The 61,235-nt window shown below is 40.5% G+C and overlaps 2 protein-coding genes across 2 annotated transcripts; one reads left to right on the top strand and one right to left on the bottom strand.

Annotated features, from left to right (window-relative positions):
- Positions 1 to 6,857: 6,857 nt before the first annotated feature.
- On the top strand, positions 6,858 to 43,201 carry LOC110173931 (apolipoprotein B-100-like). Its single transcript, XM_020939955.2, is given in 27 exon segments — positions 6,858 to 7,208; positions 9,939 to 9,971; positions 10,057 to 10,169; positions 11,126 to 11,271; positions 12,624 to 12,765; positions 14,720 to 14,869; positions 15,271 to 15,395; positions 16,922 to 17,007; positions 18,636 to 19,086; positions 20,144 to 20,261; positions 21,246 to 21,392; positions 23,943 to 24,154; positions 25,503 to 25,698; positions 26,280 to 26,453; positions 27,147 to 27,353; positions 28,164 to 28,325; positions 29,800 to 29,853; positions 29,856 to 30,007; positions 30,582 to 30,725; positions 31,255 to 31,388; positions 32,058 to 32,259; positions 33,292 to 33,464; positions 34,096 to 34,271; positions 34,818 to 34,927; positions 35,811 to 36,184; positions 36,690 to 41,317; positions 41,899 to 43,201. Coding segments are annotated over 27 exon segments (9,774 nt in total). The 5' UTR covers positions 6,858 to 7,144; the 3' UTR covers positions 43,000 to 43,201.
- Positions 43,202 to 55,413: 12,212 nt separating this feature from the next.
- LOC110173904 (rho-related GTP-binding protein RhoB-like) lies at positions 55,414 to 60,129 on the bottom strand. The gene is made up of 2 exons (XM_020939919.2): positions 59,689 to 60,129; positions 55,414 to 59,006 (listed from the first exon to the last, which is right to left on the bottom strand). The coding sequence occupies exons 1-2, from the start codon at positions 59,992 to 59,994 to the stop codon at positions 58,746 to 58,748; spliced, it is 567 nt and encodes a 188-aa protein (XP_020795578.1). The 5' UTR covers positions 59,995 to 60,129; the 3' UTR covers positions 55,414 to 58,745.
- Positions 60,130 to 61,235: the final 1,106 nt, after the last annotated feature.

A 61,235-nucleotide genomic window follows, 5' to 3' on the forward strand; every position in this document is an offset into this window, starting at 1 on the left:
TAAAAAATCTGACATTAAGCAATGTTATAACCAGTATCAAGACTCAGGTATCAATACTAAAAAAGACACATTGACAGATGCAGAAATGACCCTTTCCTGAATGTCTTTAAATCTTTCTCTTTATCAGAACAAGTAGAAGAGCACGTAGACTAGTATACGCCCATGGACCACTGAGGGATTACACCGATATAAGGCTTCATGGGAAGAGAAAAAAAAGTACTATGATTCAGTGTTAAAAATCACATTCTATTGGCTGAATAGTTCATTTTTTTAAATATTTTTTTTAAATTACATTTCAGTGTAATGACAGCATGTATCTTCAGCTCTGTTACATAACCTGAATGAGCGTTTTCCTCATGAACCTTATCAAAGCCGAACCAGGGAAAAGGTCACTCCAATCACTCCCTGTATTTATCACATCCACGCGCTCACACTGTGTCCTGCACCAGAGGAAACCTTATAAACCTGCACAAACACAAATCTCTGTTTTACCACATCCAGGTCAAAGGTCAGGAGTGGGCCTGAACCAGCACTGGAACAGTCAACATAATAAAAGAGAACATCAAAATGACCAGGACACCATGACCTGCCAGTGAAGACATCATAGTGATTCGTGTGAGAAGTGAAGGCATGTGCCGTGTTTAATCCTGCTGACGCTTTAACACTGGAGACGGTTATTAACATGAGGACAGGACTCACCCCGGCAAGGGTGGAAAGTAACAAATTACATTTACTCACGTTACTGTAATTTAGTAGTTGTGAGTAATTTGTCATTTTTTAAGTAGTTTTTGAAATGCGTAATTTTACTTCTACTCAAGTACATTTTGCCCCAAGTATTTTACTTCATTACGTTGGAAACCGCCCTCGTTACTGAGTAAAATCAGACTGATAGAGAAAAAAAAAGAGGTTTGTTGTTCACAGTGAAGCACAGATTAGAGCTACAAAGTCTGAAAATCCAACTGAACACGAGCTTTACAGTCTGATGCCGCAGTGTCCTGCAGGCAGAATTTCTTATATCAGCAGTCAGTGTGCAGTGTGTGCAACATTTTCACTTTGCATAATTTGATTTTGGTTTCATTTTCTTTCTTTTATTGCAGTGTTGTGAGTTGGACCGTATAATTCAGAATTTGTTCATTTGTTAATTTGTTAAATTTGTTAGATTAAGTTTTATAAAGTTCTATAAAAAAAGGAAGAGCTGGGTGTTAGTTTTAGTGAGCTCAGTTGTCTTTAAAAAGTACAAAGTTTGTCTGTATCACCTAAAAGTTGATTAAAACAACTCGTGCTGGATTAAAATTTATGACTCATCCTTTTTTACATCAAAGAACTGAAAGTAACTAAGTATCTTTTACTCAAATTACATTTTAAATGCAGTACTTTTTTACTTTTACTCAAGTAGATTTTTAGATGGTTACTTTTACTTGAGTAGGAATTAAGCAAAGTAAAGATACTTTTACTTAATACAGTTTTTCAGTACTTTTTCCAGCTCTGAGCGGCAGAGACATGAACCCTCAAAGTACTTTTACTGTTGGACTCGTTTTACTAAAACACACTTGAGATCATTACATTTAAGACTATCTTTCCAAATGTAAAAGACAAAAAAAAAAAGTCTGTTTCACATTTTACTTCCTTGTTGGAAATAATAACATCACACAACTGAACTACAAAACTCCTTTAATTTAAAGATTATTATTTGACAAATAAAATTATTTAAAGAAAACACCTTCATTTTGTTTCATTTTTAAAGTGTCAGAAAAAAGATGGTTGTTGTGTGTAAATTGTGCTGAACGTCTGATTAAAATGTCCCCAGTGTGATAAGTGATCAATATTTGTTTTAGATTTCTTGATTGGTGCAAAAGCATGCTGTCTGTTTCCAGCAGGTATAATCTCTCAGAATGAAAGAGAAATGAGAGACCCCAAACCTGTCACATGCACTTTAAGACACTGTGACAGTGTTGTGCATTGTAGTCTTGTGCTGTTCAGTCTGGCAATACATCGGTTGTAGGGAGTATTATACCTGTCATGATGTGGCATAGAAATACCAATTGTGATAATACTTTTATGTTGATATTTGAACATGCAGCAGACATAGAGTAAGTTCTGTTAAACAAAGACTTCATGTACTAGTTAAAGTGTCACTGTGGTTGCTCAGGGGCACAACATCACTCACTAAGATCCACACCAGACCATTAGCAGTGTTCAACCATGTAAAAGCAGCTTCATCAAACCTAATGAGAGTGTGAACGTGTCAGAAACAGACAGCACTTTATTTTTTTACTTTTTTGCTTTTGAAATGGCCACAGTAAAGTTAGTTCTTCCATTTATACTGTGACCTGAATAATCATGATTATTGATTAACCAAATAATCTGGACTTCCCTAGTACGTGCCAAACAGGAATTAACAGCACATCATTAACATCTGTCACGGGACTACAGATGAAAAACAGCCTCCATATCGAATTCTGTCATATTTACACAAATGTTCATTCAAATGCACTGTTTGTAAAATACATCAATAAATTCTGATGTCCAAACTCAGTCTAAAATTAAGATTAGAGTCTTAGAGTTTGGAATCTTAATAAAATATGTTTATTTTTTCCCCTTTCTGTCACTGCTACGAACACCAGAGGAGTATTACAATTCTGTGGAGTAGAGCCCAACCGATATATCGTTTGGCTGATATTATCAGACGATATATTTGTTGACAGGGGCCGATATTTCACGTGGGCATGTTATACCTCATTATAAAACTTAGACTCTCTACATTATATTGTCCAATTTACAGACAGATAAATGTCCTAATATGTGGCTCCGCATCAGAATTTATCTGCAGAGTCATTTGTCTGTGTGTGTCCGTACTGTCCCTGAACACACTCACGTCATCCGCAGACATAGATCCACGAGCAACACTAGGATTATTTTCTTTTTACTGACAATCGGTTTGAATCAGAATTAAAAGGACATTTATTAGTGCAGACTTGTGATGTGAGAGGAGCCTGTGTGAGCGCTGAGTGTTGGAAATATGTCGACTTTGAAGCTAGTTTTGGTTTGTTCTAATTAGCGTTTAGTGGTTAGCGATTAGCTGCTGTAGCTCCCACACATAAACAGGCTGTTTTCTATTGGTCTATTGTAAAGTGACTATATTGGCCGTATATTTGCTACTGGACCTGCATTGATATGTAAATGAGCTGTGAACAGACGTATGAATTATGATAATAATTATTTAATTATATGACGCATATAATTAATTACCGCGGCACGCACGTATTTATGGCTAAAGGCTAATAGTGGTAGTTTCTTTAGTAGCTAGTAGTTATGAGTCGGTCGCGAACGAAACGGCTCTTAGATCCGGCTCTTTGAAGCAAACGACGGGAGCCTGCTCCTTATTGGGAGCCACGTTTTCTCTTTCTCTCACTTTTTTTCTCTTCATGTCATGTGCAGACCAGTGGTAGTTTGAAAGCGGCAGCGGCTCAAAACGAAACTTTCAGATATATGTGTGTGCATAGGAGAGAAAAATGTGCATGTTTGTGTGTAGGGGAGACAGATAGAGACCAAGTCCCGACACTCAGTCCTGGTTCAGTTCTGGTTTAGTCCTGTTTTACACATGGTTTAGATCTGTTTTAGTCCTGGTTTAGTTCTTTTCAGTCCTGGTTTAGTCTTGGTTCAGTTCTGGTTTAGTCCTGCTTGCAACAAAACAATCTGAAGAGCCGCTTGGGACCCAAAAGAGCCAGCTGCTTTTAGTGAGCCGAGCCAAAAGAGCCGCTTCTCTAAAAAGAACTGAAATACCCATCACCAGTAGCTAGAATGTGATGCAAAAATGCCATTAGGCCGATCTACTGTCTGTAAATATGACATAAAGAGTCAGAATAACAGTAAATGTTGCCTAAATAAACACAATTTAAAATCCACTAGAGCCAAACCTAAGTTTTTTTTTAAACAATTCAAGATTTACAGTGAATTTTTCATCACTAAATATATCTGTGATTATCGGCCACAACAAAATCCATATCGGTCGGGCCCTACTGTAGAGTATTATATATAACACATAAGATATTTAGATCACCATGTTAACTTTTATTGTTCTAAAATTCTAAATTTGCCAAAAACAATGAATGACCATGTTTTATATGTTTGGCTTTGGTTTGTTTCTCTTAAGCTCTGAGTCGCTCCCAATTCCCAAAAGTTTTTTTTACATCACTATCATTAAACAAGAAAATATTTTGGTAATAATAATACAGTGAACAATTGAAATATGTATATGTTTATCATGTTAGAATGAGCCATCAGTCTTTATTCATGTGTTGAAGAAGAGAAATTCCATGTTCATATCTGGTTTGCTGTAGTTGTGTCTTTATTGGTTGGAAGTTGCATGTTGGAAGCAGCAGATGGTGAACTTCTGACACTCATGGTGTCTGTGGAGCAAGCTGACCATGAGCAAAGGTATAGCAAGCATTTTATACACAAAGAGGTGGGGAAAGTCTGCAGATTAACATTTGGTGCAATTTCACAGCAATAACAAAGAACCTTCATAAACCCCCTTTTGGTAAAACAGTGGTCATTGTTTCAAAAGATGAGCATTTCAAGTACAGCTGAGATAAGGAAGGACAGCCGCTGGGGGCCACAGGTGAACACCCCAGGGCCTCTGATGGTGTCATGGGTAAAGTCTTTAAGTGTAAAACACATCACATGTATTCGTTAACCAGGATGAGAACTAAAACCAGAGAATAATTACTTTTCTTCCACACATGCTAAAAGCCACACACTAAATATTAAATATTAGCTTTATCAAGGTAGATGAAAAAAAAAAAACTTGCAGTAAAAACTTAAATTTTAATTGATGCAAGATAATTTGGCCCAATTCATCTGGAAGCTTGAGGGCCAAGAAAAATGTGTCTGAGGGCCGCATTTGGCCCACAGTCCATAGTTTGGACATGCCTGGTCTAAAGAAAGAGGGTCTTTTATTATCACAGTGGTATTCAGTCTATTTCTAGTATCAAAGTCACAGTTGAGTCAAAGTCGTAGCGTGACAGCACTGACTCTATAATGTCATAATTCCAGATGGATGATTGGGGCCAATATCCCTCTGTGGGAGATACATTGATTTTGTTCCACAAATGTTGAGCTTTTTCATTATTTGTTTGAGATCAGCTCTACAAAGAATAATGACACCACTCAAAACAGTTGATGTTTATTTACAGTGACAGAGAGGACTCTGAACTTTTTTGTCAACAAATCTGCAGTCTGACAGTTCCACAACATTTGAGTGTTTTGATCTGTCTTCAGTTCAGTTTAAATGATAGAGATTGAACAGTGTTGAATCATCAGGTGAACACAATCACATGAGAACTGTGGTGTTCATTTAACAGACTTTATCTCAGAAAATCAATGCCATGTTTCTGTGAGGGCCAAAAGAGAGGTGACACTTTTGATTCTGAGAATTTCATCTGGTCAAAAGTCCACTGTGACGCCCTGTTTGTGGCCCTGTCTGGTGCATCATGCTGCAATACTGTGTCATAAGGAAGATACTAGAATACCAGATAAAAGAGCAGACCGGACATTTTACATTCATCATATCTATCTCTCTCTCTCTCTCTCTCTCTCTATATATATATATATATATATATATATATATATATATAGAGAGAGAGAGAGAGAGAGAGAGAGAGAGAGAGAGAGAGAGAGAGAGAGAGAGAGAGAGAGAGAGAGAGAGAGATTTTCAGAAAATAAGAGAACATTATCCTTTAAAGCATGAGTTGCTAATCGTCCATTCAAATTGTGATTGTGATTCGATGGTGATTCATCTTGCAGTCTTAGTTCTCATGGGATTGGACCACCAGCACTGACCACTACCTGTCCTGATTCACCTGCCCATGTGTCTATCCAGGGTCAGGAATAATTTTGGAGTGATGAAAAAGAAGAGTTAAAAGAGTTAAAAGATAATATTGATTATTGCTGAAATGTTACTGTAGTTTTTGGTATTGTTTACATTTCAACTAGTGATCTCCAATATAGTAACCATAATATAATATTAGGCAAAGCTTTCCAAAGTTTCCTCCGCAGGGTGGCTGGGTGCTCCCTTAGAGATAGGGTGAGGAGCTCAGAGTAGAGCCGCTGATCCTCCATGTGTAGCGGAACAGCTGAGCGGCAGGCATTTGTTCCTGATGTCTCCTGGGCGTCTCCCTCAGGAGGTTTTCATTTCCCACCGGGAGGAGGCCCCAGGGAAGACCCAGGACACCCTTCAGGGACTATGTCTCTGGGCTGGCCTGGGAACACCTCAGGGTCCCCCCGGAGGAGATGGAGGACGTGTCCAGGATGAAGGGAGTCCCTACTTAGATTGCTGCCCCGGCGACCAGGCCCCGGATAAGCGAAAGAAAATGGATGGAAGGGGTTATAATATTATTACCTCCTCTAAAACACACCTGGAGTTGTGTTTTGTTTCATTCACATGTTTGAGTAACTCTTTAATATCAGTCTGTCTACATCTCCAAAACTCAAAATGCTCTGTTCCACCTTCTGATGTTTTCAAGTTGACAGATCCTTTTACCTTAAATTCAGTAGAGATTGGCAATTCCCAGACTGAAATGATCAACATGATTCTAGTGAAGGTGTATAGAGTTTAAAAACAGAGTGGAGCACTTCCTATTTTACCACATGACATCACAGGGTGGAACAGAGTGTTTTCTGTCTGAGAGAAGAGCTCGACCTAAATGTGCAGGTCCAGGTCTGTTTATGATGATGTAACGACATTAGTACATAGATCAGAAAACAGTGTAGTCTAATCTGGCCACTCTACCCAACTCCAGTGATTTTAATAGAAATGATTAATTATTTCTAAACATTGTATTAGAAATAATTAAGCCGCTAAAATAAATAAAATGCATTTAGAGCATGTGTCTCCTCCTCCTGTGTCCCTGTGTGCTGTGCTGGGCTTTGTGAAACACTCACCTTTGTCCTGCCACACGCTCTTCTGTGCAGACTTTGGAACCGGCCCGACACACTCACGTCCCTGTGCCTAATCTCAAGTCATCTCCGAAGAAGCACCACGCCCGGACCTATAAAAGAGCCAAGACAGAGGTGCCAGACCCGAGGAACACTCCGACCGTCCGTACGTCTTTTCCCGGAGCTTACAGAGCTAAAGGCCGCCAACATGAAGCGTGTGGCGGGGACCAAGCTCTGCCTGCTGCTGCTGCTGGGCTCCTACGCGCTGGCCCGTGAGTAACTACTGACCTACACATAAAACACACATCTGAAGAGTAATAATAACAATAAAATCATGGGTAACACTTGATATTAGGGTACACTTATTAACATCTAACAACCTGCTAATTAACATAGTTGTAGACGGTTAATTTATCATTAATTAGTATTTATTCAGCCCTTAATAATGTCTAATTCCCCATAAGTTTATTCTGTTATTAGTTAGACATTTACAAACACTTTCCTATTAATACACTCCTTATTACTGCTTATTAATATGATACTAAGCCATGATTCTAATGAGCTTTTGGTAATAAGCGTGTTGTTAAGGACTAGATGCAAAAGAAATGTATTTTTTACTTATTTGCACTTAATACATGTAGCTTACTCTTGTGTAGTAAAACACTCTCTATTAAGTGTTAATAGAGTCCAACTAACAATGAATTAAAAGAGCTAAATTTATTAAGTGCAAATAAGTAAAAACTCAATTTCTTGTGCAACTAGTCCTTAACAACACACTTATTACCAAAAGCTCATTAGAATCAAATTCATGGACACAAATGTCTTAGTATCATATTAATAAGGAGTAATAAGGAGTGTATTAATAGGAAAGTGTTTGTTAATGTCAAAATAATAAACTTGTCAGGAATTAGACATAAGGGCTGATTAAATACTAATTAATGATAAATTAACAGTCTACAACACAGGTGTCAAACATAAGGCCCGGGGACCAGATCCGGCCCTCTGAGAGTTTTATTCTGGCCCTCGGCTGATTTTCTACTAAAATATTTTAATTATATTTTCTATTAAAATCTTGGTAATTTTCTGCGGTGTTTATCATATCAGCGTCTCCAGCGTCTCTGTACGTGGCCCCTCCCACCAGAGCACCACAAATTAAGACTTGTCTCTTTCCAAACGCTCTTAAAGGACGATCGTTTTGACTGTTGACCATGACACCCTCATCAGAAAAATGTCCAACATGAGAAAAGTGGAGCCGCGTGCAGGATAAAAAATTGACTTATTCCTATTTGCAAACAAGTTCATGTTAAAACATTGTGTTGAAATTGTATTTTTCTTAAAGTTTTAGGTTGTTCATAATATTATAATATTTTGTAAAAGACAGAGTTCATCAATTAAAAAAGATTTCTGTAATAGATTTGTGTTTTTCTGCACAAATATTTAAACTTATTGTTATTTTTGGGGTTTATATGATATGAGTTTTGGAATCAAAGGAGGTTGGATACAGCCCCCGGACCAAAATGAGTTTGACACCACTGGTCTACAACTATGTTAATTAGCAGGTAGTTAGATGTAAGATGTTAATAAGTGTATTCTAAAATAAAGTGTCACTAAATCATCTGTCACATGACCCTAAATCATGTTAGAATGTTCTTACCTCCTGGAGCTGTGTTTTGTTTCATTTTAGTTTTAATCTTTCTGTTATTAGTTTACCTCTCCAAAGCTCAAAATGCTCCGTTCCACCTCGTTATGTCATGAGGTGGTAGTTATCAAGTTTGTTAAGTAACAGCGACCCTTAACCTTTTGTTCAGGACGGGCTGGAAATTAAAGGGTTGAGATCATCCAGATGATTCTAGTGAAGGTGTGCGGAGTATAAAAACACACTGGAGCACTTCCTGTATCACCACATGACATCACAAGGTGGAAAAGAGTGTTTTCTAGTTTGAAAGAAGCTCTCAGTGTAAATGGGCAGGTTTGTGTGTTAAACATGTGAATGAAACAAAACACAAGTCCAGGTGTGTTTGCGATGAGGAAACATTAGAACAGAGATCAGAATTTTGTGTCATGTGGGCTCTTTAAATCATCTTTAATGCTCAGGCAGGTGGAAAGGAACTCATTTTCACATTCCTGTACTAGAGTAGATTTGTGGGGTAGCCTCATTACTTTTTCTAGTAGATTTTTAAACCTATACTTGTATTAATAGAGTATAATTTTAGCCATGTCACTGTAATTAATTCATTTAAAATACTAAACATACTGCTGCCTTTGCTCCATTTTACACTTATGGCTCTGTTATAAAGAAGTTACAGCTCTGCATCGCCCGCTCTGATTGGCCAGAGCTCAGAGAATATGCAGATTGTGGTTTAAGTTTTATATTAAAGAGTGATCTAAAATGCTTTTTAAATTGCATTAAAAAGTAACTAGGACTCTGAGTAGTAGGCTATTTTATTTTTACTCAAGTACAATTTTGGCAGCAGAACTTGTACTTGTAACTGAGTATATTTTTAGCCATGTAACTGCACGTTTACTTGAGCAGAGAGGAGTCGAGTTGCTCACTTCAAAATAATATTCCAAAGTAAGTAATGTTATTTTGAAGTGGGCAACTCAATTCCCCGAAGTAAGTAATAAGTAGTACATAGTAGTGGTCCAAGGAATTACTCAAGTAAGAGTAAAAATATTTGGATCTGATTTGTAATTTGAAGTTAAAGGATTAAAACATAAAATAATGAACAAAATCTGGTATTTTCAAAGTATAGACATAAAAATGAATCTATCAAAACTAAATCATACCTGAAGGAGCTGCATGAAACACAAACATTCAAATCATTCCATTTCATATTTAATAAAAAATATTGCCCAAGTAGAAGTAAAAGTATGCTCCTGGAAAAGTACTCTGAAAAGTACAATTTCTTAAAAAAGTTACTCAAGTAAATGTAATTGAGTAAATGTAACTGAGTACTGTACCTCTGAGCTTGTCATTGTTCAAATGTCTCTTTCTCTTGTAGAAGACGCGGCGAGTCCAGACGAATCCTGCCGCTGTGAGTGACTTTATCTTGTGCACTGTTTGTATCACTCACTTTAGACAATAATCCTAATCAGAATCCTCTTTCCGAACATTCCCAGTGGCCAGGAGATTTAAGAACTTCCGGCGCTACGTGTACGACTACGAGGCTTCAGCGGTCAACCTGGTGAATGGAGTCAGCGAAGAGAAGAGCGGACCCAAAGTCACCTGCAAGGTACGTGCACGGAGGAGAGGAACTAATTACTCATACTCGTTACCGTGATAGATTTTGGGGGTAGTTGTACTTTCTTTTAGAACATGTTTAAACCTGTATTTGTACTTCACAAATACACTACTTCATTCTAACCATGTCATTGTTATTGTTTAAATGACAGAAGTTGCTGAGTAGTGTTCAAGTCCCATTCACAGACTCAGTGGGCATTGTGCACAGATTGAGCCCCTTCCACTTTATACTGAAAAAAACATTGCCACTTTTGTCTTAAAATATGCATATTAACCATTAACCGTGTTCCTGGTGTTTAGCCAAATAGGCAACAGTATGTTGTCCTTAAATCAACATGTGAAGAATAATAACAGACAAATCAGGCATCTTCTTTCCCCTTTACCTTTAACAGCCTGGCTCGGGTTTGGCTCTTGAGTTGCTCTGATGCTCGCTGTGGATGATGTCACACTCCCTCGGTTCTTTTCTTTATACAGTCTACAGTTCCAGTCCATGTCTCTGTTCCTCTCTAAACCCACACGCCTACAATCAAGCTCTGTATCTCCTGCTCTGATTAGACAGAGCTCAGAGAACATGCAGATTGCCATTTAAAACAACACAAGTTTTGTAAATAATACTGATCTTAAATGCTTCTAAAATTGCATTAAAAGGTATGCATGGAAAAACTATTACTACTATTAGTATTAGTTTTTCATGCATACTTTTTACTTTCACTTTAGTACAATTTTGAAGCAGTACAGTAATGGAGAACATAATTTATTACCTCGTAACTCAACTTTAAAACACAGAGTTTCAGTTTAATCACAGTCACGTCTCTGGTCAGAAAAATCTCAATTATATATTCAACCCAAATGTTCTGAATCTTTTGTTTACCCGTGCCAAACCCTGATCCTTATATCTGACATTTACATCTGACCTTTATATCTGATCTAATAATTTGTGTGGTGCAGGTGGAGGTGGACGTGCCCAGGACCTGTGCTTTCATCATGAGGACCACAGACTGTTCCATGATGGAGATTTCTGGTCTGGACTCAAGTGGAAACACGATCTATGTGCCTGCATCTGGAGCTGAGACCTTCAGCGAGGAGATGGCCAAGTAAGTGACTCATGTTTGGTTAGCATTTGATTTAGTTTGCAGAGCATCAAAAAACAAGAAGAGCTCAGTGGGGGAATCTCCAACACTGCAGCTGTGTAGACTGTGCAGATCTACAGTGCTCAGTATAATGATGGTCAATGGTGAATGCAAAGAGGAAACAAACAAACAAAATAACCAATGGTTTTGTATTCCTTTGACATTTAAAGAAGACCTATAGTACACAAAACGGACATTTGTGTGCCTTAACCGTGTTAGAATGTTGTTCCCTCCTCAAAAACACACCTGGAGTTGTGTTTTGTTTCATTCACACATGTTTGAGTAACAAAGCATTATTAGTCTGTCCACTTCTCTAAAGCTTAAAATGCTCTGTTCCAACTTGTGATGTTATGAAGCTGTAGTTTTCAAGTTAATAGCTACTTTTTTAGAACCTTTAATTCAGTAGAGATTGGAAATTACAGGGCTGTAGTGATTGTATGTGAAGGTGTAAGGAGTTTAAAAACACAGTGGAGCACTGCATTATCCCATGACATCACAGGGTGGAACAGAGTGTTTTCTCTTTGAGAGAAGAACTCAGTCTAAATGTGCAGGGGTTTTGTGTTAAACATGTGTGAATGAAACAAAACACAAGTCCAAATAGTGTAAAATGGACTCTTTAAAGGAGACCTGTTATATTAGAGGACTCTTGAATGTTCCACAAAGTGGCATTAAACTTAACTTTTTTAAATTCATGAAATGACTGGTGTTTTCAAAGAAAATAAAAATATACAACAACTTGGTCTGATGGCATCACCTGCTTTTCTCCACACATACATAACATACATTTAATGCCATACTGTGGAGCATTCCAATCAAATTTCCATGGAGACAAGCAGGCGCCAGTATCTCTGATTTTAGGCACTAGATAGAGATCAGAAAAAAATATTTATGGTGCCTGTGTCCTAATGTTATTCAGGTCACACAGTCATAAAACACAATTAAACCTTGTGTCATTCAGATCATAAAATAGTCCAATCTCCAAGTGTCCAGGTGTATATATGTTTATGTACTGTGTGTGTATATGTGTGTGTGTGTATATATATATATATATATATATATATACACACACACACACACACACACACACACACACCACATATATATATATATATATATATATATATATATATATATATATGTGTGTGTGTGTGTGTGTGTGTATTATGTGTGTATTATGTGTGTGTATATGTGTGTGTGTGTATATATATATATATATATATATATATGTGTGTGTGTGTGTGTATTATGTGTGTGTGTGTGTATATATATATATGTGTGAGTATGTATTATGTGTGTGTATCTGTGTGCGTTCCCAGGAATCCACTGATGTTCCAGGTGTCTGACGCGAGCGTGTCCCTGTACCCAGAGGACGACTCCACCCTCATCGTGAACATCAAGAGGGGCATCGTGTCTGCCCTGATGCTGCCCCCCAGAGAGGAGAGCGCCACCCTGGACATGGTGAGGGCACAACACAGAACAGCATTAAAGATTAAAGGCCTCAGGTCATAAAGCTGACCTGTAGTACTTGTGTCTGCTCTGTCATTATAATCTATGAACCCTGTGCATCTTTGGATATTTCAAATCACAGTATTGACCTAAAACCATTTAATAAAAGAAACACGTCTGCTAGCTTCTACTTTAAATCCTAATTATAAGTTTACACAACTTTCAGAGAGAGTGCAGTCTTGTCAGAATGGTGAAGCTAACAACAACTAGCATTCTAACTCACACATGCATTTCCTGATTATTGGACAATAAAATGCTTTATAATTAGATTAAATTAGATGTAGACAGTACACAGCAGACTTATGTTGACCTCAAAAGCTGCTTATACACTGTATCTGCGAGACACATTTCACCCCCCAAAAATGTGGGTACCGGCCCTTTAAGAGCAGGATTAGCCCACATTCAGGTTTGGGTCCAGTTACAGTCTAATGTAGAATTTAGCCCTGATTAAGACTACCTTTAGTCCCAGTTTAGACCAGGTTCAGTCCTGGTTTAGGCCTGAGCCAGCCTTGGCTTCTTTACACATGTACTTTTGTATGAGTCTAGACATATAAAAAACAAATTGCCTCTTGTGTGTTTTGTCCCAGAGTGACTGCCTTCCTTGTTGTTTATGGCCTTATTTTTCTTCTAACCTGCCAATCAATCCCATGAGGTCAGGACAGATTAGAGTGTTTGTGCAGAGCTCCAACATGGCAGAGCAAAGTCCCTATGATAACTTTATCTGAGTACTGCATCAGGACAAGTCATACAACAATAATACTGCTACTGCAACTACTTTATGGAGTAGTATGAAAGCAGCTGGGCCAAAGATGACAGTACGCAAATCAGCAGGGTACAGTTCAGGTGTGAAATAAAGGTTAAAGTGCTTATGTTACACAAAATGGACTCATATGAGTGTTAAGCAGTGTTACCATGTTGTTACCACCTCAAAACAACGTGCCCAGAGTCTGTTTGTTTCACTGACACATGTTTGAATAATCCTTTATTATTAGTTTATCTGCATCTGCAGAACTCCAAATGCTCTGCTCCACCTCATGAAGTTGTAGTTAGTAAACCAAAATGATAAAAACAGATAACGATTAGTTTTGTTTGTTTTGATTTGTGTTTAAATGAGTAATGGAAAAAACAGATAACGTTTCCCGTTTCATCCAATTTTGATCATGGATCTATAATAAAAACTGCAGATGCCAGACTTTTGCACCACATACAGACTGAACCAGGACTAAACCAGGACTAAACCATTACTAAACCAGGACTAAACCAGGTCTGATCTTGGAGAGGGAAAACGCCGAACCAGTGGAGCAGGGTGTTCACAAAGCACGATTGGGCGACGATTGTGCATGAGGAGCTCTGCTCCAGTGCTTTTGTCTGCTGTCACCCAACAGTCTACGAGGGCGCACCTTCGAGCCTGCCCCAACACTCAGTCCTGGTTTAGTTCTGGTTTAGTCCTGGTTCAGTCCTGTTTTAAGTCCTAGTTCAGTCCTGGTTTAGTCCTGGTTCAGTCTGTATGTGGTGCAAAAGTCTGGCATCTCCAGTTTTTATTACAGATTCATGGTCAAAACTGGATGAAACAGGAAACAGCTGTTATCCATTTTTTCCATTACTCATTTAAACACAAAATTGAAAATTGTGTCATTATGCTTTTTTCAATTTGGTTTCGGAGACAAATAATGAAGAAAATTGTTGTTTTTTTGTTTTCTTACTTTTGATTTTATTTTGAAAAATCAAATGAATGAAACGAATAATGCACGGATTGAGAGAAGAACTCAGCCTAAATACACATTATGTGTGTTAAACGTGTGAATGAAACAAAAAACAACTCCAGGCCTGTTTTTTGATGAGGAAACTACATTGTAGAACATACCGGTACATGTGAGTGAATCTAGGTGCTGGTTTTGTGTCGTAGCCCACAGTGCACGGACAGTGCTCCTCAGACGTGGTGGAGAAATCCAGAGACGAGAGCACATCTGAGGTGACCATGCGCAGAGACCTGAGCTCCTGTGAGGGGCTCATCCACAACCAGCACACCAGCCCCCTGGCCCTCATCTCCGGCATGGTAAGACTTGCACCAGGGCTGACACTGTGGAGGCCTGATTTTGACCTGATTTAGACCTGGTTTAGACTTGGATTAGACATGGTTTAGATGTGCTTTAGACCTGGTTTATGTCTTCATTAGTCTTGATGTAAACCTGATTTAGTTCTGCTTTAGACCTGCTTTAGACTTGGTTTAGACTTTGTTCAGATGTGGAATAGTTCTGGATTATGTCTAGTTTAGTCCTAGTTTAGATCTGGTTTAGTCTTGGTTTAGACCTGCTTCAGACTTAGTTCATACCTGGTTCAGTTCTGATTTAGACTTTTAGAGTTTAGTTGGATTTAGAATTGGTTTAAAAATAGTTTAGTCCTGGTTTACACTCATACAAGATGTGACTAGTATTAAATTGAGTGTTGTCTCCTCAGAACTTCCCTCTGTCCAAGCTGATCAGCGCTGAGCAGGTCTGTGACTACACGTTTGACACCCAGAAGAGACACATGAGCACGGCCTCCTGCACTGAGACACACCTCTTCCTCCCCCTCTCCCACGAGTAAGACTCCGCTCGCCTCGGGTTTTTTAAGCTTATCATTTTACTTCCTGGTTGGACATGAGCAGCAGATCTGACATACTGGGGTAATTCCTTAACTGTTACCTAGCAACATCATGTAAACAAAAAAACAAAATGAAATTGCACAATATTTATGATTAAACTGACAGGGACGGGCCTGGGCAGTACTTGGGCAGGACACAGGGGGGCGCCAGAGCAAAACCTTTTGTGATCGTACGCAAGACACTTCACCCACATTAGTATGAAAGTGGTGTGTGTGTGTGTGTGTGTGTGTGTGTGTGTGTGTGCACGTGTGTGTGTGTGCGAGTAGAGCTGCTCGATGATGGAAAAAATCATTATGACGATTATTTTGGTCAATACTGAAATCACGATTACTCAAACGATTTTTTTTTTGTCACATGATGCATTTATTCAGCATTTCTCTCTCTCAAAAACACTTTGTTAATGGTAAATTAAGCAAAACTTTCAAATGGAAAATAAATATAGGCTACAAATATGAATCTTAGAGCAGTTTTGCAATGTATAAAAAAATAAAAGAAATAAAATATATTTTGAACATGAAATAAGGCAAAACATAAATGTATCCAAAATAAAGTATATATCCAGCTGTTGTACAATCTATATATATATATATATTTTTTTAAATTATAAATATACTTATTTGTATAAAACATATCCCAAAATAAACTATGTTAAGTTTTACTGTTTGTACTAGATTGATCAACTTGAATTTGGAGATTGTTTGACAAACAAATCAAAATCACAATAAAATTTCAGTTAATTGCACAGACTTATGTGAGTGATGGTGGTGGTCAGAGGGGCTGATGGTGCAGACCGGCAGCCTCGCTTCTGTCAGTCTGCCCCAGGGCAGCTGTGGCTACAACAGTAGTTTACCACCACAGAGTGTGGAGTGAGTGAATAATGAACTGTAAAGCATCCTTGACTGTCCAGAACAGCGCTGTTTAAAAATGGATGCTGTATTATTATTATTATTATTATTATTATTATTATTATTATTATTATTATTAGACCAGTATGTCACAATACTAAAATTTTTAACTTGATTTTGATGCTAAGGAATTAGACACGATATTCAATACTGATTCTGATACCACAATAAAAAATAAAAATAAAATTTAAAAAACACTTTATTTAGACAACATCATATGTGTGTAATCCCAGGTACGTTCCATAGTGATCCATGAGCTTTTACAATGTGCATTTATGAATTTCCTTCGGGATAATAAAGTATCTCTCTCTCCTTCTGTCTGTCTATGTGCTCTTCTACTTGTTCTAAAGGTTCATTTGTGTCCTGTGACTGGGACTTTAGTATCAAAACCTGCTCAAATGTGAATCTAGTTTCCATACTAGTTTTAGTATCGATTAGTATCTGATTTTAGATACTACTGACAGCTCAAACCTAAAACAGCCTTAGCACTAGAATTGAATTTTAATTATTGAATTTTAATGAATGTTTTTTTTGTTTTGTTTTGTTTGTTTTTTGACAGAAACAAATATGGCATCTCAACTCAGGTGCACACCTCCATGAGCCTGAGGGACGTGTCCAAGATCAATGACAGAGTCTTTTCTTATGGTGTGTATTTTATCATGACATACAAAACATAAGACTAGTGTTATTGTAGTTTGAAGAACATTTGTATCATCATTGTTGACATGCAAATATATTTATTTTTTATAGCTTTCTATCATCTTATAATGTTTCTTGATCAAAAACATACCTGAAGAGGTTTTAGATGTCATCCATTAATGTTTGAGTAATGTAGTTCTCTCCTGTAATTCTCTCCCGTGTTCTATTCAAACCTTTCTTAGCTGTAAGATTCTGTACGATGCTCCACCCACAAGCATTCTTCATCCATGCTCCCACATGACAATTCTCCGTAAATATACAAGAGCAAAATACAAAGCAATATACTACAACCAAAAATAGCTCTGAAGGCTACACAAGTGTTTTTATTGCTCATAAATCCTTGAAAATCATTCATTCTGCTGTGAGGTCTCTCCACAGATCTGACTTATAACTTGGCTGGAATAAGTTTAATGCCACCGCAGTGCACCTTTGAAACATATATGCATTCTCTGTCCCTCCTTGTATTTTCAGTAACAAGTGAAAGTGCAGTTAACCTTAACACCATTAGGTGGCACTAAAACACAAGGACAGTTCAATCAGAGGTTTTACCCCCTGAGATTTAGCTCACTCTCAAAGTACCTGCAAACAGGTACATGAAAAATACATGTCCCTTTACTACCACGTATTACCCATGTCACAAAGTTTTCTGTTTGAGAGAAGAACTCAGCCTAAATCTGCAGGGTTTGTGTGAATGAAACAAAGGAAACAATATTTGAACATAGATCAGAAAATAGAGTACAGTATTTTCCAGACTATAAGTGGCTCCGGAGTATAAGTCACACCAGCCAAAAATGCTTAATGAATAAGAAAAAAACATATATAAGTCACACTTTTGGGGGGAAATTTATTTTATGAAATCAGAGACCAGGAACCAACATTTCCAGTGTAAAGTCAAGTTGAAGTAAAAACAATAGAAGAGAGAACAACAGACTGTTAATGTCACATATGAAAAGTTCTTCAGATAAACTATAACATAAACAACAGAAAAAGTTTACCAAACTCTCCATCTCACTCCAAATCACTAAATCCATTCAATTCTTCATCCTCGGTGTCACTTCTGAGCAACTCAGCCTCGACCTCCGGAGGTAAACAGAGCGCCGCTTCCTCTTCTGTGTCGCTGTCATCAGACATCAGTTCCAGTTAGAATTATTCCGACCTTTCTGAATCCCGACAGGATGGTTTCCGGTGTCTTTATAAGTTTATTTGAATTTTCAGTGGTACAGAAGTAATGGTGTGACTGACAGGACAGAGGCTCTTTCTGCAGGAGACATGTGCAGTAGAGTGAAGTGACAGTGGTACAGGAGGAACAGGAGCAGCAGATACTGACACACAAGACTAGAGCCTCTCACCGCTTCAGTGTGAACATTTTATATATAAGTTGTACCAGTGTATAAGTCGCAGGAAACACCCAAAAAACGTATACGACTTATAGTCCAATACGGTAATATGGGCACCTTTAAGGATTTTCTATAAAGATTTTTTCACATTCTTTTTTAGCCTGAAACCATTTCAAGTGAAATCTTACCATTCTGAATTGACTCAGTGACTCAAATCTGACTTAATTCTCTCCACAGATGAGTCGAAGCTGCGCAGCTTGCAGATGGAGCCAGTGGAAGACAAGTCCCCAGTGCAAACCACAGACACTTCCCTGGACCTCTTCAGAGTGCTGGTGGCCCTCAAAGACCTGAACAGAGACGAAACACGTGCCCCCCTCTTCCGCCGCCTGGTGCTGGAGCTCCGTGGTCTGAAGGCTGAGAGTGCCAGGGCTGCTGCCCTCGAGATGTTTGACTTGTCCAAAAGAATGACCTTCCAGGCTCTGGTTCAGTGTGGAACCCCCGACTGCCTGAGCGCAGTGCTGAAGGTGCTGAGGACCTACCCCCACGAGGCCTACGAGGTGGACGCCGTGGTCATGGGCCTGGGGATGCTGCCCCGCCCCTCACGCCAACTACTCGCCGACCTGCTGGAGATGGCCAAGTACAAACAGAGCAAAGCGATCATGTACACCCTGGGGAACGCAGCGATGAAGTGAGTACCAGCCAGCACAACGTTCTATAAGCCAATTATATTTAATACAGATAGAGGACTGTAAACAGAAGTGGACTAAGGAAGTGTCCTTCACACTGTTTGGCTCCATCAAATAAAGCTCATCGAGGCTAGCAGAGTTCCATATTTGGAATAAAACAGAGTATGATAGCAGAAGGAACTTACCCAGCTGCAGATGGTCCAAAACTCTGCCCCAACACTCCTGACCTGCACCAATAGGAGAGCACACATGACTCCCATCTTAAAATCCTTACATTGGCTCCCTGTTCTTTTTCATGTCCACTTTAAGATCCTGGTGCTGACCTTTAGGGCCCTACATGGCTGGACTCCTGCTTAAATCACAGATCTGATAAAGTCGTGCACCTCTGCTCAGAGCCTGAGGTCCACCAGCCAAAACCTGCTAATGGTTCCTCAGGCATGTTTTAAAACGCAGGACAACAGATCCTTTCAACCCGTCTCTCCTAAACTCTGGAATGAACTGTCTCCTCATCTGGTCTCTCTAGACAGTGTAGATGCTTTTATAAAGTGACTAAAAACATTTCTCTTTGAACAAGCGTTCCCGCCCCTCAGGTTTAGAGCTGCTATGACTGATTTTATTTTATTATGAATGTATCTTCTTACTTACAACCAAAGAGCAAATCAGGAGTGACGCTGATGAAGGTAAAGCCCCCTCCCTGTTGATAACACCAGCAGGATTGACCTTGGGGAGAGAAGGCACTACCAAAATAAAAGCCTCAAAAGTCCGACAGCAGCACTTTGTTTTCAGAACACGGCGGCTGGTTGGTTAGCTATGTTCATTTATATAATATATACCGTGAATGAGGAAAACTAAAATTAATATTGTTAAAATTCAGATTTTTGTTGTAAAACAGCAAGGTCTTGGGTCTAGTCACTAACAGAAATGATAAGGTCCAGTATTTGTTGATTTAGCTTTAAAGAAAAATGTAACCTAAGTCCAGGCTCAGACATTGTTATTTTGATATTTTGTCACAGTTGTTTGAAAAGAAACTGACTTTATATTTTCTTTTTCTTTTTGCAGACTGGCCCGTGCTGAAGGGTCCAGCGTGCCTGAGGTCACTGCAGTCAGTGAGTTTTTCATGTCCATCCTGGGAGCAGACTGTTCTGGAGACAAGGAGCTCACCTTCCTCACACTCAGGGTAACACCACAACACTGTACCATCTCTAGAGTTTAAACTGAGCACAGGTCAGAATTCTCAGGTGGAATTTGCTGATTAAAGTGCCAATCACAGGCTGGACTATGATTTTCATCAAAACCTGTTAAATGCACTTAATAACTGTCAGATTGAAGAGTTTATGGTTCTGGGTCATATCATATATATCATTCATATATATTACTGGGCCTATCCACATGAAACAAAAACTGGCACAAATGACAATTATTTGATTTGAAATTATTTTTTCACAATAGCTAATAATCCCAGATAACTCCAAAGACATGATTGTTGTTGTGAGTTGAAGGGACTTTAAACCATGAAATTATTGTGGCAACTTTGTGGAGCCAATCCCAAACAAATAATGACATCCTGAGAATGGGACTTGTTATTGTTTTAGTACTGATACCTGCTCAAATGACTATCTAGTTTTGTGGTCATACCAACTTGTCAAAGTCTGATCCATCTGATCTCAGAAGCTCAGCAGGGCCTGGTTAGTACTTGGATAGGAGACCACAGGGAATTCCAGGAGCCACAGGGGGCCACCAGGGGCAAAAACTGTAATTTTGTCCTTATTCAATACATTTCACCAACATTGCCTCGTGGTGTGTTTGTGAGTGATGGTGGTGGTCGAAGGGGCCGATGGTGCAGATTGGCAGCCTCGCTTCCGTCAGTCTGCCCCAGGGCAGCTGTGGCTATAATGGTAGTTTACACCACAGAGTGTGGAGAGAATGAACAATGAACTGTAAAGCACTTTAGGCGTTATATAAATGCAAAGATTATAATTATTATATTATTATTATTAGATTTTAGTATTTTTAGTATGAATTCTTAGTAAATTATTTTCGATACTTTTGACCAATCTAATCGATTATTGACAGTCCTAACAGTAACTTCTATTATACTTTCTATTCAACTGTAATACTTGTCTTGCACTTTGTAAAGTGTCTTTGCTCATGTGTTTTTCAGGTTGTTGGAAACATGGGAGCTGTTCTGGAGGAAGTTGACTCGTCCATTAAAGGGACTCTGCTCAAGTGCATGAGACAGCCAGCCACCACTCTGTCTGTGCAGCTGGCCGCCATCCAGGCCTTCAGACGCATGACCATCACAGACGAGGTACAGTCAGGGAACTATTTAAAGGGCCTATATATTAGGCAAGGCAAGGCAAGTTTATTTGTATAGCACAATTCGTACACAAAGTAATTCAAAGTGCTTTACAGAATAAGAAATACATTAAAATCATAATAAAAACAAATCAAAACATAAATAATCATGAAGATTAAAATTTTAAAAAAGAGAGACATAAATTGGAGAGAAGAGTGCGGAATGAAAACCTTTCAGTTATATGCACAGTTAAACAGAAATGTTTTGAGTCTGGATTTAAACAGCGTCACAGAAGAGTCTGTCTCACATGTTCAGGAAGACTGTTCCAGGTTTTAGCTGCATGAACCTGAAACGCTGACTCCCCTTGTTTAGTCCTGACTCTGGGCACCAGCAGGAGGCCGGTCCCTGAGCTCCTCAGAGTGCGAGATGGTTCATATGACACTAACATGTCACAGATGTACTTTGGTGCTCGGCCATGGAGAGACTTGTACACAAGCAGAGCTGCTTTAAAGTCTATTCTCTGAGGCACAGGAAGCCAGTGCAGAGACCTGAGCACAGGACTTATGTGCTCGTACTTCCTAGTTCGAGTAAGGACCCGAGCTGCAGCGTTCTGGATGTTCTGCAGCTGTCTCACAGCTCGTTTGGAGAGACCAGTGAGCAGACCATTACAGTAGTCTAACCTACTGGAGACAAACGCATGGATAAGTTTCTCCAAGTCTGCTTTAGACAGTAAACCTTTGATTTTTGCTATGTTTTTTTAGATGGTAAAAGGCTGCAGATGTTATTGATTTGATGTGGCTGTTAAAGTTCAAGTCTGAGTCCATTATTACCCCTAGATTTCTTGCCTGATTTGAAGGTTTTAGAGAGAGAGACTGGAGGTGACTGCTGACACTGTCCCTTTGTTTCTGTGGACCAAACACTATGACTTCAGTCTTGTCAGAGTTTAGCTGGAGAAAGTTGTTTTGCATCCACACACTGATCTGTTGGATGCAATGACCAAGTGACTCCACTGGTCCATAGTCTCCTGCTGCCAGAGAGACGTAGATCTGAGTGTCATCTGCATAATTGTGGTAGAACACGTTATTGCTGCTTATTAACTGGCCTAATGGCAGCATGTAGAGATTGAACAACAGGGGGCCCAGGATTGACCCCTGAGGCACCCCACAGGTCAGGGCCATGTGATCTGAGACACAGTTTCCAATTTCAACAAAATACTTCCTGTCTTCTAGATAGGACTTGAACCAGTTTAGTACAGTACCAGAGATGCCCACCCAGTCCTCTAGTCTCTGTAAGAGGATCCCATGATCGACAGTGTCAAAAGCAGCACTCAGATCTAACAGGATCAAGACTGAGACTTTGCCTGCATCAGTGTTCAGGCGGATGTCATTTGTCACCTTGATAAGAGCAGTCTCAGTGCTGTGGTGGGCTCTAAAACCTGACTGGAAAACATCAAAGGAGTTGTTCATTTGGAGAAAGTTCGTAAGCTGTTGGTAAACAGCTTTTTCAAGGACTTTGCCAAAAAAACGGCAGATTTGAGATGGGTCGGAAATTGTTCAGTACTGTGGCATCAAGACTGATCTTCTTTAGGAGAGGCTTAATGACCGCAGTTTTCAACGCGTTTAGGAATGTTCCAGATTGAAGTGACATGTTAACTATGTGAGTGAGTGGTGAAAGTAAACTGTTGAGGACGGACTTTAGAAATCTAGTGGGTAACATGTCCAGGCAGCAAGTAGATGAACTCAGACTGGTAACGATCTCTAAAACAGTTTTGTCAGTTACAGGTGCAAAGTGATTCAGCTCTAAGTGTCTCTGTGGCTGCATGCTTGTTATTTGTGTTGTGAAATAGATGGCATTTTTGATGCCCTGAACTTTGTCATTAAAGAAAACTGCAAACTCATTACATTTAGATGTGGAAATCAGTTCTAGTGGCAGTGGAGCTGGAGGGTTTGTTAATCTGTTCACTGTTGCAAACAGGACACGAGAGTTGTTACTGCAATTACCAATAATGTCCGAAAAATACTTCTCTCTTGTTTTACTCAAAGTGTACTTGTACATATGCATATGCAATATATACATATTACACAAAATGGACTCTTGTGAGCTTTAAGCTATGTTTTTACTGCCTCAAAAACATGCCTGGAATCATGTTTTGCTTCATTCACACACACATGTTTTTGTAATCCTTTATTATTCAGATCTCTAAAGCGCAAAATGCTCTGTTCCACCTCGTATGGAAGTGGTATGAAGCAGCACTCTCCATATTATCACATGACACAAGGTGGAGTTCTGTTTTTGTTTAGTTTTTGTTTAAGAGAAGGACTCATCCTCAATATGCAGAGTTTTTGTGTTAAACATGTGTGAATGAAACAAAACACAACCTCAGATATGTTTCTGATGAGGAAATGTTATGACATAAATCTCACAGGAGTCAGTTTTGCATAATATAGGACCTGTTTAAAAGTAAAGGGAATTTATGAATTTTCCATAATTTATGCAGCAAATGTCATCTATACTGAACCTATGGAAAAACAGAAGACCCAGACCATGCCTTGTTGTCCCCAGGTGCGCTCTAACCTGCAGCGGGTGAGCCAGTATCCCAAGGGTGCTGTGCAGAAGCGTCTGGCTGCCTACCTGATGCTGATGAGGAGCTACGAGGACAGTGATGTGGAGATGGTGAAGAGGCTGCTAGAGAAAGAACAGAACCCCCAGGTCAAGGCCTTCATCGTCTCTCACCTGTACAACATCCTGACGTCAGAAGAGCAGAGTCTGCAGGAGTAAGCACTATAGTGTTGGAAACATACTAACACTTCCAAATCCATTTTTATACTAAGCAATAGAGTTGTCAAAACTTAGTATTGAAAATCTATTATTATTTGCTAAAAATGTGTCTATTTAGTCTGTTATTATTGTGCTATCTAAATTGGTATTGAGTAGTCAGTTCCTTAGTATCGAAATTGAGTGTGAAATTTAGTATCTTCTAAGGAATAGACTCTACTCAATACCAATTCCAATACCACCATGATATAAAAAAAAAAACACTAAATAAACAGTGAAATTAGATTTTTAACTACCATTTAGGTAGTACTTTCTGTTCCATTCCCATGTGGTTCCTCAGTGGTCCATGTGTGTTTACTAGTCTATGTGCTCTTCTACTTGTTCTGATACAGAGAAACATCATTCTAAAGACATTCAGGTTCAGTTCTGTCCTGTGACTTTTTTAGTAAGTTTGTATGTATGTAGGTATTTAGTATACTAGTTTTAGTATCTGATTTTCAATACTTTTGACAATTCTTTTCAAACATAAATTGCGAATCTACCGTTTTTTTCAGACTATAAGCCTCTCCTGAGTATAAGTCACTCCAGCTAAAAATGTGTAATGAAGAAGAAAAAAACATGTATAAGTCACACTGTACTGGACTATAAGTCTCACTTTCTGGGGGAAATTTATTTGATCAAATCAGAGACCAGGAACCAACATTTCATCATAAAATTCAAGTTCTAGTAAAAACATAGAAGAGAGAACAACAGTCTGTTAACGTCACATATGAACAGTTCTTCAGATAAACTCTAACATAAACAACAGAAGTTTTACCAAACTCTCCATCTCACTCCAAATCACTAAATCCATTCAATTCTTCATCCTCGGTGTCACTTCTGAACAACTCTCCCTCGACCTCCGGAGGTAAACGGAGCGCCGCTTCCTCTTCTGTGTCGCTGTCGTCAGACTCAGCATCAGTTCCAGTTAGAATTATTGGGGCCTTTCTGAATCCTGACAGGATGGTTTCAGTGTCACTGAAGTTCAGGCTTTGTTCATCCATCCAGTGAAGTGACAGTGGTACAGGAGGAACAGGAGCAGCACATATTGACACACAAGACTAGAGCCTCTCGTCGCTTCAGTGTGAACATTTTAATATATAAGTTGCGCCTGAGTACAAATCACAGGAAACACCCAAACCATGACAAAAGTGCGACTTATAGCCTGAAAAATATGGTAATCACAATTGAAATGCTTTCTGGAAAAATCGCAATTCACTTTTTTCAGCTTCATCTGTGCTTGCATTGTCATGCGCTGCTCTTGCCCAGTTGAATCCCTGGTTTTCAGTGAGGTGTTTGTGCTCCCAGGTTGCGTTCCAAGCTGGAGGAGGCACTGACGGACATTGTGGTCGCCCCTCCTGGTCTACAGATGTCCAATTCTCAGAACTTCAGATTGCCCGGTGTCCAGGGAAACCTCATCTTTGACGTCAACAGCCAGCTGCCCCGTGAGGTCCTCCTGGAGACCACACTGGATGCCTTTGGATACAAGATGGACGTTTTTGAGGTACATGCACATGAGTTTAATTCAGTGGTTTGAGAATAAATGTTACTGCTATCAAAATCACTCCATCTTTGAACAAAAAAGGGCGTCTAAGCCTGAACCCGTCATTTACAGCTCCATCCTCATACCAAAACCAAGAAATCAATTGTTTCCTCATCACAAACAGAACTGGAGTTGTGTTTTGTTTCATTCACATGTTTAACACACAAACCTGCACATTTAGGCTGAGTTTGTTATGTCATGTGGTAAAACAGGGTGGAACAGAGCAGTTTGAGCTTTGAAGATGTAGACAGACTAATAATAAAGAGTTACTCAAACATGTGTGAATGAAACAAAACACTACTCTGGGTGTGTTTAGGATGAGGTAACAACATTATAACATGGCTTAAAGTTCACAAGAATCAATTTTGCCTCCAAACAGAGCTATAAGTGACTCACAAGAACTGATTCTCTCCAAAAAACATTTATCCAGTTGAAAAATCTCTACTTTCTTTTACAATGAAACCGACCTGGACTATTGAGGGATTACACAGACAAAGCCTGGACAGTCTTTGACGTTACCTCTCCTCATATCCTGTGTGCAGCTGGGTATGGAAGGCAAAGGTTTCGAGCCCACAGTGGAGGCTCTGTTCGGGAAGAATGGCTTTTTCCCCGATACCATCTCCAAAGCTCTGTACTGGAGCGAGGACAAGATGCCCCCTAAAGTGCAGGAGATGTTCAGCAAGTGGACAGCGCCGTTCAAAGTGGAGGGACAACAGGTATGTGTAGAAGGTCCCATCTGTGGTTTGTACATGCTGTCTGACAAACATAGATTTAAAGGTACAGGTTCTGGCCTTGACCAGAGAACAGACCAGGTACACAGAAAAAGGGGAGGCTTCCCACCAGCAGGAGCCTAAATACAGCAGGTTACATTTAACATACCATGTAAAATACATTAGATGCAAAATACATTAGAGAAAGGGACACAAATACACAGTGACATACCGAGCTAACTTCATCACGGCACACCACCTAAACACGCCAAGCACTGCCCAGTGCCGAGTCACGGATGTTAAAAACACAATCCCCGTTAGTTTCACGCTGGAGCCAAAAAGACAATTTCCCTCCATTTTCAATTTTCCCAATTTACCCCCACGATGCTCGTACACCCTCTGCACTCACTGGGCTTGACACCTTACAGCAGCAATCTTAGTGCTCCACCAGCATTTGATGGAGAAAAGAGTTCAGGAGGGAGGGATAGAGCATTGGCACCTTTTTTATTGGCGGGTTTATGGTCAATAAACCCAATACTGTTACTTTAGGACAAGATTGTCATTGTTCATGTAGTGATTCTTTTTGCTTATTTTGGTGTATCTTTTTCCTTTAGTGTTGTGTGCCCGTTTATTTAGAAATGTTCCTGTCTGCTTGTAGTTTTGAGTCTTGATCGTTTGCCTTTTGCCTGTTGCTTACAGGTGTCAGAGGATCTGATCAGAGAAATTGTGCGTAACTTTAACAAGCTGCTGAAGGACCTCCAGAGCGCTGAGGCCCCAGACGCCATGGCCTACCTCCGCCTCTTGGGCACCGAGCTGGGCTACATCAAGACCAACGAGCTGGAGTCTATGGCCCAGAACATCCGCATGTACGCTGAGATCTTCTCCTACCTGTTACCACGAGAAGAGGTGAGTGAACACATCAGGACATAGTAGGCTGGTCATGATAATGATTATATTCACTTATTACATATTACCTGTTAACACATAACCTTTTAGAGTTTTCAAAATGCTATATTCACCGAAAAATACAGATGAACATTTTAAAGTTTCGCTTATGTTTTTGGGTCTCCCTCCCACTAACACAGTTAGTGTGCTAATGAAACTACTGCACACTGCATCAGGTTGGTTCAGCTCTGTATCATGTTTTTGTATATTTATGGAGAATTGTCGAGAGCATGTGGGAGCATGGGGGATGTAGGACTGTAGGTGGAGCCTTGTACAGAATCTTACAGCTAACCTGAAGAGGCCTGAGGAGGTTTTAGATGTTTGAATAATCTAGCATTCTCTCCCTGGCCTTATCGGAGCCCTCCTTATGGATAGCTGTATAATCCTGTACAAGCCTGCATCACCCATGCTCCCACACGACCATTTTTCATAAGTATCAAAAAGAAATTTACAAAACAATACACTACAACTTCACAAACCTGATGCAATGTGCAGTAGTTTCATTAGCGGGATGCAGGGGACTGAGGATGTTGAAAACAAAACAGAAACTGATAAAACATGTTAATATGTTGTTTTATAAGTTTCAATAAAATGTAACATGGTGATCTAAATCTGTTAATTAAATGGTTTAACCTTTGCTTTAGTAATACTGAAGTTGACGTAGCGCTAATTGAAAGGTTTATTAACACTCTGTAATGCCACAGAGAAAAGGGTTGTTGGTTTTACTCCGCACACTGAACACATTGTGAGGATGCTGTGATTTTCCCACAGATTTTGTCCTTCCTGAACGGAAACAATGAACTGTTTGCCCACTACATGTTCATGGACAACAAGTTCACTGTTCCCACTGCCTCTGGTCTGCCCCTGAGCTTTCACCTGACGGGCACCTTCACCCCCGGCATCAAGGGAAGAGTCACCTTTGACCCTGCAACGGTATGGATGGAAACATATATTACTACTAGAACTTTTATAGACTTTAGGGACTCCTGTTTCTTATGGGCCATTTATCAGCCTTTTTACCTTTACCGAACTTAATTATATCAGTACTTGTAATTCTAGTTGAGTAATATAATTTTGCAATAATTGTACTAATAAACCGAGGTAGTTAGAGGAGCCAAAAGTTGTACTGAAGTAAGAGTAATGTAGCTTTCAAGTGAACAGCTCCTTTTCCCTTTAGTTCATTAGAGATCGGCAATTCCAGGTCTGAAATCATCCAAATGATTCTAGTGAAGGTGTGTGGAGTTTATTTGTTGTTTTTGTTTATTTATATAGATCCCACTGGCTGCAGGCCATGATATCAGATAGTCTTCCTGGGTCCACTCAAATTTAAAGCTTCCATTTAATCAGTACAAATATATATATTCATTAAATTGGTATTTCATTGCAAAAAAAATCGCGTTACCTTAAAAATAATCACATTTGAGTTCAGCTGCACAGTTACAGTTCAATAACAGTCCATTTCAACTTCACTGAACACGTGACACATGCGTTTTAAATAGTTGTTTGGTTTTAAGATGCCGTATTATTTCAATAAAAACACTTTCTTCATAAAGTTTGTCCTGGGATAAGGTGCAGTTAAGTTCTCAGTAGTAACAGTTCTAGTGCCACAGAATTACAGTACACTATTTAACAGGGATGTAACAATATCTAAATCTCTCGGGACGATATTTTCACGATATTCATCTCACAGTACGATATTTATTGCGATATTTTGGAGAGGCAAATATAATTGTAGTTAGGACACTTTTTTGCTTTTAAAATACATACAAGATTTAGTGCAAATTATTACTGACATAATCCCAAGAATTCAAGTAAAAAACATATTTCTTCATGTTGTCTGCACTGAAATACATCATGGGATATGTTTTTGGCTCCTATAAAAAATACATTTAAGCAAAGAAACTTGTAATCCAATATATTGTGACAGCCCACAATATTATTATGAGACTTTTAACAATACAATCACGATATTTTGGTTATTGTTACATCCCTACTATTTAATGAAATATAAAAGCAGGTGTTTTTAAGGTCAGAGTGTTGTACAACAAGGTGTCCAGTGTAACTTGTACTCTTTGATTTAAACTGAGCCATAACATAGTGGAGTGTCACGTTTGACATAATGACAACACTGTTTTAGTTTAAAAACATAGTAGAGCACTTCCTGTATTACCACATGACATCATAAGGTGGTGTTTCCTGAGAGAAGAACACAGCCTAAATATGCATATCAAGGGATGTTTTTGAGGCGTACCCTTTAACGTGATTTTATTTTTACAAACAGTTAGTATGTTACATCAGTTATTATGTGGGATTTCTGTTAACAATCCTACTTTCAAGCTACAGTAGTTACGAGGATCTGCTCCTTCTCTCTCCTCCAAACTGATTTCCTGTGGTGTTGCTGTAACAGAAGGGGCTGTGGTTCAGGCCCTCTGCTGGACTGGAGGTCATGACGCAGATGGGCGTGTGCACGTGCCTGAGATGGTGAGATCTTCTGTGGAGATGACCACCGAGCTTTTCCACGAAAGCTCCTTCAATGCCAGGATCACCATGCAGCCAGGCCAGCTCAACCTGCACATGTCTGCGCCCAGAGACAAGATCAAGCTCCTGCACGTCAAGTATGTGGGTTTTTGTGTTTGTTTGTTTTCAGAAAGTAGATGTGTGTTTGGTTTTCATTTGGTGTTATCAGAGGAGGACAGTACTCAATTACATTTACATTTACATAAATATTATTTAAATAACTCTTCAACTCTGGAGTAAAAGTTGTGCTTCCTCTTCTCACTGTGAGGAAGTGACAAAAATGTTATGTTGACAATATGAAATTATTTGAACATTGTCCTGTAATGTATTTTTTTATTTTCTTGTAATGTTTTTTCTTCAAATTGCTATGGCTCGTACCTGGACAACAGAGAGCTTACACAACCTTCAAATGACACTAATCTGAAATTAGAAATTAGATGTTACATCCTGACAGTTACTTTTTAAGTTACTTGAGTAATAATTTTCCTAAATAATTTCTTACTCTTACTTGAACATATTCTTGGACCACTACTTTGTACTTTTGTTTGAGTAATATCATTGTGAAGTAATGTTACTCATACTTGAGTACAATGTTTGGCTACTCTGCGCACCTCTTGAAATTGCTCAAACAGTTGTCTCTTTCTCTGATACAAAATATGTGTTCGGGTTCAGGAATGATGTGAAGATCCTTGGTCTGAACAAAATCTCTGTGATCAAGCCGACGTACTCGGCGCTGAACTGCCAGACCCAGATGCCTGGGATGAAGCTGTGCTACACTGAGTATGGAGCCGACTTTTTCCTGAACGAAGCCGCAAGGTAAGGACACAGATACATCATTTTAGTACATTAAAGGGTCCATATTACACTATCGTCTGATCTACAGTATGTTACATAATGTTAACAACATACAGAAGTGTGTTTTGTTACATTCACATATGTTTGAGTAACCCTTTATTATTAGTCCGTCAACATCTCCAAATCAAACCAGCTCCACCTTAATATGTCATGAGCTGTCAAGATAACAGCTGCCTTGTACCTTTAGTTCAGTAGAGATCGGCAATTCTAGGGCAATTGTCCAAATGATTCTAATGAAGCTGTAAGGACGTTAATGACATCACAAGGTGGACCAGAGTGTTTTCTGATTGAGAGCAGAACTGGATCTAAACTAAACTAAATGTGCAGGGTTTGTGTGTTAAACATGTGAATGAAAGAAAACACAACTCCAACCCCAGCTCCAGGTCTGTTTGTGATGAGGAAACAACATTAGAACACAGATCAGAAAACATTATTGTTATTCAGTGTAAATATATGCATTTGATTTGGATGTGTTATTCTTTCTCATTAGTTATACGTTGGACATCGTACCATTGGGTGAAGATGCTGAATACACCGCCAGCATCAGCTACAACCTCGTGAATGAAGGAAAAGAAGGCCGCCACAAAGTGGACACAGTCAGCGTAGCCCTGAGAGTTACGGGCGGTAAGGACACGCTTGTCTATTGTGCTATAAAGTTTGAAATCATCTTGTGAAATGGGCTTTCACTAGTTTCTATCTGGTAGAACTTTATAAAGGTACTGTACCTGTTTACTTGTCTTAAACCGTGAAAAATAGTGACCCAAAGTTATTCCTGACTTACCTTTTGCATTCAATTATTCACTTATTCAATTCAGTCTAGCAACAAAAGTGTGCTTCCTGATTAACAAACAATAAAATGCTTTACAATTAGATGCAGACAGTACACAGCAGACATATTTTGACCTCTTAGACCTGATTATAAATAAAATACATCTGTATTGTGACAAATCATAGTTTGCTCAAACCATTGGGAAAGTCAAGTACAGAGCCTTTAAGATTTATAAAATGTATAGACCTACTACTATTTTTGTATTTGCTTTAAGGTATTTATTTTCAAAAATGTCAATATTTTTGTCAGTGAGTTGAGCAAGATGGTTAAGAAAAAAATATGATTAGATTGTGATTTAAAATGTCCAAATGATAACATGATGATCCATGGGTGTCATAAATAATAACTATAGAACAGCTTTAATATTCTGATGTTTATCATTGTTTGCAGAGAATAGTTTGTAAAAAAGACCATTTTATTTTAGATTTTACACAAGAAGTCAAACAGGTGCATGTTGTTTTTAGAAGCTGAGCCCATGGAGGCCCTTCTCCTACTCAAGTACAACAGGAACAAGAACGTGCTGAGCTCCCAGCTGCAGATCCCAGACCTGGATGTGGAAACCGGAGTGAGGCTGGGCATGAGCGACAGCAGCTCCAGAGGAAAAACCCTGACGCTGGAAGTGTCCAACCACAATGTGCCCCAGCTGTCCCTGATCGCACGCGCCAAGTCAGTCTGCACACTCACACTCCTGCTGCACTACATTATATAACCATGCATTTTATACGGTTGCAATAATTAAGAATAATCATAACCAGTGGACTTGAAGGGCCCATATTATACTATCTTCTGATCTATGTTATGATATCTGGAGTAGTGTTTAGTTTCATTCACACAATTTTAACACTCAAACCCTGCGTATCTACTTACTTTTTACCTTCAGTTCAGTAGAGATACCAGGGCTGAATATCACACAAATTGTTCTACCATATTTTCCACACTATAAGTCGCTCTGGAGTATAAATCGCACCAACCAAAAAATGCATAATGAAGAAAAAATAAATAAAAATACATAAGTTGGCCAGAACTATAAGTCGCACTTTTTGGGGGAAATCAAATCAGAGACCAGGAACTGACATTTCATCCTAAAAGTCAAGTTCTAGTAAAAACAATAGAAGAGAGAACAACAGACTGTTAACGTCACATATGAACAGTTCTTCAGAACAAGTTTACAAAACTCTCCATCTCGCTCCAAATCACTAAATCCATTCAATTCTTCATCCTCGGTGTCACTTCTGAACAACTCGGCCTCATCCTCCGGAGGTAAACAGAGTGCCGCTTCCTCTTCTGTGTCGCTGTCAACAGACTCAGCATCAGTTCCAGTTAGAATTATTCTGGACTTTCTGAATCCCGACAGGATGGTTTTGGTTGTCTTTATAAGTTTGTTTAACTGTTAAATTGTTCAGTGGTGCAGAAGTAATGGTGCGATCGACTGACATGATACAGAGAGGACAGAGGCTCTTTCTGCAGGAGACATGTGCAGTAGAGTGAAGTGACAGTGGTACAGGAGGAACAGGAGCAGCAGATACTCACACATAAGACTAGAGCCTCTCAAGGCTGTCAGTGTGAACATTTTAATATATAAGTCACACAGAGTATAAGTTGCAGGAAACACCCAAACCATGAAAAAAGTGGGACTTACAGTCTGAAAAATACTCTAGTTGCGGACAGTGCCAGACTAACCTGCTCTTGTCTCCCCAGGGTGCAGGGCATGACAGAGGGGCTGGCACAGGTGCAGCTGGTTGTGCCCTCCCTCAGCACGGACGCCTCCCTCACGGCCACCATGCGCCGGACCAGCGGGTTGATCTTGGAGCTCAGCACTGACATCAAGCTGCCAGAGACCACCTCCACCCAGAGCATCACCTTCAATTACGGTACCACCATGTCCTGCACGATATGGCTGTTATCAACTACAATACATGCTTTTAACAGAGACAAAACCAGCATTAAAGGACCCATACTATGCTATTTTCTGATCTTTGCTATAATGTAGTTTCCTCATCACAAACAGATCTGGTGTTGTGTTTTGTTACATTCACACAGTTTGAACACACAAACCTGCACATTTAGGCTAAGTTCTACTCTCACAAAAACACTCTGCCCCACCTCATGATGTCATGCCATGTGGTAATGCTTCACTGTGTTTATAAACTCCATACACCTTCACTAGAATCATTTGGATAATTTCAGTCCTGGACCTGCCGATCTCTTTTGAACAAAAGGTAAAAGGAGCTGTTAACTTGAAAACTACTACTTCATGACATCACAAGGATACTGTGTGTGAAAGAAAATACAACTCTGGGTCTGTTTTTGAGGTAACAGCATAATAACATAAATTAAAGCTCACAAGAGTCAATTTTGCATAATATAGGACCTTTAAAATATGAACTTTGAACAGAATCCAACTATAAAAATATAAATGGCTAATCTAGTCATAATTGCAATCATTCAGTCCTAACAGTTGAATAAAGCCTGAGTAAAGCTTAAGTGTTGTTGGTCTTTCAGGAGAGGAGCAGGCAAATGTGAAGCTAATGTCCAGAGTGAACGCAGAGACCAAGGTGCTGGTGGACTACAGTAAAGCTGCCCGGGACTGGCTCCAGCTGTTTGTGAGCGACGTCATGGACCAGAGAGTGGTCAACACAGACATGAAATTGAGACACATCATCAGCAAGGGCCTGGAGGTACGCTCACACCACATATTCATGAGCAGACACGGTACTGCAATGTGTGTCTGATTATGGGAAATATGTGTGCAAACATTTATACAAACTCTTCCTGCAGTCTGAAGGAAGCCACACAAATGCAATCTTATGATGAATTAGAAATCAAATCTACCACATATAAAAACAACATATTGACTTTAAAAATATATAAATGGTTGGAATGGGTGATAAATGTGTTCCAGTATCGGTATCAATACTCATATTATTTATATTTATATTTTTTTGCCAGACTAATGAGTCAAAATGACTATTAATTAGTTGTATGTTACACAAACATGTAATACATTATTTTATATCCCAGATAAATACATTTTGCTATTATTGCTATGGATTAAAAGCAAATATCATTATCGGTCACTGCAGCAGGCCAAATATCAGATATCGAAATTCCCTCCTCAGTATCAGTGCATCTGTGCTCATTTTGTAAATATTTGTTTTTCTGTCTGCGTGAATCAATGAATAAATCCAATACTTAATGTATGTTTTTGATTCATATTGCTTCAGGCCGGTAATATCTGGAAGGACAAGATCATCAGCAACTCTCCCTATGTGGAGGAGATATTGGAAAACATATACGCAAAAATGGAAATGCCTGAAAACCTGTTCATGAACTTGTAAGTAGCCCATACAGTTACACACCTTTTCTTTTACACGACTACAGACTTAACTACATCTACTTGTTGACTTGTGACACGAGTACACATACTATGCTATACTATCAATCCTACCTAACACTACAGCTACCCACAGTGGGTCAAAAATATTGCTTGCAGATAAGGTTAACAAAAAATAAGTGATCAATATAAAAACCAGTTCCAAAACGAGTTCATTTGAAAAGTAAAAAAAACTGAAAAACAGATTACACAAATAGGATAAAATTGTTCTGTACTGGATAAAATCATCTTGGTCTGCATCAGAACTGAAATGTTAATGTGCTTAAAGATGGGGAATTATGCACAAAAGATTTTTGAGCTTTTAACCATGTTATAATGTTGTTCCTTCATCAAAAACATGAGGTTTTAGATGTTTGAGTATGTTAGCAATCTCTCCTGGGCCTTAATCGAAACTCCTTAGCTGTAAAATTCTGTGCAAGGCTCCGCCCACAAGCCTCACCCACGCACCCACACCACAATTTCACATAAACATACAAAAGCATGATGCAAAAGTTACACAGCAACTTGACAAACCTGAGTGACTTAGCATGTATAGTATGTAGCATTTTCAAATCACTAAAATGGTGATCTAAATATCTTATGTGTTGGTGGTTACTGATCTTTAAAAATATTCTTTTAATTGGTATCAAAATTACTATTGAATGTGGAGCTATTGAAATCAAGTTAGAAATGTGACTACTGTGACAACACTACTAATCTTACAGTTACTTTTATTAGCGCTATCCCAAATAGTACAGATGAATACACACTTTTTTTTTTACTTCATACCGTATATTTCACGTTCAAAATTAACCCATAGTTTCTCTAATCTTTCTCCCTCTAGTGAAAGCGACCTGATATACAACTTCAACCAAGACTCCATGATTCTCTACCTCCCAGTGCCTTTTGGCGGCAAGTCTTCAGAGGAGCTTCGCATCCCAGCCACAGTGACCATCCCTCGCATTAACATCCCCCAGATCAACGTGGACTTCAGCTCCAAGGACATCCCCCTCCCCACCTTCACCATGCCAACCGAGTATGAGCTCCTGGTCCCCCTTATGGGCAAAATGGAAATGACAAGCAAATTGGAGAGCAACCTGTACAACTGGAAGGCTGAGGTTTCTGTGGGCAACTACACCGAGGAGTCCCCCAGTTACAAGGCCCAATACACCATCATGGGAGAGGGCCCCATCCCCCTGCTGTCCTTCTCTAATGCTGGTGAGTCAGACTGTGTGGTTGAGGACAATGAGTTTCCAATCAAGACATTTGTATTATTTCCCTCATATATTTAAAATTCCACTGTGTGACACTTGAAAACTGGACAAAAATAAATGTTTTTGTATGGTTTTATAGCGCGCACACACACACACACACAAAAAAAAATAAAAAATGCATATTCACTCTGAGTGGGCTTGCATCTCCATAAACTTGACACTTACGGGCACCTCCTCCTGCATGTCTCCAAGGAAATGTTGTTCATTAGGCAAAAATGCTCCACAAAAATGTTCCACAGTATGAGAGAGAATTCATAAAAGTATGGTTTTAATATTGTATTTCCGTGGAATCGTGCAGGTCATCTTCATATTAGCAAACAAAATACATCCTTAAATGCAAAATTGGCTATAGTTAAGAAAATATAATTAGAAGCAGCAGTATAATATTTTAGATTATACGTTTTTTACACTACATGTGAATTACAGTATGTTCTTTGTATCTTTAACAGGAGCTGCCGAGCTCTTTGAGGAATTCAATGGCGTCACCACATCCCTGTCATTCGCTTTGAAGCATGAACTCCTCCGCTCTGAAATAAATATCCGCAACAACTTTGGCATCGCTGACAACATCTGGTCTGGAGGCAGGATCACCATGACCGCCAAAGCCCCAGGAGTTGATACTTCAATGAGCGCCTCCACACAGTTCACCCTCACACCCGTCATGCTTTCTGCAGACATGAATTCTGACTCTAGCGTAACCGTCGGACCAATCGAAGCCACCTGCACATCCCAGAATACCTTCTCCTTTGAGCCGGCTAAGAGGGAAGCTAAAGCCGAAAGCACTGTCAGGATCAACTCTGACATTGTGAAGCTAGCCAACAAAATCAAGATGTCCTACGCTAACAATGAGCTGATCATGGACTCAAACACCAACATGAACAGCGAGCCACTCAAGCATACCACCAAAATCAGCGTAGTGTACAAGGACGTTAACCTTATCATTAAGTCCGAATCTGTGACCAAAGCTAGTGAGGAGAAAATGCTGCGTAGTCAGATGGAGTTGCTCGCATCTAAAGAGCAAGTGTCATTGAAAATGGAAAACCAAGCTGATGATTCTTCAAACCGTGCTTACTCCCTGCTCACCGGCTCCCTAACCCCATCCGGTTTGGAGGTCAACTCAGATGCTTCGGTTAACGTCTTCTCCAGCCTGGCCTCTCACAAAGCTACCCTGACCTTTGATAGCACAGGCCTGACCACTAGCTGCACCACCACTGCCCAAGTTGCCCCTCTCACTTTTGAAAATGTCTTCCATGCAGGAGCAGACTCTGCTGGGGCTACAATGTCTCTTTCAACCAAAGGAGGCATCAGAGAGAACAAGGCTGAGCTGAATGTTGAGGGAAAAATCGCAAGCTCCGAAGTCTACCTTAACAGCATTATGAAGGGCAATGTCTTCGACCTAAACGGAAGGAACAGAGTGAACTTGAGGCTGAACGAAGATGGTCTGATTGCCTCAAACAACATGGTGGCCTCTTTCAACGAAATCAGCACCAAGAACTCCCACACTCTGTCTCTCACCATGAAGTCTCTCACTCTCCAATCCAAGACGGACAACTTCCTGAACAGTGAAAACACCTACATGCATGATATTACGGTCAATGTCGAGCGCTTCTCCACTAATGGCATCATGAAAAATGAGATGAAGATTGTCAACATAAACTTCATCAACGATGCACAGTTCAAAGCAGAGCCCTACAACATGGAGTTGATTGGTACAACTACAGGCAGATACAATGACGAGGAAATGCGCCATACCTACGAACTCAAGTTTGTTGAGATGAGCTTGTCAGCCAAATATAACACCAACGGCAAACTGCTGGAGCACCACGTCACACACGCTGCTGATCTGGAGATTTCTGGTCTGACTATGAAGTTCAACGATGCTGCTACCATAAACTCCCCAATCCTGCGCTTCGACAGCACCTTCAAATCCAGCGCAGCACCCTTCATGCTGAACGTTGATGCCATCTGCAACTCCAATGTCGATTACAACTTCTACGGGGAGAAAAACGCCCAAATGTATGGCAAATTTTTGATGAAAGCCGAGCCACTGATGTTTACCCATGCTTTGGAACACAGAGCCTCTGCCAACATGAAAAACACACAGGGAGAACTGACCGTCCAGGCCAGCATGGACAATAAGTTTGATAGCTTGGTCACACTGAAAGAGCAAAGTGTCAACCTGAAAATTACATCCAATGTGAATGAGCACACTTTCAATCATGAATTAAATGCCTTCAACAACGCAGAGAAAGTTGGTGTTGAGATGACCAATGCTGCATCTACGTCACTATTAGCTGAGAAAAACAGAGACTATAGCCTTTCTGGTTTCGTGGTCTATGAGAAGAATGGAGAAAGCCACATCATGATCCCTTTCATTGAGTATTTGCCAGCAGTGGTTGAAAACATCAGAAACGCAATGATTAGCATTATGGACCGAGGCATCAATGGCGTGAAAGACCTTGACAACAAGTACCAAATTAGCACAAGACTTCACAGGAAAATCACAGAGCTGAAAGAGGTCATTGACAACTTTGATGCAAACCTTTTTGTCCAAGATATCAAGAAGTTCCTCAGCTCCATCGAAAGCTCAATCACCAATCTGACCTCCAAGTTCCCCAAGGACAAAGTTGTGGCTATGCTGAAATCCGTCAAGGAGATGATCATGACTTGGATGAAGAAATACAACCTGGTCGAGAGGTTCAACATCTTATATGGCAAAATGGAGGAGATCTTGTCCAATTATGAAGTGGAGAAAATGATTGGTGCTTTTATGGATGAATTGGTAAAGATCATGAAGCAGTACCAAGTGCGGGAGAAAATTCAAACCATCTTCACTGCTGTTAAGTCCATCGACATCAAGCCAGTCATCAGTAGAGTGATGCTGCCAGTTCAGGGTTTGTTAGAGGAACTGTACGCTGTTGACTTCAAGCAATTTATCGAAGATATTAGCGACTTTGTCTTGAGAATGCTGCAGAATGTCAGATCTTTTGACTATGAGACACTGTCCAGAGAGGTGACCGAGACCCTGAAAGAGATGAGCGCTGTTCCATGTCTAGGAAAGCTGTTGGGAGAAGTCAAAGTGGTTTCCCCGCATTACAAGATGAAGACCAATATCAACTTTGAGAATAACACAGTTAGCTCAGACACCCCAGACTTCCTGTTCAGCCTTAAATCGAATGCTGAGTCCATACTGAAACCACTTGAATACACTCTTGATGCCTCTGCTAATATCGGCCTGCCAAGAATGAGCCATTTGACTGCTGCTGAAAGCATCAAGTTCGACCATTATGCATTTGAGCTGGACTACCAAGCTTCCGCAAGTATCTACAGGCACTCTGCTTTGGCATCTGCTGAAACAACTGCAAAGGCTGACACTGAGCTGTACAAGGGAGAGTTCATCAACAAAGCTTCCCTCACCATGGAGAGTGGTGTCTCTTCCAAAATGGAGACCAACTACAAACAAGACGTTCGATTCCCACCTCTTAGAATCTTCACCGACATGGTCCTGAACCAAATTACAACTCTGGAGATACAGGATGGCAGTGCTACTTTGAGACTGGAGAATGCTGCTGATGGTAAAGTGAACAGTGATGAGGCCAACCATAAGTCCGACATGGAAGTTGTTTTTGATCTCCATACGGCTAAGATCTCCTTCAGTGGAGCTACCGGTGCTAACAGCATTAAAGTTATTGAGAAACTGAACGCAGACATTTGCATCTTCCGACACCTTATCCTTGATGCAAAGATGGAAACTGAAGCACCATTCATTAAAAACAATGTCGCAGAGGTTAAATTCCAGGCAAAGGCCGAGGACATGAGCATTGACTTCACCGCCTCCCACAATGCAGAGCTTGTTGGTGAAATTGAAGGAAAGCTTATTAAATTGATCATATCCTTGGTCATTCCAGATGATGTCGTCGAACCTTGGAAGCTCTCAGGCAAAGCAGATCTCCAAAATGTCTTATCTCTTGCCCTGAACCCGATGGAGCAGAGGGCTAGCTGGACAAGCCTGGCTCGATTCAACCAGTACAAATACTCCCATCTGTTTAACATGGAAAACATAGAGAGAGAAATAAACATTGTGTACGAAATCAATGGAGAGGCCAATCTGGATGTGCTAAAAAAACGAGTTACTATCCCTGAAATTGAACTGCCATATTTGGATATCACTATCCCGAGAATGGACGACGTTTCTCTGTGGGAGGATGCAGGTCTCGGCGATTTCTTTATCACCACCCAGCAAACTCTTGACGTCAACGGCAATTTGAAGTACGCGAAAAACCCAGACATGATCATCATCAATGTGGAACCTGTCATCAATGCCATCAACAGGAACACCAGAGCTTTCCACAAATACATGCTTATAGGAAAAGACAAAGCCGCTACCCTTCTTGCTCAAACTTATGGTAAAGCAAGAGATGAGTATGAGAAGTACAGTATGGAGCTGCCTAAGACAATCACGATCCCAGCACACAGGATCCCAGTCGTAAATGTTGAAATGTCCACCTACACCATCCCTCTGCCTGATGCTACCTTGGTCAAAATGCCATCTTTCCACATTCCGTCTGCTCTGAGCAAACTGACCTTCCCCAAAGTTACCCTGCCAGAAATTAACAGCATCAAGATCCCACGTTTGGGAGACATGACATACGAGTTCTCCATGAAGACTGCAATGCTGACACTCAAAACTAACGCTGGCCTTGACAACACTGAAGAAGCTGTGACCATGAAGCTGGATGCTACCGCAACGTCTGAGTTTGAGATACTCAATGGAAATCTTGACACCACTGTTGTTATCAAGACCAACGATGCGCTGAAGATGAATTCCAATATGGCAGCAAGGCACGCTATGGTAGAGTTCAACCACAACAACGCTATCATCCTTTATCCCACCGTGGAACTTGAAATGACCAACTCCTTGATGCTTCTAACGTCCTACAACCTTGAGCAGTCCGTGCAGGTCAACAGAAACAATGGTCTGCTGGTTTCCCTGTCCAATCCATCCGGACTCATCGGAGCTCAGATCAGTCCCAGATCCCTGACTGCTGTGAAGGCTAGAGTCTACGGACGCTACCCGGTAAGGATTACACCTGTTATAGAGTCACAATGGACATATTATTAGTAGTAGTAACATCTGAAGTAATACAGTTTTGACTAACAGCTGCTATAATCGTTGGATTATTTTCAGTATTATTAGTAGTATCAGCCTTACTTTTACAGCTGTTTACGTATTGGCATTGCAGTCATATAGGCCTAAACAGATCAAATAATTGGTTGTTATAATATTGTAGTAGAATTGGCAAGATTCAGATTAACGTGAGTAGCAGTAGTAGCTGTGACTATAGCCTTTTACAATAGTAGTAGTAGGAGTAGTAGTACTAGTAGCTGCAGTTGTAGTTCTACTGTGTAAGATTGATTGAAGTTGTCCTGTTAACAGTATTCATTAAAAACACTAGTACACTCAACACAATTGGCAGAAATATCACTTTTTTTGTAGGCTAGTATTTTGTGAACTAACAATTAAAATGATTGTAGATTTTGGAGTTGTTAGTCTGGTTATTATTAAGGTGTATGTATTTGTGTTTGTATTTTGTTTTCTATTTTATTGTAATTGTTTCCAAAGATTTACTCATGTTTTCTTTGTTTATTTCTTTTCAGTCTGAAGATGACACTGACATCGTGGCCCTCGAGCTGTCTGTGGGCAAGAGCCTGAACATCCAGGCCAACTGGAACATGGAGATACCTTATGATACCATGCTTGCGATTCAAGATGAAATGCCAAGTATAAACACCTATGTCCATGCTGGTGGTAATCTTTATAGAAATGTGCAGCGCCAAGCAGCCAAAGTTAGCAAGACTGTGGCTAAGTCCTTTGAGAAAGCTAAAGACGAGGGTGTAGCGATGTTCAGACAGACCATTGAAACCGTCTCTGCTATGGAACCCTATGAATACATGACAACCTTTGCAGATGATGCTATTTTGAGCCTCAGAACTTGCCGTACCAGAGTCACCATGATTTTAGATGCTGTTGTGAAATTCCTTGGAGAAACCAAATTCCAACTTCCTGGTTATACTGAGAAAGTTACCGGACTCGAACTGTACAAAATTGGTGCAAAATTTGTCTCTGATGTCTCCAAAGAAGCTATCGATAGGATTCCAAATTACATCACCTCAGTGTTCACTCCAGTAATTGAGTATTTTAAAACAATAGAATTCCAGTTTTCTAACCATATTGTAAGAGGCAGTGAGATTCTGGAAGACTTTACCGTATTTCTTAGCAGACTGCAGGAACAAGTTAAAATCATTGTTAACAAAATCGCCAATTACCCACTTGAGGAAATCTTCAAACATATAAATTCTCTTTCACAATTTGTTACTCTGCAAGCCGAAAATGTTGTCGAAATGTTCCGATCTGTAGACGTGGACCGAATGACCAATTTCCTTAACGAGGTTTATGAAGATGTGGTTAATTCCCAGGTTTTGAAAAATATCATAAAACAGTTAGAGACAGTATACTTGATTATGTGGGAGTACAGCAGAACAGTTCAAACAAGATTCCAAAACATGATGGATGACTTTTCCACTGATCAATTTAAAAAGGACATCGACACTAACATCAACAGAATGGTCAAAAGTATGAATGCCTTCCAAAATAATATCATTGAAACTTTAAAAGAAGAAACTAGCTCCATAGACAGATATGTTAAAATGGGTGACAGAAATATGGAAATTGACATACCTTTCCCATTTGTGAACTGAGTGACCTCCAACTGTGATGCTGTAGAATCCAACATGGCATCTGGGCATTGGCAGTAACGTTGTATGTTGATAAAGCTTAAAGTGTTAACTCCTTTTTTAAATGTTTAATTGTTTTGTTCTCAGTATGCAGTGGTAGCGGTCACATTTGTGTCTTGTATTATTTAAAAAAACAATGTGTGTGATCAATAAAGGGTTTGTACTGTCTGCAAACTGTCTATCTCTGTCTCTTTTAGTGCATTTAGTATACTTACTTAGAAACCTGGGCTGTGGTTAACAAATATTTAATATATTTCACTCAAGTAAGTGTAATGTTACTTGAAATCACTCAAGTAAAAGTAAAAGTGTTTAGGAAAACTATTACTCAAGTAAAAAAAGTAGCTCTGATTTATAATTTAAGTTGGTGTAACTTGAAGGATAAAACATAAAGTGATGCATAAAATCTGGTATTTTCATAGGACAAAAATGACAAACTAAATCTGAAGGAACTGCAAGAAACACAAATGTTTAAGTCATTTCAGATTGTCAACATAAACTTTTGTCACTTGTAGACATACTCACAGTGTGAAGAGTATCCAAAACTTTTACTCTAGTAAGAGTACTACTACTTCAGTACAAATATTTCTCAAGTAGGAATAAAAGTATGTTGCTGGAAAAATACTCTGAAAAGTACAATTTCTGTTAGAAGTTAATCAAGTAAATGTAAATAAACATTACCCACCATAAAATCATTGAGGTTTGATAAAGCTAAACAGGCAGCAATCATGTTGTAACTGTAATGTGTGAATATTCTGCTCAAGAACTCGTGCAAACTTATGATTGAGCTTTTTATATTTGTTCTTTATCTAATGTCTGTGCTCCACCAGACTAATGTATTTTCCGGGCTATTAGACACGCTCTTAAGCCTCTAACCCCTTATTTTTTTAATTTTTTATTTATTTGAGGCAGGGACAGTGTACAATTTTTGCATTTACCTTAACAGGAAAGATGCACTGTACATCAGGTTGTAGCATCAGTGCTAATTTCCACCTGTAGTCCCTGGACAGCTTCATTGATTTATTGTATTTAACTGACCTAAACTATCAACTGTTTTTGGAGACCTATGTAGCATCAAAAAACAGCTGCGCGCCCCGCAATCCAGAGCGCCCTATACACGAATCCACTCGGGTGTCCCAGCACGACTTCAGTAAACGACAAAGCTGCACCACCCGCAGAACACACAAACACACACGGAGCAGACAGCGACCGCACAACCAAAAACACAACCACAGACACACTCATCACTCCACGTCGACGAGAACAGAGGAACGAACCGAAAAAGCGAGTCCAATGTGCCACTTCGGCTACATTCAGACTGCAGGGCTTAACGCTCAATTCCGATTTTTTTGTGAAATCCGATGTTTTTGCGAGGTCGTTCGCTTTTCCAATTAAATGTGACTTGTATGTGATCCCCTGTGTGAACGTTAAATGGCTCGAAAGTGTCCCGCATGTGCACTGGAGGACACGATGGCATCAACCGCATGCTCTGTGTTTATGGAAGTTGTCCAAACATGGACGCAAGCATTGAGCACCTGGAGATTTTAAAGTTCCTCTTGTACCAGAACCAGAACATGAACAACTTACTTGTTTTAAAGAGGAGATTGAGAAGGAGAAGGACGAGGTTTTTGGTCGTGGCGTTTTGTAGGACAGTGGCAGAGACGTCCGTTGAAAGGAACGTGTGGATGCGGCAACGTAGCCAAGAGTGGTGAGTGGTGATGTGCTTCGCTTCAGTGACACGGCGTTCATTAACAATTTTCACCTACTTCAGCGCAGAATAGTGACGTTTGTGGCTTGTTGATAACGTGTAGGTCGAATGAATGCTCTTTGGCCTTAGACACTGAAGTCACATGTCAAAAGATCAGATATGTATCGGTTTCAGGACCACATATCCAAGTGGCCTGGGTCACATTCAAAAAAATCTGATCTGTGTCGATCAGTCATTAAAAGATCGGATACAGGTCACATAGAGGCCAAAAAATCGGATTTGGGTCACTTCAGGCTGCAGTCTGAACGCAGCTTATTTGTGCATCCAATAATGCAGCAGGAATTTACCATTATCAGGTGTTTGTGTTTGATCGCTATAGTGTTTCTTGCCTCCGACCAAAATATTTCCCAGCATGCAATGCAGGCTTTTAATAACAATGACATCAGCTGAAACTCGCCTATACTTCTTTACTCTTACCTGAACAATTTGTTGGACCACTACTTTGTACTTCTACTTGAGTAATATTATTTTTACTTGTTACTTACTTGTTACTTCAGTTTTCCACATCTGGAAAACATGGACATTTTCAGTTGAGGTGGAGTCTGTATAAAAGTTTTTGAAGGATGACTTGGGAAGAGTGGCAAAAATAGTTCAAAATAAATAATGATATACTGTTGTTTCTTAAAGGTGCACTATGGAACCTTTCTGGAGATAACAAACAGCTCGATCTTGCACTGATTCAATTCAATGTGTTTGTACAGCTCAGAAAGACTTTGAAAAACATGCATCTGATTGTGATGAATTTACTCGCCATGACAACGCCCAGAGAGAAAAGTTACATAGTAGAGCTTTAAAATGATATTACCCAAGAATAAAAGACAATCTTCCTTTGAGAAAAGAGCAGAGTGACTTTGCACAGGCCCCACGGAGCAGACGGAGAGAGGAGGGGCCCCAGCACAATGCATTCCAGTGTGGAGCGTCAGCACAACTCAGCAACACAGAACACACACAGAAGACACACAATAACACACACACACACACACACAACACACACAGACACACACACAATAACACACACACAACACACACAGAAGACACACACAGAAGACACACACAATAACACACACAACAACACAACAACACACACACACACACACAACACACATACAACACAACACACACAACAACACACACAACACACATACAACACAAACACAACACACACAACAACACACACACAACACACACAGAAGATGCACACAGAACACACACAGAAGACACACACACAACACACAGGAGACACACAGACAGAACACACAAACACACAGAGAACACACACACAACAACACACACACAAGAACACACAAACAAACACAGAACACACACACACAGACACAAACACACACAGGAACACAACACACACACACACACACACACACACACACATCAAAGCAGATATGGCTGTAGGAGGAGCTGGAGGCCCATGTCCATAACAGTTGTACAGTTGTAGGGACTATTATCTGTTACATAAGATTGAGTTGTTGTACAGTTGTAGGGAGTATTATCTGTTCCATAAAGGTGAGTTGTTGTTCAGTTGTAGGGAGTATTATCTGTTCCATAAAGGTGAGTTGTTGTTCAGTTGTAGGGAGTATTATCTGTTACATAAGGGTTGTACAGTTGTATGGAGTATGGTACAAGTGTATCTATCACTGTTTGAGTGGAGCTGTAGGAGCCTGTTGGAGAATGAGCTCCTCTGTCCCTTTATAGTCTGGTGCAGTGGGTGAGTTGTTGTACAGTTGTAGGGAGTATTATCTGTCCATCTATAGTCTGGTGCAGAGAGCAGGAGTGTCCATGATGGAAAGCAGTTTGTCCAGTGTCCTTCTGTCCCTAAAGCAGCTTTACGGATCAGTTTGTCAATCCACTCAATGTCCCTTTTGCTGCTGCTGCTCCTCCAGCAAACCACTGCCAAGTACAGGGTGCTGGCCACCACAAACTGGTAGAAGATCTCCATTAAAAGACCTGAGCTTTCTCAGGAAGTAGAGTCTACTCATGTCCTTCTTGTACACAGAATTACTGTTGTCCCTCCATTCCAGTCTACTGTTCACCTGGATACCAAGGTACTTGTAACAGTCCACTAGTTGCACGTCATGGCCTTGGATGGTGATGGGCTCCACTGGTGTCCTCTTTCTTCTGAAGTCAGTCACCAGTTCCTTGGTCTTGTCAACGTTCAGGGCAGATGGTTTGCCTGGGACCATTCCACAAAGTTTGCAATCAGTGTCCTGTCCTCCAGCTCCTGTCCATCTCTGATACACCAACCACTGCAGAGTCATCAGAGAACTTCTGTAGATGGCAGAACCCGGAGCTGTACTGGAAATCAGAGGTGTACAGAGTGAACAGAAATGGAGACAGAACTGTACCCTGGGGGACACCTACATTACTGACCACTGTATCAGACAGGGTGCTCCCTGTCACACATACTGAGGCCTGCCTGACAGGTAGTCAGTAATCCAGGAGACAATGGAGGAGCTGACACCCATCCTGAACAGCTTCTCACTCATCAGAAAGGGCTGGACTGTGTTAAAGGCACTGGAGAAATTGAAAAACAATATTCTCACAGAGCCCTTAACACTATCCAGGTGTGAGTGAGCAGGCTGCAGAAGACACATTACAGCATCTTCCACACATAAATGCACTGATAGGTAAACTGTAGAGGATCCAGGGAAGGTGCCACCAGGGGTCTGAGCTGAGCCAGAACAAGTCTCTCAAATACTTTCATATCAAGAGACGTCAAAGCAATTGGTCTGAAGTCAATAAGTCCAGATGGTACAGGCTTCTTGGGCAATGGCACAATGCAGGAGGTCTTCCACAGCATTGGTATCCTTTCAAGCTTCAGACTCAGGGTGAAGAGAAAGTGTAGGATCCCAGTGAGCTGTGCTGCACATGTCCTCAGCACACGAGGGTTGACTTGTGTATAGGGGAGAGTTGTGTTCAGTTTGTCCACTTTCGTCCAGGACGGCACACTGATAGCAGCATATCTCAAGCTCTCCTCAACTTTTACAAGTCACCAGCCCAAACAAAGCTTCAGCTCCCTGTTCTCATCGGATACGTGGTAAGTAGTCGCTGTTAGTGGTCACTGTAACTCTGAAAACGAGACACAAATGAAAAAAAATTCACACTGGACTGCTCTGTCAACATGTTTTGGTCCGTAATGTTGTTTCTACACACAACTCATGAGTTTTATGATTGTACTACTTGTTACTTCAAAATAATATGATTTAAGTACATGTACATAGTGTTTCAACAAGTTACTCAAGTAAGAGTAAAAGGTATTTGGGAAAACTAGTTCTCAAGTAAAAGTAATTGTAGATTAACTGTCTGGACATAACACCTAATTTGCAAATTGTAGCTTGAAGTGAAAAAATATTTCAAAATGCACATGGTGTATTCAAAGACCAGATTGTAGACAGTGTTATTAAAACACCATAAAACATGACTATGTGTTGTAGTAGTTTAAAGTGCAAAATATGATGTTGGCTCTTAAGTATGTTGAGTTAAATGTATTTGTGTGTTTTTACAGATGTCCATGCACAACAGGACAATGAAATCAGAAGCTAAGGTGTTGGGTCATATGTCAGCCCAAACTGAAGCCATATTGGAAGACCGTATCAATATGGACACTGATAGCACCACACGGTCACTGAACTCTCCTGCCAAACCAGGGCCCTCCAGATCACTTGGGCCTTCTCCAAGAAAATCTATTACTCTCCTCGGGACAATCCTTACGCCAGACCGGAGAGCCCTCTGCAGGTGGCAAAACAGGCCAGTGGTGAAAGAAAATCACCACGCCAGCACCGCAACGGCATCTACATCAAAGGTAAACTCCCATCCCACACAGGCACTTTCACACTGGACACAGAGCTATTCTAACTTTTGCTAGATCTTTCTTATATCAATCTTAAAACTTAATATCAACCTTAAAACTGTAGTTACGATGTGTTGTTTTTTAACTCTAGAAGTTATAACCTGTTATGTAGTGCACCTTTAAGTTATGCAAACTTAAAAAAAGTATTTGTGTGTTTTTACAGATCCAAGAAATGAAAACGCCGCTTGACGAGTTGTCAGAGTATGATGACGCGTTTATAGCTGAAATTGAAGCCATTTTGCATGACTTTATCAGTAAGACAACTGAGGACACATGGTCAGCGGGCTCTCCAGCGAAACAGGGGCCCTCTCCATCGAAGGTAAACTCCCATCCCACACAAAGAAGTTACACATAGAAACAGTGCTAATCAAACTTTTGCTAGGGATTTCTTTATATCAACCATATATAGTGTGGTGGTAGATTATTTAAAGTGTTTTTTTTTCTCTCTCTGTAGGAGTTGGACCCCGTTACAGAGGAAGAGAAGGAGATTGCAGCCGAACTTGAAGCCATGATGAACGGCTTTATAAGTGAGGACACTGAGAGCAACTCAGGAGCACTGGACTCTCCAGCAACACCGGGGTCCTCCAGATCACACGGCCCTTCTCCAAGGAAAAACTTTTATTCTCCTCGGAATAATCCTTACTCTCAACCGGAGAGCCCTCTGGAGGTGGCAAAACAGGCCAACGGTGCAAGAAACTCACCTAAAGTCAGTCCCTCTACGCCGTCTGCATCGCAGGTAAACTCCCATCCCACACAGACACTCACACATAGGACACAGTGCTATTCAAACTTTAGCTGGCTTTCTTTATATCAGCCACTTTTTTTCCTTGATGTTAACTTTTGGTTCTCTAAAGATGCATTGTGTAGCTTTTCTGGTGGAGGTTCTGTCAAATGCTTTTGGAGATGTTATTGAGGCAAACCCCGCTCACAGTCACAATGTCTGTTTTCATTTTTGAGCTACAAAACTACCTGTAGTTTAATAAATGTAAGGTAGAGCTGATTAATGTCATACTGTGGAACATTTGAGGCAAAGCAATGACATATCTATAGAAACAAGCAGGTGATGAACCCCCAACCAAAATGTGACATAGTGCACCTTTAAGTTATACAAATTATAACAAAGTATTTGTGTGCTTTTACAGATCCAAGAAACGTCAATGTCGTCGGACTATTCGACAGACACCAATGAGGACGTGATGGCAGAACAAATTGAAGCCATGTTGGACGGCTGTATTAGTATGGGCAGTGGTAATGAAGTTCCACCAACATCTCCTGTGGACTTCCAGATACCATCAGCGTTGCAACATCAAATTGCTGAATACTACAGGGCTCAGAATTCAATAAAAAATTCTGCCCTGGAAAACACCACACGGTTCCCAGTCTCCCCGGTGATAGCAGGCCCATCTTCACAAGTTGGACCTGCCCCAAGGAGAAACTTTTATGCTCCTCGGAACAGTCTATCGTACTCCAGACCAGCTGCACCAACAATAACATTACCTACAGCTCGTCACGTTGAGCCACCAACACTGATGGTCCACTCCAGTCCTCCAGAGAGAGTTGTACTGTCTAACATGGGGAACAGTCAACCAAACTGGAGCCAGTACCAGCAAGTGCCTGGACCATCTACACAAACGGCAAATTCACAAATACCATGCGCAATTGTCAGACCCTCAAATCTTTGTCCCGTTATAATCAATGGGAAAAAAATGTTCCAGATAACCGGACCAATACGAACGGCCAGTAATACAGGACAAGCACCAGTCAATCGTGACAAGAAGCCATACATCAAAAAACCTCCTAATGCCTTCATGCTGTACAAGGCTGAGCAGAGGGAGATTATTATGCAACAATTTAATATCACAAATTCGGCGGACGTGAACAAAATTGCTGGGGCGAGATGGACAATGCTCTCAGACAATGAACAAGCCCCATATTTCGAGCAGGCAAGAGTGGCTAAGAGGGAGCAAGAGGCCAAGTTCCCAGGGTGGTACGCCAGTGATAACTTTGGGCAGAAGAAACAGAAAAGCAACGCAACAACACCTGCAGTTTACACCCACCCCGCAGCTTCAGCAGGTCCCGCTCAGCCTTTATGGAACTACCGTGCTATGATGGTACCGCTGGGTTATGATCGAACAGTCCCGCAAATGACTGGATATACCAACCCAACAACAGTTCCCACAGCTCCCTTTCGGACCATGTACTACAACCCAGAAATGATGGTGGGTCCGACCTACCAGCCAACAAATATGAAATAAACAAGTACACGAAGAAGCAAAGGAGGCAAGGACATGTGATGAACATGTTATGTTGTAAATAAAAGTTTTCTGTCAATCAGTCATTGTGTAAATTGATGTATTTTTACCCAAGATCCAGACCAGTCATTAATAAAAAAAAAAAATAAATAATAAATAATAATAATAATAATAATAATAATAATAATAATATAATAATATATAATACAATGTCTCTGTTAGTGTACATACTTATTTATTGTCTGTAGAACAAGCAGCAACAACACTGATGCTGTCAAGAAGCCATAGATCAACACGCACAAACACACACAGACATGCACACAGACACACACACGCACACACACACACAACACACACACACACACACACACACACAACAACACACACACACACACAGAATATGCACATAACACACACACACACACAGGATACACACAACAACACACACAGAACACACACAGAGAAGACACACAGAGAACACACACACAGGACACACACACAGAACACACACACAAAATACACACAGAATACGCACACAGAATACACACAGAACTCACACAAGAACACACATAGAACACACACAACAACCCACAGACACACACAGAACACACACAAACCACATACAGAACTCACACACAGAAGACACACAAGAACAGACACAAGAACACACATAGAATGCACACACACATAGAACACACACAGGACATACACACAGAACAGACACAGAACACACACACAGAACACACACGGACACACACATAACACACACAGAACACACACGCAGGACACACACAGAACACACAAAACACACACAGACCACACACAGGACACATCAGAACATTCACACTGTTACGAGTTTTGTTTCGGTTTTGATCATGTTCTAACATTGCTCTGTCGTCAGAAACGTGCCTGAAGAGTTTTAACGTGTCATGCTCCTGGGCCACAGTCGCTCAGCTGGACCAGTGTTTGTCCACTCATCCCAAGGTTGGTGATCCCAAGGCTGTGTCTTTGGGCAAGGCACTTAACCCACTTCACCCTCAGTGTCTGGTACACTGGTGTATGAATGTGTGTGAGAATGATGATGAGGATGATGATTTTAAGGTGCTGAGAGAATTTTTATTTTTTATCCATCCATCCATTTTCGTCCGCTTATCCGGGGCCGGGTCGCGGGGGGAGCAGCCTAAGCAGGGACTCCCAGACTTCCTTCACCCCAGACACGTCCTCCAGCTCCTCCGGGGGGACCCCGAGGCGTTCCCAGGCCAGCCGAGAGACATAGTCCCTCCAGCCTGTCCTGGGTCTTCCCCGGGGCCTCCTCCCGGCGGGACATGCCCGGAACACCTCCCGAGGGAGGCGCCCAGGAGGCATCCGGAACAGATGCCCGCACCACCTCAACTGGCTCCTCTCGACGTGGAGGAGCAGCGGCTCTACTCCGAGCTCCTCCCGTGTGACTGAGCTCCTCACCCTATCTCTAAGGGAGCGCCCAGCCACCCTGCGGAGGAAACTCATTTCGAGCGCTTGTATCCGCGATCTCGTCCTTTCGGTCACTACCCAGAGCTCATGACCATAGGTGAGAGTAGGAACGAAGACTGACCGGTAAATCAAGAGCTTCGCCTTTCGACTCAGCTCCTCTTCACCACAACGGTCCGATACAGCGACCGCATCACTGCCGAAGCTGCACCGATCCGCCTGTCAATCTCACGTTCCGTCCTTCCCTCACTCGTGAACAAGACCCCGAGATACTTGAACTCCTCCACTTGAGGCAAAGACTCCCCACCCACCCGGAGAGGGCAAGCCACCTTTTTCCGGTCGAGAACCATGGCCTCGGACTTGGAAGAGCTGATCTTCATCCCAGCCGCTTCACACTCGGCTGCAAACCGCCCCAGTGCACATTGCAGGTCCTGGCTCGATGAAGCCAACAGAACAACATCGTCCGCAAACAGCAGAGATGAAATCCTGTGGTCCCCGAACCGGACCCCCTCCGGCCCCTGACTGCGCCTAGAAATTCTGTAAACTCTAATTTAAGGGACAGTGCAGATTAATGAACATCTACAACACTGCAGTGTCAGTGTGCCAGATTACAGCAAAGATGCTCTTTTCCATGTGTAGGATTGAATGAGGATACAGAACTGTAGGATGCTCCGGTCATTATAAAGATATTCTCTTTGTATGTTTGATTCTATGAACTATGACATCAACCTGCCCAAGGACGACAAGTGGAAACCTGCTACAACCTCCTACAATAAAATAAAGTAAATGGGTTGTTGTAAAGTGGAAAAACGCTATTTAAAAATGTGTGTCTGTGTGTGTGTATGTAGGGTGTGTGTGTGTGTGTGTGTGTGTGTGTGTGTGTGTGTGTGTGTGTGTGTGTGTGTGTGTGTGTGTGTGGGGGTGTGGGTGTGTGTGTGTGTGTGTGTGTGTGTAGATGTTTACCATTTATCATCCATGCATGTTTAAGTAATCTAGTGATCTCTCCCAGACTCCCACATGACAATTCTCCAAGAATATAGATACTGTGCTCTGCAGCTTTAGAAACCTGATGTGATGTGCAGTACTTTCATTGGTGGGCTGCACGCTGACTGTACTGTGATCTCGCTCTGAAGAGGGAGTGACTCTACAGATGTTAAGTGTTAAGAAGTGAAATACCCCTCTTTAACCTGAGCCTGCTTGTTTGTTTTTTTTGTTTAGTTAATACCCCAACAAATGCCAGTGACAATACAGAAGTGGTTTAATCTGATCGTATTACTGGCTCTTCCCCATGTGTGACTTAAAGGTGCATTGTGTATCTTTACTGGTTGAAGGCTCATCATCTGCTTGTTTCTATGGAGATGTCATTGCTCATCCTGGAATGTTCCACAGTGTGACATTAAACAGCTCTACTTTACATGTATTCAATTACAAGCGGTTTTATAGCTCAAAAATATCTACAAAACATTCTGACTGTGAGTGGGGTCGCCTCTCCATAGATCTGAACTGTAACTTGATCTGGGTTGGTTAAATGCCAGAGTGCAGAGGTGTAAGTGTATGTGTGTGTAAGCTGAGCCTGTGTGATAACACAAGCACCTGTTTAAGTGGACACAGTCTGGTCTCCACGACGACAGCTGGAATCTGCCCCGTTACATAAGCAGGCTCTCACTCACAGGCCTGAGAACACTGCAGCTCACACTACATCGAGTCATCACAATAAGAATACAATAGAAAGACTGCAAATATATCAGAGAAGTACTATACATATTATGCCATTCATAGATTAAGTATGTAAGATTTTGATTTTAAATTCCATAAATGACCTACCTGTGTCTTCAAATAAAAAAATTTTTTTTAAAAGTTCAAATCAAATTTAGTTTTACTGATAATAATTGTAATGCTGATTTATTAATGACAAAAGCATACAATGGCCATGTTTTGATTTAGTGTTTATAATTGAGTCTCTCATTTGGGTTGCCAGTTATAATGCTGAAATCCAGTTGGTTTAAATCATAGACTGTTTATATAAATGCACATAACTGATGCACGAGCCACTGTGTTCCAATAGGACGTTTGCATGCAGCACTTCCAGCTCGTCCTGACTCTGGCTCCCGTCAACTTACATTGGAATATAGTGTCTCCTCTTTCTGTACCTGCTGCTGTGAGCCTCGTCATTTTGGTCTTAAAATGTTCGTATTAACTCGCTCTACGTGATCCTGGGGTTTTTATTTTGTGATTGTGTCTGTTATTTAGAGCCATATTCATAATCCACTGGCCTGGCAAGCTTCATTTAAGTGGAACCAAACACTGTGGGTGACGGCACACTTACTTACTCCACTTCTTTATACAGTCTATGATTTAAACCTAAAAGTCCTCTCTCTGATGTGAAGGGTCACTAAACCCCAGCACCTGCACCAGTCATGAGTCAGTGCTAGTGCAGCCTCTGCAGCTCAGGGAGGGAGCTCTGGAGGTTCTGAGCATGAGGCCTGGTCTGTCTCTATCTGCAGGTGAAGGCTCTGGAGACGCAGGTTCAGTTGTGACTGTAGTACTTAAAAAACAAACTGTAAGAGCACAGGCTACAGAAGGTTTTTTTTTTTTTTTAAATCTAATTCCAAGTCTGATTCATTCAAGATTTAACTATAAAAAAGGTTCATTGATTTATTTTACTCAAAATAAATCCCCTCCGTATATTTTTACTATCTAATAAAATGAAGCAAGAAATGTACATTAGCTCCAAATATTTAAAAGATTCCTATGTCAATTTAGTCCGTTTTTACTAATATTTTTAATATAAAAACGTCACATGATGAAAAATACATTTTGTATTACATTTATGTAAAACTAAACTACAGCTGAGGTTTCAAACTGATATGTATCTCTGAATGTATTTTTTCCTCTTCACCTGCCGTGTTTAGCCTTAAAAAGAAATCTACACTATCACTGTGTTCCAACCATGTCCCAGACCCCAGACTCTTCTGTTTCCAGACACTTTCACACAGCCATTTACCATAAAAGAAAAACATAACACAAGAGCGTTTTGAATCAAATCTGTTTAGTCTATAAAAGTGTCCATCATACACACACTGTGGTGGCAAGAACTCTCCAAATGTTCACATAAATAACAGGTGCAATTTTACAAAACAAAACACACAAATGTGAGATTTGAGCCAGCTACCAATGTCCAGCACTTGGTAATACTTTTTCATAACAGCGGAAAACACAGTTATTTGTTAATATGGCACAATACTTGGCTGGTATTAGATTGGCCTGTAGTGGCTGCTGAGTCGTTTTATTCGTGTATAGGACATGTTCACGTGTCATCACAATATTCTACAATCTCTATAGTTTAAACAGAGCTGAAGACAGGTCAGAGTTCTCAGGTGAAGTTACGTAACTGTCAGATTGCAGATTTGTAGATCTGGTTTATCTGGCTCTTGAGTATTGGTTTTGGTTCCTCTCCCCACTGTGAGTAAGTCTACTAGTGACAAAAGCTTTATGTTGACAAATTAAAATGATTTCATTATTTGTTTCTTGTAGCTCCTTCAGATGTGATTTAGTTTGTCTCATTTTTGTGTCTATACTTTGAAAATACTAGATTTTGTGCATTATTTAATGTTTTGTCCTTCAAATTACATTCACTTCAAATTATAAATCAAATGTGCTGTACTGAGTTACTATTTTACTTTTACATGACAAATACTTTTTTACTCTTACTTGAGTCGTTTCGTGGACAACTATTTCGTACTTCTAAGTGAGTATTTTGAAGTAACATTACTTGGGTATAATATCTGGCAACTCTACCCACCTCTGTTAATATGACAAGTTTGTAGACTTTATCTTAAACAAACAAGGATCAGGTTCAGCATTTGCGCATCAGAAGTTATCAGAGATTTCTTTCATTAACAATAAATCTCCCATAGAGTTCTACAGACTCTGCCGTCCGTCTGAAACTATGAAATCATCGAGTCGTAGAACGTGAACACGTGAACACAGCCTACGTTTCCTCATTTTGGCCCCACATTTGACAGTGGTTTTGTCAGTCTGTTAGTGACCGCAGACTGCACGCATGACCACAGCTGACCACAGGGTTAAGGCATCTGCTAACACTGGCTCTCATGTCCAAACAGTGGAATCCTTGGCTCAAAGTTCAGACTCATAGGAAAACAGCAGCAGTGGTTCTCAACATGTGGTGCACAAACTTACACTGCAAAAAACAAACACCTTCAAAGCCCTGTACCTGGTTTCTTTTACTGTGGATTTGAGCAATTATTTGTAAATATATAGTAAAAAATCTGCTCCTTAAGTCACAGTAAGTCCGCTGTGTGCTGTCTGCATCCAATTATAAGTGTTTTAATGTCTGATAATGAGGAAGTGCTCATTAGCATGCTGCTTGTTGTTAGCTTTACCACTTAAAATGAAATAGTTCTCTTTTGCACGTTGTAAGATGGTAAAAATCAGGTACAATGCCTCTGAAATGTTCAGATGATTTAAATCAAATGATGTGAGATTCTTTGGGAAGTAGTAGAAGTAATATTACTATTTGAAAATGTACATAGCTATATGTAAAATACTTATTACATATATGTTCACATAAATGTTGTTTAAAACAACATTTTTGAGTGAAGTTACAAAAATGAACAAAAACTACAACTCAGATCATTATTCTAAATCCAAGTCATTTAAATTTGAGACGTTCCTTTTTTGCAGTGTATTGCTTTACGGCAAATATTATATTTGAAGACATTTTGCCCAGTTTTAGTTTTGAATTGTGCTTAAACAAAATCATTTGTAGTCAACACCATCACCAGCTGCTTCCTATCTTCTGCGCTGGTGAAGATCTGAGCACCACTGGCTTCAGCAGAAACATCTCACAAGCCCCTCAGCTCCTGCTCAGTTCATCTCCTCGTGATGCACAAAGAGCCTGCTGTTAAAGCCCGGGCATCTGGGTGTGGATCAGCTGCCCGGACCCTGTGTCCAAAACAACATCCCACAGTCATTAGTGCCGCCTGGGCAGAGTGTAACGGCCGGGATGCAGGGAGCTGGAGTGTGCTCTGTCCATACATGTCCACACAGAGGCCTACTCAGCATGTCGGCCTACTCAGCATGTCGGCCTACTCAGCATGTCGGCCTACTCAGCATGTCGTCCTACCGCTAGACTCATGTTAGACTATAAAGTTAGACCAATCTCATTTAGTGCTGGTTAGGGCTGTCAGAAGTATTGAACCTCCAGTACTAATCAATACTAAAATTAATATAAAACTAGATATTTATTTAAAAAAAAAAAAAAATAATCACATTATCAGGACAAAATTTGAGCTTTATCACAACTACTATACAACCTCATGTTAAGATAAAAACAGTATATTTTGTATGAAAATTACATTTTCATCATGGCATCATAATCGGCATCAAGTATTGAATCAGATCTGAAATATATATTTTAGTATCGTGACAACACTAGCACTGGGATCAATTTTAGCCTACTCTATGAGCTTACTTGGCATTCCACAGTAGTGTTAGGCCTACTGTACTGAAGTACTCGTAAGAACTGGCCTTAAAGTGTAGTCAACAAAGCCTCATGTGGCCTCATGGCAGATGAGTACCTATGTAATTATGTAGTTATTAACCTACTAATTAGCTAATTGAGAAAAAAATACATAAATAAAATAAATACCTTACAAGAAATTAAAAGGTTATTAACTATAAGCCAAACTATAAACCAGATCAAGTTAATAGAATTAGGCCTACTTTGGAAGCTCAGAATTGTGACAAAAACAGCCTAGCAACAGGGCTAAAAAAAAACATTAAAAAAAAAAAAAAACATGCCAAGTTTAAACGCAAAGTCATTTTGCCCTGTAAGCAGTTCCTAGTTTTAGTAAGCCCACTTAACGGTGTTGATGTTTCCTTGGTAACCGTCTTCACTAAACTTGATGGCCGGGCTAAGAGTAGGCCGTGCATTTAGCCTATTTTAACAGACAGGGCTGTGTTTGTGGTCCAGGCCGGTCTCAGTAGAACCATGTCCAGGTCACATCAACACACAGCACTTCACTAATTGTTTTTTTTAATATCTCAAATCAAATGACTTGATAGTAGTAGTAGTAGCATCAAAATAGTTTAGCAACAAGGGCTAAAAAAACATGCCAAGTTTGAACGCAAAGTAATTTTGTCCTGTAAGTAGTTCCTAGTGTTAAAGGTTGGTCACTTCATAAGCCCACTTCACTGTGTTGACGTTTCCTTGGTAACCGTCTTCACCAAACTTGCTGGCAAGGCTCAGAGTAGGCCTACCATTTGGCCTGTGTTTACACACGGGGCTGGAGTGTGTCCGGTCCCGTCTCAGTAGAACCATGTCCAGGTTCCTCAGTGAAGCTCACATCAGCACACAGCACTTGACGCACTCCCGCTGTGGCGTGGCCTTCTTCTGCAGTGCCGCCCGTGTGGCCGTCTCGAAAACTTCCCAGATGCCCTCCTTAGTTTTGGCTGAACATTCCAGATAGTCATAGGCCCCGATGCGTGCCGCCATGGCACGTCCGTCATCGGGTTTCACCGGCCTCTTCACGTCCTCGTCGTGTCGAAGGTCCTTCTTGTTGGCCACTAAGATGATGGGCACATTGGGACAGAAGTGCTTCACCTAAAAAAATAATGAGAAAAGAATAATGAGGAAAGTTATGTCTTAGTTGTAGGGTCTATATTAAGCTTTTAAAAATGTGTTAATGTTGATTTCTTATTAAAATCAGACCTGGAGATGTGTTTCATTCACACATACTTAGAAACACAACCCTGCACATTTAGGCTGAGTTAGGTCCTCAAACTGAAAACAATCTGTTCCACCAAGTGATGTTATTAAAATGGTGATACAGGAACTGTCCTGTACAGTTTTTTTTCTTGTTTGTTTGTTTTTTACTTTTTTTCATAATACACTGATGTGCAATTTTCTCATGCCACTTTTAATAAATTAACTTGAAATGGGAAAATATATATATATTCAAATCTGTAAAAATATCATAAAACAACACTCTTTAGATTTAAAGGTGAACATTTTACACAATTACTTGGATAAGGTGACATAATTATATGTATGTTAATATGTTTAAAACAATATTAAATTTTTTGACAGATGTAACTAAATTAACCTATTTAAACTATTACTCAAATTATTATTTGAAAAGCAAGTCATTTAAATTTGTTACAAGTTATTTTGGCTGTGTATTGCTTTCCGGTGAATAATAATCTATTGACATTTTTGCGCAGTTTTGAATCATGCTTCAGTCCATTAGAAAAAAAAAAAAAAGAATAAATTAAAAGTGCTTCACCTCGGGCACCCACTTCTCCGGGATGTTCTCCAGCGAGTCCGGGCTGTCCACGGAGAAGCACATGAGGATGACATCGGTGTCTGGGTAGGACAATGGCCGCAGCCGGTCGTAGTCTTCCTGCCCGGCTGTGTCCCAGAGCGCCAGCTGGACTTGCTTGTTGTCCACCTCGATGTCCGCTACGTACGTCTCGAATACCGTGGGAACGTAGACCTCCGGGAACTCGTCTTTGCTGAACACAATGAGCAGACATGTCTTCCCGCACGCCCCGTCTCCCACCACCACAAGTTTCTTTCGAATGTCCGCCATTCGTGCGTCCTCGGCTGTCCCACCACCGCTGGCTCGCTTGTACCATCCAAGACGCGGCCGTTACGCACACGACGCAATACTTTGGTAGGCCGAAAACGTCTCAGGACTTTTTGTACCGTAAAGTCGAGCGTTTCTCCAAGCGGCAAGCCCTTTCCAGTCAGCGAGTCGGCCTCTTTATAAAGCGCACATAGTTTCCTAAATATAGCGATCCAATGGGCAGCGGGGAGGTGAGCTCACTGCGGCTGAGGAGCGCGCTGATTGGAGCCGAGCGGGATTTTCCCAAAGCAAAGGAGGGACCAGCGCCACGAGGACCCATCCCGACGAGGGGCCCCCGGACTCACATGCAGTCACCCCAAACTGGCGTCATCAAAAAGCAACATGTCACGGAATCAGTTAATATGCTACATGTAAATAGAGCCAAACAGTATAAATTGGCTAAACAAACAGGTCTAATACAATCAAACATGACATGGCTCAGTGGTGAGAGTACTCCACCAACTCAAAGGTCACAAGTTTGATTCCCGCTTAATAATAAAATAACAATATAGTGCCTACGTAGAACTAACACTTGACAGCCACTTTTCAAGATCCCCAAGGACATAAGGAGACAACCATGAACAAACGAGATAAGAAGTGATAGAAAGGCTGTTTTAAAGAAGGCCCTGTATTTTGGGGCCTTGTGTCCTTAGGCAAGACACTTCACATTGCCTAGTATGAAAGAGGTGTGTGCATGAGAGTGAATAATGACTACAGTGAGGCTTGAACAAGGAACAATAATCACAATTTCACAACTTTGTTCATTAGTCATTCACTCCACACTCAGTAGTGGAAAGTTACTATTGTAGCCACAGCTGCCCAGGGACAGACCGACAAAAGTGAGGCTGCCAGTCTGCGCCATCAGCCCCTCCAACTACCACCAACATTCACACACACACACTTTAATACAAACCAATGTGAGTGAAGTGCCTTGCCTAAGGACACAACGACCCACTGACCAATGGCGCCCCCCTGTGGCACTTGTAAGTAAATCACATTACACATGTAAGACATTATTTCCAATCCAATCACAAATGTCAACTACATTATTCACTCACACTCAGCAGTGCCCCACCATAACTCTGCTCCCATGTAGGCCTATGATTGACCCTGTAGGCCTAACATAAATGACACTGTTGGCCTAACATAAATGACCCTATAGGCCTAACATGACGAACTTGTGTTGAAGTCTATTTTCAAATAAT

The sequence above is a fragment of the Boleophthalmus pectinirostris genome, unplaced genomic scaffold (assembly GCF_026225935.1).
Source record: "Boleophthalmus pectinirostris isolate CB_2022bp ecotype Guang Dong unplaced genomic scaffold, ASM2622593v1 HiC_scaffold_13, whole genome shotgun sequence".
NCBI classification, from domain to species: Eukaryota; Metazoa; Chordata; class Actinopteri; order Gobiiformes; family Gobiidae; genus Boleophthalmus; species Boleophthalmus pectinirostris.

What these genes read in the sequence shown, in the direction of transcription:
- LOC110173904 (XM_020939919.2), bottom strand. Translation starts at nt 59,994, where the DNA reads ATGGCGGACATTCGAAAGAAACTTGTGGTGGTGGGAGACGGGGCGTGC. An exon ending in CGGAGAAGTGGGTGCCCGAG is followed by an intron (nt 59,007 to 59,688) that starts GTGAAGCACTTT and finishes TTATTTTTTTAG; the next exon opens with GTGAAGCACTTCTGTCCCAA.